This window comes from Thunnus maccoyii, chromosome 23, assembly GCF_910596095.1.
Source record: "Thunnus maccoyii chromosome 23, fThuMac1.1, whole genome shotgun sequence".
Lineage (NCBI taxonomy): Eukaryota > Metazoa > Chordata > Actinopteri > Scombriformes > Scombridae > Thunnus > Thunnus maccoyii.
Window position 1 is genome coordinate 6091227 of NC_056555.1, and position 60948 is coordinate 6152174.

Genomic DNA, 60948 nt, shown 5'->3' on the forward strand with positions numbered 1-60948 from the left:
GAGAGCAGCATTGGTGCCACACTACTTCAGAGCAACCTGCAGTTACAAGACATGTTAGAAAAATCAAATGTATACAGTTTAGGGTAATTTTATGAAAAAAAATAGTTTTAAACAGGTGTACTCAAACTTCTGATGGGTGTATATCAGTAAACTGACTAGGGTATTGTACTCTTGCTCTGTTCTTTGAATAGGTGGAGAGAGTGGTTAACTATTATAATGGTACATTAAAAATATAGCATGCTCTTGTTTTTTTTCTTTTTGAAGGTGAAGAGTGTAGCATTGGTGCTACAGTAGTCGTACTACTGTTGTCTCCCTTCTAAATGATATGTACCTTTGGTTTTATTTGAGGTTCATAACAGTACATTGTACTAAGCAGTTGTTGGTTCATTAGTTTGTTATTCACATGCACAAAAATTCAACAGAATGCGGGAAATCAAGTCTTTGTAACTAAAATTTTCCTAGTGGGGACCCTCCAGCTACTGGCTGGATAAGCCCCTGCTTTCGACCAGCAGCAGAGGGAGGAGGACAGGAGGAATGCCTGATTTTTATTTTTTTCAAGGGAAATATTGAATTTATATAGTAAATTTGCTGATGGAAACAATAGAAACTGTAGAACTGCTGTAGAAACAATATTTTGTCATATTTAAAATGTAAATCTATTCTAATCCAGTTCTGAATATATTCTTTTTTAAAATAATAATTCACAAACCCCCAATTCTTTAGTAATGAAAAAGAACCAATAAGAGTATTGATAAATACTTGTATTTCTTCCTCCTGGAGGTTCATTCATTCCACTAATGCGGTCAGCAAAGCAACACATCAGATCATTATCAGATCATTTTAACACCCGCTGACATAAACATGATGAAAACTGTTGGTTACATCACCTTTAGATGCTGAAAATAAGCTGAATCAAGCTGTCGAGTGAAAGTGAAATTAACCAGCAGCTTCAACCAGGAAACCAACCAGAAGAGGAACAAACATGTAACACACAGCAGGAGGTTTTTAAGGTTTGCTGATTCACAAACAGTCTCAACTCTCTGTATTCATGTTTAACCTGAAGTGTTCTTTAAAGAAATCTGATCACAGAACAGCAGCTCTGAATTAATACCTCTAAAAAGGTAGGAAGAGGAGAGGACAGACAGGTGTACCACGGCCGGGGAACCACACACCCACTGGTTGAGTGCTGGGAGTATCCTACCTGTGAAAAGGGATAAAAAAATAAACCATAACCAATAATTCAAATAAAAACACAATGCTATCAAACCATACCACTATCAACAGTGACAGGACTCCCAGTACACAGACCACACCTGTGAATAACTGCTATGAATCATAGCAAAACAAAACAAAAATAACCATAAGAGCACTGTTACAAATTAGGTGCAACATAAAGATGAATTTGCAATAGTCTAGATAAATATATTATGTACCTTGTACCAGGTATCTTTTTTTACAGCTTTTCATCCTACAATAAAAGTTGAAGCAGACCCACTTAATTATTATTCAATTATAAATACAAAATCTCATTGTGTTTGCACATATATATATATATATATATATATATACCAGTTTGTTTCCACATGTCATCAAGAGTTTATATATATATATATATATATATATGGCAGAGAGGACTTCCTGTGATTTCTCATAAAATAAAAGCCGTTTTATTTCTTTAAGCTCTTCCTGTTTAGAAAAGACAAACCTGAAAGTGTTCTTTTCTTCTAAATGTTATGATTTTATGTTAAATGCAAAGAATTAATAACAGATAATAACTATAGCTAAAGTTAATAGTTCTCACATTATATTGCCAATGAATAGTTTGCTGCAAAGAGCTTAACCTTATTCTTTTAGTAAGGTTGTGAGCGTGACTTGTCTTGTTAAGTAAAGCACAATCATGAGCTGTTTGAGGTGATTTGTGGCATGTTTGTCTATTCATGCCCTCTGGATCCATTGTGAGATTTACACATGCCTAAATGTTGAAAATCCATTATAAGCTGGTCAAATTGCCAAATAATTATTTATAGGTTTTTAATGAGGACAGGAGATTTTATCCCCTGTTTTGGTGTTAAACTAACTGCATGTTCTGCTCACTTCTCATGCCTGTGGGAGAACAATGAGGAGTGAGAGTACACTTGGCTATGTGGGTATTCCACGGATCTGGATAGAGCACAGACAGCCACAATTTGGGGAGAAATGATGATAGCTTTACAATAAAAAGGAGTTATTCAGTAGCATCATTTGGTATGTCTACTTACATGTACTCTTACTTATATGGTTTAACTATATAAGTAATATAAACTATATATAGTTTAACCACTCATTGTTTGTTATTTTTTCAGTATTAAACTCTTGATGACATGTGGAAACAAACTGGTTTCACCAACTGGTGCTCCTCAATCTTGCATCCCAAATTGACAGTAACCAAAAACTGTAATCCCATGTACTAGATTTGTATCAACTTTTCAGATGACTTGGGAATGGATGAAGAGGCTTTGGACCTTGGTAGCTCTAGGAGAGAATTTTTACGATTGCTCATTGAAGCCCTGGCACTGTAACCAATGTTTGAAGGAAGAGACGGCAAATTGAACTCGGCTTTGGACAGTTCAGGTATATGCTTTATTTTTGGTTCCAGTGTATTGATTTTTTTTACAATATCCCTTGTTCCCAGCCCAAGTCTTGTGCCATCCACTTTATCCTGTGTTTTGTCTTCAGCTTTAAAAGAAGATTGACATTTTATCGCTGGCCGGGCCATTGCCACATCTTGTCCGTGGCGGTCCTCCACCAGGATTCACTGCACCAACAATGTATTCTCGTGCAGTTGGTGGCATTTCCTCAATAAAGCCTGTCTTGGAAGACATCGTTGATACAGACCTCTATGAGAAGGTTAAAAAGGTAAATACATTATAATATACACTCAGTAGCCAGTTTATTAGATCTACCTCGCTAAAACTAATGTAGTCTAATCCAACAGTCCTTCAATAAATTCTACCTTCATGAAGGTTTTAATGTTCAATTTTTGTTGAAACTGTTTTAGAGAGGTGTTGATTCAACTGCATGATCATTTATGATAACCAAAACACTTCTCAGTATAGGTCAATCCAGTTCTACAACACCAAAACCTGCAGACTCCAAAATGATCATACAGTTGAATCAACTTCTTCCTAAAACAGTTAAAACTGTGAGGTGTTGTTTTCTAGCAGTAAAACACTTGTCAAAGGGAAGCTGTAGATTTATCACACATACTGTTTGTATTCTTGGTTGCTCAACTATGCTTTTGTTTATTGTTTCTCTCTTTCTATTGTGTGGTGCTTTTAGGTGTCCGAATGTACGTCTTTGGATGACCTGATAAATACCACTGAACCACTGCAAGATTACCTGGCAAATGCTGGGTGTCTGAGGCCACTGAAATGCATTAAAGACAGAGATCTGCTGGTTCAAGATATTGTCGTGTTTCAGGTGGTCCAGAGTCTGCAGGGCATTTGAAAGGTTTGTGTAACACTATTGTTCAGAAACCAAATAAGCAAAATTTTTGTTACATGGATGATAAGTGATATTTTCTACCATTTCCTCTGCACAAATACAAGAACGAAACATTTGAACATGTACTGTATGTTCTTAATTAAAAGCCACTTTATATCTGTATAAACTAGGCCTACAAGTGTCATGTAAGAATAACAATGAAAAACAACTCAGGCAGTAAGCAACTTATTACTATCTGTAAAGTATCCTGTAAAATAAGCTATTTGCACACATTACAACTATATTTTCACCATTGAGACTTATTACACATACAAAAACATTTTAAACACAACAATAAATTCAGTGTAGTTTTTCTCCTGGTTTTCTAGCTTTTATTCTACGTTGGTGAAGCAAGTCACCCCTTTCCCCCCGCAAGCCTAACAATATATGATTATCAAGCCAATTTGAAACAGACATTTTTGTCTTCATATGTGTCTCTTTTTTATAGATTTAGGGAGGGGCTGAAGACCATTGGTGCTCTGAATGCAATCAAAGTGCATTCAGACAGTTTTAGACCCTTAATGTATCATGAACTATCCCCACTCATTGCTGACTTAATGGATCACCTTTTCCACATCCAGCTGTCTGCAGTGGGAAGCAACAAGGGAGGGGCAGAGGAACGTGTTGTTCCATTCTGGAGGGATTACCTGCAGGATGTTAAAGGTAAATATTACTGCTAGATACGGCACTGCCTAAGTCATGTTTACAAAGTGTACAAATATTGGGCTAGGAGAAAAGACTTGCACTACTACTGTATCATTATTGTGAGAGGATGCATCAAAATGATTTGGGTTTTTACCTAAACTTTGCTTTAGCTCCACCATCTGGCCAATTTGTCAACTTCCGCTTCCATATTTGGCCTCTATTCCCTTCTTTCCTTTTTGTTTTTTTTTCATTTATTGTTTCTTTTTATGTCTTACTCATCTTCCCTTCTTCTGTCTTCTTTACTCTTTGCTTCCTTTCTTTTTACAGTCCCCTATAGAGTTGACTGTCTGTCCATTATATACATTTTAAATAATTTTATATGCTATCTTTATAGTTCTATTAACTTTTTCTTGTTTTTTTCTTTCACTCCTTCTCTCCTCACATACTTTTCATCTGTCACTTTCCTTTCTGTCTTTTGGAGCTTTCTATATGGTACTTTTAACTTTCTGGTATAACTGCTGTAAATTCTCATTGCTCTCTTTGGTGTTTTCTTGCTTGTTTTTCTGTGTGTTAGTGAAAGTGGGATTTCAGGGAGAGTATGAACTTTGCATTAGGTAACACACAGGCTTTTAGTAGAGAATAATGTGGGAAACGTATGTTTGTTTCAAGTACCCTGTTGATGATGTTTCAGTTAGACAGGCTTAATATGTCAGACTATGAACATGCAAGCTTCTTTTTTTTCTTTTTTTTTTGTTGAAAGATTAGCCATTTGCAGAAAATATCTTGCATTTGATGCAAACTGTTACAGGTTGAAAAAAACCTTTACCTTTTTCAGTGATAAGCCAGGACTTTAGTTTTTTTTCTGTCAGATTCCTTTTTCAATCAACTAAAACTTTTAATATATCTGACTAGAACTGAGTAGTTGGGAGATTATTTTTATTTATTTTTGTTTTTTTAGGAAAATTTCAAATGTTAGTTACATTATTCAGTCTGTTGTGAGGCAAATTGTTTAGCGCTTTGCATAAAAGCACTATATAAATGCATTTATCTGACACAAAACAACCCACAGTGTTCTAGTGCTTAAGCAGCTTTGTTACTGTTCACTAAGAAAATTTACTAGGCCTAAAAATAATTGTATGCCATGGTTACCATCATCACTCAATGGATCTACTGTCTCTCGAATTCTGTTCATAACTTTGATTAACATTAAAGTCATTTACAGAAACAACAATAATAACAACATACATGCACACACAATAAATTAAAATGACAGTGCACCTTTTACATTATTAATATACACTTTATAACATCAATATGTACACTTTAATACAAAAGCTAGAATGGATTCCTTACAATAGAAAAGATGTGTCATTTAATTCCATGCTCTAAATGGCCATTGTTTTTGTTTTTTTAACAAGGGAATATACAATACAATTAAAGCTGGCTTGTCCCAGTCATTAAGCATGATTGAACAGTCTTTACCTATTAAATGGCTGATATTACTACACCCTACTTCACATATTTGAACATAAAATCACCCAATAATAACACCCAACTGCATAGCCTACTCACAGCAACCTACCTACAGCAAAGGAGATTAGAACCTCCCCCTGCATGATATGATACTTCAATATCGATCTAGATTACTACAATGTGCTACGATGCCAAGTGGCTCATACCAGCTTACACATAGTTGATGCAACCCAGTCTATCTTTTTATGGTGATAGCTTTAGTCATTATTACTGATATTGGTCAGTGAAATTTCAGCACAATGCCTTACGTCCTAGGAAGGAGCAGCTACTAGATAGCTAGCTACTAGCTTGCCATTCAGTCTCATATCCTTCACTCTGTAACATTATCTGAGTCTAGCAGCTATTATAGTATTATTATCTAGCATTAGCTTTATTGCTACTTAGCTAGCTAGTTACTACAAACGAAACGTCTAACGTCTCACACAGTATGGCATTTAATGTTAACATAAGACGTCACACCTCTAGCTTTCTTTTCGCCTCATCTTTTCACTGTTTTCTTCCTTGCGCACCTGAAGGTTTGGACCTTTTCATTATGAAATAAAATGTGGATATCTGCCTCTTGACATCTCTTCACGGACTTGGGCTGTGATGGGCATCAAATAGTATCCCACACTCTCTTTCAATGCGCATCGTACAGGTGCAGGACAGGTGAAAAATTATGAGGAACAGGGGTGCAGAGTGTATTACTTTCTTTATCATACGTATCATATGAAAATGTCAACAAAATGTATTATGTCAACATTTCAACAAAACGTATTACATCAACATTTCCAAAATACGTATCATCTCAACATTTCTGAAGTGACGTAGTTCGCATATGATCTATATGAGTTGATCCTTCCTATATGAGGAGGGGCAGATGGATGGTTAGTAAGTTTGTTGGCAGCAAGTTGGAAATCAGCTGAGAGAACGGTTCGAGACCACCTCGAAACATGCGCTTCCCGTTTCAACCGACTAAAGCGGGTGTTTTTAGCGAGACGTCAGGACATTTGTAGCCGTTTTTCTGGCGAGCAAACCGGCTTTTTTATGAGACATCGGCCGTTTTTATGTTGTTTTTTATTTTTATTTTAACACAAACCATGATCTTTCTCTAACCCTAACCAAGTGGTCTTTGTGTTTGTGTTGTGTGTTATGCTACGTTTGTAGAAATGTTGATATGATACGTAATTCACGTGTTGAAACGTATATTCAACGTTTCTGTGGTTTGCAGAAACGTTTAATGCCAACGTTTTCTTCTAGCGACTGGGTTGGCAGGACAGAGTCAAGAACAAATTTCTCTACGGGGACATTCAAGTATATCCCATCTTATGTATAGTTAAACCAAGATACAGATAAAAGTTATGAGATACTATTGTCTCCCATTGAGGGAAGGCTTAGTAAAGTTAAGGAAACACACAGTATAGGAATATCCAAATACCATCTGGTTCACAAACAAACAAAAGAAAATGTGAGGTTATGTGCTATATTGGCAAACCTAGATATTGTATTTATAGAATTTATAGAAATATAGAATTTGTGAGAAATGTTATCACGTATAACGTAAGGAGGCAGGGTTTCTGCTGCAAGTTACAGCAATTAAATTAATTGTTAAAACTATGAAAATGGTTAGCAGCCACATTTAGTTTTCATGATGTGTGTGAACTGAAACTCCAAATGTCATCAAATTTAATCTAAGCATACAAACATTTAATAAGCAACATTTAAGCATATCATGTCTTACCTCAGCAGAGATTCATTTTGAGGGAACACAGTAAACTCACATTGATCCAGGAGTGTATCTTGCTGGTTTGCAGGTTTTCCTTGTTCGATATCAGGTAATAAATCTTGTTGAAGCCTTTTCTACTTAACCACTCCCACATGGCACTGTCCCAATGTGATTTTTTCACCCTGATCATGTAGATGCAGTATAATGTATGTTCAAGCTGAAGTAGATTGTTGTTATATTTAGTAAAGATACATTTTTTATAACCATTAGTTACAACCCTTCTCTGGAAACTGGAAGAACTACAAGTATGCTGGCTGATTTGTACGTTTACTAACAAATTTTAAGGCACGTCTCTAATGGGAATTGTACTTTTTAAATACATTGATATATTCCCCATGATTAGAAATTCAAGGTTCAAAGGGCAATATTTCAAAGCATGACCTTAGCAACTCTATAAGAAGAGATTGTTTTCCTGCTTTTGGTGTGACTGTATCCATGTATACACTGTGCCAAAGGCTTCTCTGAGCTCAGATATTGATGCTTAATAAACTTCATATATTCAAGTAAGATTCAGCTGGAGCTTGTGGAGTATCTTCAGCTTTATTTTTCATCAATGTATTATTCAACAATTATTCAACAACTACAAGATTTTCCCTATCAGCAGCTGAGACAAAGAGACCAGGCAGGTTGATGAGGGGATAGCGATATGCTGCTGGTGGCTCATCTTAGAAGAGGGAGACTGGATCTTCCTCCTTGTACACATGCTGGTCATCCTCTTCATTGTACTCGTTCCAGTGAGTGAGTGCCAAGATCTGCCACATGTGCCAAGGTACAGTCTCGGGGGGATAACACGAGTTCCAAGTCTGTTTTTACTGAGCCTTCACAGCTCTTTAGTCTGGTTTATGGCAGCAGATACTTCTGTATCACTTGCCAAATGGCAGCAGAATGACCAAGCTATGGCTTGGGTTGCCCTTGTCTTTTAGAATCCTTTCAATAACGTTGTTGGGTTAGTTTGCTTCTAGAAGCTCCTTTTATGTTAACCTATATGTTCTATAACACACGTTGATGAAAAGTTCAGTGATTTAGAACCTCTGTTTTCCTCAGAAAATTCCAATGATCCCCACAGTATGATAAAGTGACCCCTAAGATGCCCCCACACTATGATAAAATGTCCTCTAAGGCAGTGGTACTCAACCTGGGGGTCGCGACCCACATGAGGGTCGCGAGATAATTTCTGGGGGTCGCTAGATGGTTGTGTGAAAAAAAATAGAATAACATATTTTAGACTGGAAACTGTTTTTTTTACATCCTCCCACCTGTACCAGTGATATAATTTGTCTTTGCATAGATTTTATTGAGTGTGTGAGAGTCAAAGTGTGCCTGCACTTGAGTTTTGATTGGACACATACACACGGCATGCGCACATACACAAGCACACACACACACAGTACACAAAATCATTTTGGCGCTTTGTGCCACAATACCTGGTTATAGCCGGTTTTGCTAGCTACTAGCTATCATATGGAACAACTATGGAGAGATGGCTCTCAGAAAAAGTATTCCAGCTCAAGACTCAAGCCAAAGGAGGTGTCTCAAGGTGGGTCACCTGAAAAGACGGCAGCATCATCAACTGAGAAACGCAAGGCGCCAGCAGTTCCAACACAGCCCCAAGCTACCAACAAGCTTCGGAACTATCAGCCTGACTTTCTGCACTATGGATTTACATGCATAGAAAAAAACAACATGGATTATCCTCAGTGTGTTATTTGTTCAGAAGTGCTTGCACATGAAAGCTTAAAACCAGTTAAACTTAAGAGACATTTGGAAACAAAACACATCTCTCACATCAACAAACCCTTAGAGTTTTTTCGACGCAAGTAGGGAGAACTACGGAGCCAAAAGACAGCGGTGAGCGAGTTTGCTACAGTCCCTGCTAAGGCCTCATCCACCCCGCAGCCATTGCAATGACGAGCTCTATGCATGGTGAAAAAATAGCTAGCACACTGGAGACAATTCCGCTGTCAAAACCTGAGAGAACAGACAGAATTTCCATTATTACAGGAAAATGTGCTGAATTAACTGATCTAAACAGAACGGGTGTAAACAGTTCCTAAACTAAGGCCTGTAAGACCACAACTCTGTGTTTTTTTGTTGTTTTTTATACATTAACAGGTCAAGTTATCTCAGTAATGAGACTGTATTTCTGTCTATTATGGTTCTTTTAGGCCTAAAGCAGACATGTTGACAGAATATCTATTATTACAGGAAAATGTACTGAATTGTTTATTTAGGTGGAAAATATACTGAATGAATTAATGCTAACAAAAAGGTGTAACAGATATAAAACAGTTCTTAAACTACGGCCTGTAAAACTATAAGGCTATACTGTTTTATTTTTACATGTTAACACTTACGTCAGTAATATGAGAATGTATTTCTTTCCATTATTGTTCTTTAAGGCCTAATGCACACATGTTGACTGTGAAGGTTCAGGGAGAGGAGAGGGGGGTGGGGGGTCCTGAACACCAACCTGATTATTCTGGGGGGTCACGACTCAAAAAGGTTGAAAACCACTGCTCTAAGGTCCCCCACAGTATGATAAAAATGCCCCCTAAGGTGCCCCCACAGTATGATAAAAATGACCTCTAAGGTAATTTTATCTTTGAGTCTTTGAGTCGTGACCCCCCCAGAATAATCAGGTTGGTGTTCGGGACCCCCCAATCCCTGAACTTTTTTGCCCACAGACAGAAAATAAAATCTATGTCAAGACAAATTATATCACTGATACAGCCGGTAGAATGTAAAAAAAACAGTTTCCAGTCTAAATTATGTTATTTTATTTTTTTTCACACAACCATTTGGCAACCCCCAGAAATCATCTCACAACCCTCGTGAGGGTCGCGACCACCAGGTTGAGAACCACTGGTCTAACATACTGAAGTGCAAAATCGGGTGCCCATTCAATGAAAAAATGTGCTCTATAGCATGCACTGTAGGGGAGAAAAACGTTGTGAAGTGGGGGTGCCCTTATATTTTTTGGCCCTCCCCCTGAGACAGCCTGAGTCCGCCACTGTGTACATGTACTTAATCTGTCCCCATTGTCTTTTATGCTGAGCGTCCGGAGACTTCAAACTACTTTTTGTTATTGTGTCAATGTAATAATCCCTTCATGGCATACAGTCTCTGCTGGACTAAATAGAGGCCTAGTTTTATGACTTCTCTATCTTGGTACCACTAATATTCATTCCCAAAGGAACTTGACACTGCGACCTCACCACGTGAAGCAGCCACGTCTGCAGTCGCGCGTAAAGACCGCGACGTCAACCGCGACACGAGCCGAAATGGGTGATGGCGGAGGTGAGCTCGTGCAGGGGGTCAGGTTTGAATAAACAGCATTCGAATTAAGTGTGCAGTGGGTAGATTTAAGGATGGTTTAGGTACAGGAGAAGTCGTTTCCTTCACACGCCGAAGCCATGCGTAATGGGCGTGACCGCCTGTGGGGAGGATGCTGCAGCATGAGGCAGGATCACACATGCGACTGATCCATCAGATCAACACAGGTATGAAGATCCAGGCCGGGAGCGAGCACATGGGCTGCAGTAAGGTCGGAGAAAATCACGAAAACCAGGTCATTGGTTTGCAATGTCAGGACGAGGTGGTGCGGGTTTGTCCGGGAAGTCCGTGCAGTCCTCGCCGCGCCATCGCGGCGCGCCTCTCCTCCGGATCCGCAGGTATCCTATGCAGTGTATGCAGCTATAAAAAATAGCATACATAGTCTACAATAAGAATACTTGCCTGTTTATCTGATTAACACTGTTTTGGCAGTTCATATAATCAATTACCCCAATTTCAGGGTTGAGTGTGGGCTGAAAATGAGGGTGTGGTGTTCCAGTATGCTTCAAGTGACAGCTCGGGACAACTCAAGAATAAGTGAAACACCTTCTTTCTATCAAACAATAATGAATAATACAACATTAACAAATTAATGTATGAGTTTATGGCAGAAACGTTCATGCTATAATGAAAAATGAACAGTTTGATGTATTTTTAATTATCAGGAGCTACAGCCCCAAAGGCAGTCATGTTAAGTCTGTATAAAGTCTCTTAAATGAGCATCCAGGGTGGATCATCGATGTGTGAAAAATGTGCAAAGTTTATAGTTTATAGTTTATAGTTGTAGGAGATATGTTGCTATGAATCAGACACAGTGGTGTTTGAATTTCCTTAATTTATCATCATGACACAAACTAGCTTTTTAAGCCTCCTCATTCTGTTTGCTAAACACACTAGTGCCTTTTATTTTCAAATCAACTTGCCTATTAGGCAAAAAAAAGAAAAAAACATCTAGAGACTGCCTCCAAGTATATTGTTTCTTATCACAATAAAACAGATGTCTAGCAGCTTGTGAAGTTGCTACGAACACTTGAGATTGTTTCACTCCTGGATGCTGAGGTGTAATTCATAAACAGCAGCAGATATTGACCTCACTGTGAATGAAATGTACTTGTGTACATTGTGCTCAATGCTGAAATGATGTTTGACATTTTTAAAATCCCATCTGATGATAAATTATGGATGTTACTGGAGGCTGCTCAGAGATTGATATAGTTTGCTTAGTCCACTTTCTATAGCTTTGGTAATAAATGGTACCTGCAGCTTTATCTCCAAACATGCAAGCAAATGTGAGTGCTTAAGCTGAAAAGACTCCCAGTCAGTGATAAATGTCTACTCTGTGCTGCAGTTGCTTTTCTTTGATGCAGCTGTAGGCATTAGATTAGAAAATAAGGAAATGGGAGTAAGTTTTCCAATTTGGTAAATGAGCAGGCTCTTTTGTCTTCAGTTCTCAGTGCAATGCCAAAATGTCAGTTGGTACCTGTCTGTAGTGACTGCAATGCCAGAGAAAGTCTTTTCCTCTGCTGAGACAGATTCATGATTTAAACTCTGTCTCCCCTGATAACTTGGAGTTCCAAATTAGGTTTTTACAGTAGTTTCCAGTGTCAAGCTTATTTTATTGATCATGCAACCTCATTGATAGCAAGCAGTGTTTCACATCAAGTGTTGTAGCTTTGTAACAACAAACAATCCAGTATTGTGTTTATGTGTTGTTGTTGTTGTTGTTGTTGAGCTATGGACTTTCCATGATGGCAATGAACATAACACACAAGCCAGTTTTCATGCAGTTTGGCTGTATGAATAGGAACTTAATCAGAGCTGTACCTACTGTATACTTGATCACTCTCACGCAAATAAACTGAAAAGTTGTGCGCCACTAAGTTGCATGAAGTTGAATTGATACTTAGGTCAACTAATAGTGTAAACAACAAGACATTGGTTACACTCAGTGCAACACAATTTTGGGGAAATATTTCTGCCAGTATTATATATTATGTAGATCTGACTATTCTAGGTAAGTTAAAGCTGCACTGTTAATATTTTTGAATTAACAATGGACCAAATCACTATGTGTGATGTGTAAGGTGTCACTTCTAGTGACAAACCAACAAAAAATTATCACCCAACTCTGCAGTTCTTTTCAGCTCTACAAAGTGTTTTAGCATCTTTCTGGTTGTTGTTTTCATTTTTACAGGCTGGAGCTTTAATGGTTTGGTTCAGTCTCACCGTTCTCATCAATCCAATTTTCAGTCGCAAGAGGCAGCTTTAAAAAAAACGGGAGAAGAAAAAGCTCTGAAAAATACACAGTATGCTACCTGCCCATCACCAGACAGCAAAGTTAGCAAGTAGTAACATAGTGGAGCAATTAGCAGCTAAGAGTTGGTGGAGACCAAAACTGAGCTAAAAGAAGAGTGAGTATTGGGCTTTTAGTCAGGTGATCAGAAACATAACTTTAAATGAATGTTAATGTTGTACAACAGTGTCAAGATTAGGGGAGTTATGGGCTCATTCCCATAACACTGGTGCTAGTGTTATGAATTTCATTCACAATGTTCTACCACAGTGGATGATTTCATTGCCTCTATATATAAATTGGTACAGTATTCCTTCAACTCTGCCAAGGTCAAGGGTTTTATTCCCTGTGTAGCTCAATGTGTGGAGCGTGGCACTAACATTGCAGGATGAGGTGTTTCATTCCTGTAACGCTGCAGGGTCATGGCTTTTATCAAGCCCCTAAGAACAGAACTAGGCTTAGTGGCTTAATGGATGCAGTTGGAACTGCAAAATACATGATACTGTGGGACTCAGAAAAACTTTTGATTTTTTGCCATACACATCCATTGCAACAACAATGGCTATACAAATGACTAAAACTGTAATCTTCTCCTGTGCTAAAAATCGATGCATTTGTGGTACTGAGATGCTCTGGATAAGTGTGTGATGACTTTCCTCATATGAGATGCTTCCTTCTGTCATAGACCATGAGCCCAGCAGTGGCAGCAACAATGTCTCTACTGGAACTTTCTACAGCTGTGTCAGTCAAATCACTATCGGTGAGTACACTTTGTTCCAAATTGATTGAGCTTTTTTTATGAAGAAAGGTGGAAAATGCTTTGCTATGCTTGTTACAACCTGGTATCACACCAAAGCATGTGATACACCTGTCAGTCCACTGTGTCGGTGTCACGTTTTGCCTCATCAAGGCATGAAAAGTACATGTGTGTATGTTAGGAGAGTTTTCTTATATGGCAACTCTATCAGCAGTAATCGGTAGGACAGCATCATTTTTCTGTTTTCCAAAATCCTTACAAATCACTGTTAAAAAATAATGATGTTTTATGGTGTGAAAATGCTATGGTCAAGGTCTGGTTAGCTTTGGGCACAAAAACCACTTGGTTTTGGATAAAAAATTCACTTGAAATGTGGTGTGGGTTAAAGTTATGCAACCTTTGTCGTCAGGGGAACAGTGAACACCACAACAATCTTAAGTTATGTTTTTTAAAAAACTGTCCCGACTCACGGTTGGAAACAGGAAACTAAGAGCAGTCTCCTGCAGGTTAGTCCACTTTTTGTCATCTATCTATCTAGCCATCCACCCAACCCGCCTCCTAATATGGAAATTTAGATAGAGGAAATTGTTGGCATTGAGTATACATGTGTACTTTTCACACCTAGGCAAGGGAAAACATGGCACTGACACGGTATCCTCTAGTGGATCAGCAGGTGTATTACACACTTTGGTGCGATACTGGGCTGTTATTTTAATAATATTTTGTAACTAAAAAGCTCAAGCCCTATATGACAGTATTATTAATTAATTTGTTTACTAGTTTTATATCATGCATTTATTTATGTATGTTTTGAAAGCTGTTGATTTCAGGTATAGTCATGAAAAAGTGATGCAAGTATGGTACCCAGTAAGGTACCCTGTGGAGTTTTTGACCACCAGTAAACCTATGGGCAATATTTTGGTGAGTGGAGAGTTTGTTGGAAGAAGACTGCAAGCTACCAATTATGTTTATAATGTTTTTAAAAAATTGACTTTGCAAATGCTTTACGAGGACGGAAATGCATTTACTTTGTTTGGTAGACCTCAAGGAAACACAGAAAGTGTGTTGTTGAGATTTACTGAATATAAACTTCACTTTTAACTTAACAGTTGTAAAAGCAGTGCATGGATTGGCATAATACTAGTTTGGCTGGTAAGGGGCCAGTATACTCCACCAGAACTACTTGTTGTGTGGTGGAACAGCTTCAGAAAGGTCTCACATCATGTGGTCAACAGAGTGCAACACTATGAATGTGAATATGAATATGAATTCCAGGTGAGACTGAGAAAATGTGCGCTGTTATCCTCGCATTTAAACATTATCATGTTTCCCTCTTCTCTCTATGATGGCTTACTTACTCTCCATTTCTGATTCCGAATGTACAGACTAGTTCTGATCAAGCATACATACACCAACCCTTAAAGGTAACATATATTACAGTACTGTCAAGTATACTTTGACCTTTGTAGACCTTAGTAGTGTATCACTGTAGGTGTGTTATGCAGTATACTGCAAAACAGTTATCTACAATATATCACATAATCTGTATAACTGGAGGTAAAACTAACAGCAAAATCATTTTTGAATAACAGGTATCACTCATATAATAATAATCCTAGTTGACATTGTGGGTGTACGTGATGTACTATTGTGTGTAGTTTTGTATTTTGTATTATGTGTCCTGTATGTTCTGTACTGTTTTTTATTGTGCTGTTATATGTTTTAATTGTGACCTGCTGAAGGGACTGCAGATGAAAATGAGCTATAAGCTAACTCTAGCTAACCATAGGATTTACTAAGTAGTAAGAACAGTAAAGATTTCCCCTGACATGTAACTTTGTTGTATGTCAGCATTTGTTGACAGCAAATTGTGCATTGTTGACAAAGCTGTCTGCAATATTTTTCCTGTCTGTCACAAAACCGATTTTGATGAATATTACAGCCCTGCCTGGTTAGTCAGAGACACTGTGAGCTAGATGCTGTGACAATTAAGACTTGAGTTCAGCTCAGGCTGTGCTGCAGCTGCTGCTGCTGCATGCAGGTGTTCCTCTTCTCTCTCTGTGCTAAATAAAAAACTGATGAAGTGCTGATGGAGAGCTTTGGACCATTAAGACTCACCCTCTTCATTTTACAAAGGAAAAGATCTATAGTCCTACCCCACACTCTGACATTAACACACATCTGACTGTAAAAGCTCTTGCCTTTGTTTGAGAGGAAAATACTAGTCAGCATCACTGTAGGTTCTTAAAAGTTCTAATCGATTATAAACTTCCATTAATCCCACCCTCCTTCATTGTTGGGCATTTTTTTTTGGCATCATCAGGGACACATTGCCAAGAGCTATGAACATGCTCAAACTTTCTGTTGTATCCCTGGGAATGATTCGATTCATGTGGCGGATAGTAACAGTGCTCGACCCAAAGTGTTTCTTTGGGTTGTGCTGACTCTGTGCTTTCTGGATATCAGGTGTGTTTAGTGAAAAGGATGTCAAGGAATTTCAGGTTGCACATAACAATTTTATATGTCAGCTAAAGTGTCTTTGTCTCCCTCTTTTGAAAAAACCCCACCTGCTACAGTAGTTGCATCCCAGCAAACGCTTACACTTTGAATGACTGTTGATTGAATGTCCCGTCAAGACGTCCCAAAATGGTTAAAAAATAGTTCCAAAATGAAAATAGTGCATGTTACCTGGCCATCACTGGACATCCTCCCTGGGCGTTCCACCAACGTCAAAATATGTTGGTATCATCATCAACGGGCCTATTCAGTTATTCTACTGAGGTTTATGTATACAGTGTGTATTCTGTAGCTTTTACTGATGTGCAATCAGTGTGCAATATTTTATTAGGATAAACAACACAGAAAAAGGTGATCATCAAAAGTACAGCCACTTGTGGATAATTTATCATTTGAATTCTTAGCTCTTTTCAGTTTCCATTGAGGCGCTAATGCTAATGCTAACTCCAGGATGTCAAATAGCCACTGACAGTCCTTGTTGGAATTCTGTGAGAAAAACATGCACACTAATGACTTCCACCTCAAGTCTTTCTATGATTACTGTAGACTGTTAGCTCAGTGTGTGGCCCAGATTTCTGCACCTGCATCTGTTTTCTCACCTCTGACGGTGTCAGGAACTACAAGTATCTGGGCGTTGCTCTCCTCAGAGAGCCATGCGGGCATTTTTTTCTGATGACTGCAACATAGATATTGCTTAGAACACACTATGTCCCAACAGGCTGCACGCACAATGAGTTTTAGAGGTCGTCTGGATACATGCCAGGTGTAGATTACCACATCCGCCCCTCCCACCATTTCAGGTGACTTTCATGGGACACCCAATGCAGCTCTTAATGTCTGAAAATCATTCATTCACTAATGGCTGTTTTCAATTGTTTTCCTTAAGTTTCTGTACAAACCATTAAAGTTCCCAGATCACTCTGTCATGATGTATTTTTTTTACTAAAATCCTCCTAAAATCCGTCAACCTCACTAGCTTTCATTGGTTGGTCAAAGCTCAGCAAGAAGCAATTTTTAATGTAGTTTTATTACTCTAGAGCACCAGTGAATGCATCATGGCCTTTCATGTTTTTAAAGCTTGTATACTGACTAAAACAAAGTGAAAGAATTACTTAAGAAATGACTTTGACTAGTAATGAGTAGTCGTAGTACTAGTACTTGTACAAGCAAAAGTAGTACTAGTTATTGTGATTTTATGTCCTTGGTTTACTGTACAGTCTTTTATCTTGCAGTAAGTTTTCCTACCATGACTTTTAGTGTTAAACTAAAACCAAATCTCAGCGAGCATTCTTGGCCTACAAACTACAGTAAAATGTAATCCTAAAATCCTAAAAAAAGTAAAATCAAATTCAAAAATAAAAAAGGAAAATCTCCAAAACTAGATACTTAATACTACACTCTCAAATCAACACCACAGCCGCACTTTCACTGTGTCCAGCCTCATTTTGTCAAAGAAGAGAAGTTGTTTTGGGCATCTGTCCATCGCCCTGTTAAAATAATATCTGCTTGTGGGCATTTACTTAATGGATGAATGAGCTGTTGCTGGACATTTTCCAAATTTAGAAATTGAAAGAACAAAGTGTGTGTTGTGTCTGATACCAAAAAGAAGAGCATTTAGTCTTAGTTTATTTAAATATGTGGGCTATTTCTGCTCATTTTAATGTACAAATATCTTGGTAAACTGGTGTTGCTCTTCAGCCTGGACAATGAGCAGTGAAACGGAGTAAAAACATAAATAAAAATATTGCTGTAATTTTCTGTAAGTACTGTCATACACCAAAGATTCCCTCCCAGAGAGAGCAGTTGGATCTTTCTTTCCAAAACCTGCTGTACAAGACTAATTCCCCTCAGGGAAATTAAAGACCTTTTCTGTGCTCTAGTTGTTGCAAGTGCTGACTTGATCACCTACATTATTTTAGGGATGTGGTCACACTCCATAGTGTGAAAAACCCTTTTTTCTTGTAGAGAATTCAAGGCTGTAAAACAGCTGAGGTTAGATGTATCGCTTAGATTTATCTCATCCTTCCTCCTCATAATTTATCCTCATGCTGAATGTGCTGTGTGAGGAGCGAGCTGGGAGGCTTAGAGATTGCATGGTGTTCCACCACACTGCTATCGATCGGGCTGTGTTTGTCCATTGTTGATGTCCCTTTGAAATGTGCTGGGCTTTGTGTTTTTACAGTAGGAAGTAGGAAGTGCGGGTGAGTGTGTTCATTTGCCCCACCTGCCCCCGGTGTGTTATGTAACGGCAGTGTGTAGGAAACAAGCAGAAGGAAGGGCATGACAGCACACTGTACTGTACGTTTGTGTTTAATAAATATCCAGTCAGGGATCATGTAAGCAGAATAAGACCTGTCAGTTTTAATCTCTTCACCCATAATGGATTCTGTCATTGTAACTTCTACACAATTTTCAGAAGTTTCCAAAGATACCAAAAATATAAGGCTGAAAAAAGTAAAAGGTATATAAAATGCAGATATATTTTGTGTGGTTCATACTCAACATAGTCATGAGAGTAGAATGAGTTTGTTGTATAACTTGCTATTAAGAAGCATGACAAGCATGTTGATAATCCACTGTAAAGTTTATAATACACTGATGTTTTACACATGGATTCTAAACTTAAGCCACTTAGCAGCTGTCTGCAAGAGTGCTGGGAATCAGTTCAGGTTTAAAGTTATTTTTTACCTAATATTGTACACTATAGCAACGAAACTAGAACTTCCGCAAGCCCAATTGGTGAAAATAAAAGGTGTATAAATGAAGAGGAGACTACAAGAACAATTTGAAGGATAGGTCCACATTTCTTATTGTCTTAAAGCAACAGTCTGCCTGCATGAACACTGAAACAGGTTTTGCTAAGTGTAATCATTGGGTATTAAGTGTTCTCCTCCAAATGAAATTACAATGTAAACAAAAGGAGACAAAGTCCACAGTCCTTGTTTTGCAGATACATGTATTTAAAGGTTTAAAGTGATAAATAAAGTGGATATCTTCCACAGTTACAGTCTTTTTAATAAAAAATTCTCTCTTTGTGTCTCAACGGACAGTGTTTTCCTGTTCAGCTGCAGTAGAGGGATTGTTAAAAAGCCTTTAACTTCGAAGGATATCGACTTAATTCGACTAATTTGGATGGCTGAAGCCTCATGTTATCTTCAAAATTATTTTGAAGTTATTACAGATAAACTTTTAAATACATTTTTGCATAGAGTGAGGACGGTGGATTTTGTCCCCCATCACTTACATTGAAAGTCTATTTGGAGATCTCTCAATGGTCAGTATGAACAGGAGGAGTGATTACAGCAAGAGAAACACATGTCAGTGTTCATTTGGGCACCTGACTGTTCACTATCTCTTGCTACTTTCACCATGCATGTGCATAAACAGATACTGTGGTGTGCAGAAATGTGAACCATGTGTTGTTTACAGATACATTCCACTGTATACAAGACGGAATGAAGTTCTGTGGCTCTGAAACATACTTCACTGCTCATGACCTGCCGGTTAGACAGGGCTGGACAGGACAAGAAAATGCACACGTATTGCTGTCAACCCTGTGATACAGAAGCGTCAGCTGCTGTACCACCAGACCATAGAGCAGCGTCCTTCCTCAGGCTGTGAGGCTCCTAACCTCCACCACATCCTCTGGACCTCTTCTGTTAATTACACTGCATATGTGAAATTTACATTGAAACCTTCTGTACACATTACATACTTTTGCACTACCTGAAATCCCACTAATACCAAATTTTTTTGTACCATAACCTGCATATTACATTTATTTTGCACATATTGTAAAAACTTGTGGGTGTATACAGTGTATATACTACTTGTAGGTACAGTTTGTAAGTATGTAAAGTTTTTCCTTTTCATTTTCTTTTTTAGTGCTACTTTTATATACTTTTTTCTATTTTATTGTCAAATTGATTGTTTTATTCTATTCTAATTTAAAATATTCTAATATTTGTAAATACATTGTCTATGTGTGTAGCATGGAGTGGGCTACAACTGAATTTCAGTGTGCAATCCTGCATTGTATAATGACAATTAAAATATTCCCTAGAGGATGTTATGGGTTTGGCAACACCACACCAACACAAATCTGAAACCAGTTCATTATGTTTATGTAACCCAGAGGCAAACCTAGTCAAACCTGTTGAAAGGACAGGACTTATAGTCCCTGAATCCTGAGTAGTAGAATTAATTCAGTCACATTTATACAAATGTTAATGTCTGTCAAAGGTATCAAAAGCTCTGGATAGTCATATACAAACACTCTTACCACCAAACCTCCACCTAATAATTTTTAATAATGTCGTCTTTTAAGTCATTACCTTGTTTGTTTGTATTACTGACTGGTTGTATAACACAAAGGGTACATTCTTATCAGACCCACTGTTATTGTGCTTTGATATATGGCAGTGAAAGTCAAATACTTGAACATATATGTTGATTTTAGTCAGGAATATGCTTTCATCCTGTCAGTTTACATGTTTTGATCATCTGATCAAAATATGATTATGATTAGCCTGTAGAAGTTGTAACATTAGTGACAGTACAGTTGCTGAGTTTCTGAGTGCTTCATGTTCTCTGTAAACACCTTTATTTGCGACTGCAAGACTCAGTAAGGTACTGTATAATGCATGATGACATTTAAAGTTGGTATTTCAGCAGATAATTCAAAGGTGTGGAGATGTTATAATGATCCCACCACTAGAGGGCAACATTGCAGAGGAAATGACTAATACTTTGACTGTTGGTACTGTTAAGATGCTCACAGAGTCCTCATAGCAGATGCAACTATAATCATGTATGACAGAGGAGAAGTACAGTTTTCAGTTTCATATTCCACTGTGACTCTTGGAAAATGTATGTTTGTTTGCTGGCAGTAGGTTGGAGTGTGAATAACTGTCTCTTCATCAGTCTGTGTTCTTTTTGTGGTTTGACTCCGTCAGCAGGGTTTGACCTCGGGGGTCAAGTGGCCATCGGGTTCTCCCACTGGAACAGCCCTTTCCCAGCGAGTGGCCAGAATCTACCAAGTCCAGACTGCGTTCACTCTGAGTCCTCCGCCGTCCCACCCACCAGTGAGCATCTTGAGCCTGTGTCCTGCCCGGCATCGCTATCAATCACCCCACTGCCCACCTGCAGTGCCAGCCAGGAGACAATCCGCGACAGCAGCACTAGTATGTAGATAGCAGTACAGCACAGGTTTAAACTATGAGCCCTCACTTTACTGGAGCAGCAGATTGAAGTTTAAAGTCCCCCTCAACTCAAAAATGTGTCTTTCTTCTTGTTTCTTCAGTTGGATGTTTGAGCTTCACTGTGCAGAATGATGTATGTGCAAAGTTTGTTTTCACATTCTAAAGGAGGAAAGTTTCCCTGTGATCACCTTAAATCTGAGTTAAAGGCGTGTACATATAAGCATGATTTGTGACATCACAACTAGTTTGAAAGCCAATCGTGGTCCAGTATGCAACTTACACAAGTGTGAAACATGAAGCTTCTCGTGCACACACACTGAGAATGGACTTTCCAGTGAAGCAGGGGACATCCTGATGTAGCAGATAAACTTTGAAAATTAAAAATATTTACATATTCATAGAATCTGGAATTTTCAATGATGGAGAGGAAGTAGATGTCATTTTAACAATTTGTAAGTACTTAATTGAACTTTTTTGTTGAAAGACCATATTCAGATACAAATTATTATTCAAAGCAGACTATTTTTATACATTTTACAACATAAAACAATTCATAAAACGATTCAGTCTTGTGTTAGTTCCTGCATAAAAAGAGTTGTCAATTAATATGTGAGTGATAGCAGCTTCCCTGCGGTTTGAATGCCAGTGGTGGCTTGAGCTACACCTTTATTCAGATGATGTAATGTCACTTGCTGTTCTTAGGTATAATCAAACTCCTGTAGAAGAGAGCATGCTCACATCTTGTTCTTTATAATGGATAATAGTAAAATAGTAGACACGTGTAAATTACATCATTGTTTTTGCCGTGCTGTGTTTTTTATTTCCAACTTGGTCTACTGTATAGTATACTGACTACTATGTAAAGAGACACTTAAATTGGCAAAATCTACAGGTTTTCGCTGAAGCTAACAAATCTGTTGTTGAATTTGTTATCGCTCCTCTTTCTTTCTGTGTACAAAACATTCAGGTAGCAGCACCTCTTTAGCCGGCACTGATTGTTGCTTTTATTGGTTAAAATGACAAATGTCGCCGGCTGCAGGTCTAGTATTGCAGTGATGTGACAAAATTAAACTTGGCTGTTTGTGGCTTTCTGTGCTCTCTGAAAGCCAGTATGTTTACTTGGCCAAAGATGTTTGCGTGGGAAGAAACTCCACTCTCTAACACCACTGTCCAATTGCAAGTGGACTTTAGTGGAGTTTAGTTGCAGTTCCAACAACTCTTCTTAAGCTTCTCTAGGTGATCGCGTCACAACAAGTGCAGGAGTCATATTCTCCTAATTAACTTTTTCTCATATCCTAAAGACCTCCAACAGAATATAGCAAGTTGCAAGCGTTGCAAGTGCATAAGTGTTGTTTAATCTGTACAAAAACTGAAATGTAAAAACTTTTTAAAAATTCAGCATTCTATTTCTTGATCGAGACCAGCTGCCAGGACACCAGTGGAGATTCCAGAAAGTTACTGGCTTCTTTCTAACGTAGTTTGCAATTCACAAAATGATGTTATGAGCTAATAATATGCTGCTACGCTTTTGGACGTACTGCAAGTTACCTGGGTTGGGTTGTGTAGTAAGCTAGTTAGCTGAACATGATAATGTTAGAGCTGACAAACACACAGTTTAATCCACTCCTTACAGTTTACACAATACAGCACCCTCCAAACCCCATGAGAGGAAATTCAAAGCCTGGCAGTCCTGCCATGCCTAGATACAGTTGCTAAGCTTTGATTGGACAATCACTGTGCGTGGGAGGGGTTAAGCAAATCATCCCCTGCCAGGATCCTTTTCATGTTGAGTTTGTATGTTCTCTCTGTGTCAGTTGGGTTTTCTCTGGTTATTCTGGTTTTCTCCCACAGAAACATGGATCTAGCCCACAAATATAAATTCAACCAAAAAAAAATCATTATTTCAAATTATACATCCACTTGTTTGTAAGTGTGTGTGTGTTCTTTGCTGCATGTGTCTATGCCCTTGAGTCCTCATCAGAGGTACATACTGACACTGTCATCAGTGCCAACTGTCATTGTTTTGGGCTGCAGCAACACTGACACAGCCAGCCCTTTTTTCTGATTGGCTGCTGTCAGAGCAGCTTAACCTCTGATTGGCTGCCAAGGGAGACTGATTAAGAATGCCGATTAGAGGCACGCACCTCCTCTCTGCCTCTCTACCTCGCTCTCGCTCTCTCTCTCTCTCTCTCTCTCTCTCTCTCTCTCTCTCTCTCTCTCTCTCTCTCTCTCTCTCCCTCTCTCTCGCTCACTGTAAACATCCTGCTCATGCTTATGTTTTTTTTTTTTCCTCAGAGAAGATCTTTGACAGCTTTTGTGAGCTTTTCTGCTGCCTGGTCGTAGCATCTACACTATGACAGATCCGTCTGTGTGAGTGCTTGTGTGTGCGTGTTTGTGTGTATAGTGATGTTGGATTGACCAATGCAGTGATGAGGAGTACGGAGTGAAAAGTGGGGATGCTGGTTTCCCTCGTGGGACGTCGTGTTTGTTTGTTTCCCTCAGCGAGGTCATTTGCACGCTGGGGCTGGGGGGGGGGAGGAGGGGTGACCGCTGTTTGTATGTGCGTGTGTGTGTGTATGGGGAAGAGTCTTCTGGCTGCTTTGGCGTCTGCTGCGGCTCAGCTGGGAAGCCCCCCCCCCCTCTCTCTCTCTCTTCTCCTCTGAGGGGTGAAGCTGCCTCCCTACCTCTCTCCACCTTCACACGGTGAGTGTTGTCAAGTTGTCCGCAAGCAAAGGCAGCTTGTTCTCCAGAGTGGATGTTTTTTTACCGCAATGCTCCCATGTGCTACAGTGTCCTACTCACACTCCGCTTTACGCTGCTCCATCATTCTTTCAGGCAGTTCTTTGTGACCATGCAAGCATTTGACCTTCACATACACTTGTTTTCTCTCCTCCTCACTCACCCAGTTGTTGTCCCTTCCCTTGGTTGTAAATGTGTTTTTTTTCATACACCACTTCTTTAGCCTCCATGATGTATTGGTTCTAAGACAGAGAACTGGGTCATGCCTCTGTGAGGAGTGTGTGTATGTGTGTGTGTGTGTGTGTGTGTGTGTGCTGCGACTTTGTCCAGGCACCAGTAGCAGGTTGGCAGGTGCAAAATCTTTGCTGTTCACCATCAGGTAGACCATACAACCCCCACCCTGTCCCCGCTAGGGCATGATGGGTGCATCCAGAAGGAATGAAGGAAAGATTCCTCCTCACAAGTGACTGACACGCGATCCCCTCGGCAACACATCTCACCCTACCACCTCCCATTCTTCTTCTGTCTCCCCCTGCAGTCTTCCACTCTATTCACTGTGTGAGCTGTCATCTCCAGACTGGGTTGTATTACGCAAGAAACCACTATGTTATTGACTGTTTTTTAGCTGTGTATTTTTTCAGTTTTGTTTTTGTCTCTCTCACCAACTAGAGGCACAAATATAACAAATGTGGCTTCATTTATCATCAAATATGAAAAATACTAATGACTTGAGAAGAAACCTACAATTAAGTAGTTGTTCATAAAACCTAATTTGATGTGGCAATAGTCCTGTCTGTTTAATTTTAGACATAATGTCCTGCTGTTTATATTGTGGTACTGCAAGCTAATTACATGAGGAGTTAATAGCCAAACCAAATGTATTTTAAACACTCCAGGGGTTTAGTATTGCACTTCCATAAAGTTTGGGCTCCTCTGAGGGGCAGGTTTTAAAATATGGTTAAAATTGGGGTAGCAGAAACCAGGATATCCTGACTGTAGTATGAGTAAAGCTCCAAAAAACACCAGATCCTACACCTGCCATCATGCAACTCAGTAGTGTCTTTTGTTAGACCTTCCCTGCCAGGTGAGTGGCCAAATCTTTCAAACTAAAAGTCTCATTTTTAATGCAGGCTTTCTGTCAAAAATGTGTAGTCTCCAATCCTGAGCCAAGATAAACCCAATGACATCATAGGGATTATTTCCACATCAGAAAGCTCTATCCAGAGCCACAGAAGACATTATATACAACTGTTTTCACAGGCTGAGCAGCACTTCCAATAATGAGTAAGCTGATCTTGATGAGTAAAATAAATGGAGTGACCCTTTAAATCAAAACAGGATGAGATATGCGATAAATTGGTGGCTAAGTATGCAAGCATCAGAAGATTTTGTCAACTGTGCATTTACCAGTGTCAGTCACTGAATTTATTTCTTTCCCATAATAATGACTTTAATTAGAGTTAGGGTCTAATAGTAATTTTTCAAATTCAAATCCAGTGTACTTCCACTCATTGAATCAGAATACTTACAAATCCAGCAACTGATTTAGGCATGGCTTTCAACATAACATTACCTAACTTCACACTCAGTGATCCATTTTGGGATCTGTAATCACCTTTTGTTGACTGAGAAGGCACAAACTTTTTTAGTGGAAGTCTAATTAATGTTTGCCATCTGTAGCGACAACCTGAAAATCAGATGAGCAGCATAAGATATGAAATGATGAAATATGCATCCGGCACATTAAAGTAACTGGCGTAGCCTACTTAGTTTTGCATACATTAATTTTCATGAGCTACTTGCTCCAAATACTAAAGGTCCTGATTCAAAACTATTGGGTTGACAATATTTAATTATTGATACCGTACATAAAAGGAGAACCAGGCTACTGAAACTGACATAATGGGATCAGCTTGATCATTTTACTAGAGAAGAATCACCACCCTGTTTATCTTTTTTGAACTGCAGAGATAAAATCACACAGGATTGTAAACTCAACTGAACAAAATGATTTAAATCAGTAAAGTGATAACCGCATCTAGCAAGCTAAGACATGAGTATTTGTTGTTGGAGTTGATTGACACCAAAACAGAGATAAGGAGAGTCAATGTAGGACTTTGGTTCATCAAGTGGACCAATGAATGCTAATGTTGCTAATGTCTGCTGAATGTGTTAATATGCAATTGTGTGCCAACTCATCAGCCACAACAACGTTAGCGATAAAATGTTAATCAGGGGTTTTCAGGTTGTTGTAGAGTAATCATCTGCCCCTGAGTAAACAAAGGTAAATGAATAAAATGAGTTAGACAATGCAGCTTTAATGTGTCTTATCATGCATTTTCCCTTTTTGTTACAATTCAAAGCAGCCGATATACTACACAACCATATACTACACTCTTTGTTGCAGCTCGAAGTCCCACTATTGGCCCTGGGAAGGTGTACTTAATACACGAAGGATGCCAACAAAAAATGTTAAAAGAGAAAGCATCCACTGAGTAATAATACGGCCTGTAGTGACTGTAAAAGTTTGATTATGTGCTGGCAAGTGGTCAGACTTCAAAGGTCACCAGCAAGTCAGAACTGTAAGTCTAATGGTAAGTCACACTTACCGTTAGCTTACATTAGTAATTCTTAGCTATTGTAAAATCTTGTTTGTAATTACAACTCATGGGACTGCTTGTGTGCAGCTTGAACAGCTAGTAGCCCTCTTAATTTTGTCTTTGTTTTCAAGAATGAAAATGAATAGGGGAAAAAACTATCAAACAGCTATTGAAACATCAGAGCTTTTATATACTGTAGCCGAGTTCAGAAGAGAACACGCTGCTGCACTTCTGTGTGTGTGTTGCCAAATCTTCAGTACCATGTGACCTCAGCTGTGGCTTGGGTTACAGACGTACCACAGGGCTGTTAAAGTTTGATGGATACATTGTTTGGTCACTGTCTCGGCATAGCAGCATGTAGGCTAATATGTAGTGTCTCTCCTCTGAGAGCCAATATTTATAGTAAGCAATTCTCTCTCCCTTTAATGAGACCGGTGTTGGGAGTGCTGCTGAGGAAACGGGGTCGGTGAGTTCTTTGAATACGGGGAGGTAAAGTTAACAAGCTAGTGTTGATGATCCCCATAGTCATTATATACATGTATGTGGAGGAAGTGCAAAATAACAGACCGAACAAGCCTCTTGTCTCAAGTCTTTTAATTACCAAGCTCTTTTTCATGTGCTGTATATACAGTACAGTACATCAAACCACAAGGGTTTGAGAAAAAAAAGATCTGCAGTTTACTTTAAAAATGAAAAAAGACTTAATTGAAATTCCGCTGCAATCATATCACCCTCATCTCTGGATGAATCCAGATTTTCTTGAACTTTTTCTCAGCCTGACCTCTTTAGCTCCTGGTTAGATATCCAAACCCCTCTTTGTCTCTCTTTGCTTGCTAATGGTCTGAGTAAAGGAAGAGGAAGCAGACTGCTGATCTCTCACTAGTATGAAATTTACTGTGTCTCTATTAGCTCTATCCATAGGCTTCAATTTTCCAAAGCATCAACGGCTGATTAAGAGCTGAGACGCTTCCCCTAACTTTATCTCTGTCCCTGGTACTTCGACTCAGCAGAAAAATTTAGCTGAGTCACCTTTGCTGTCACAAATGAAAATTCAGTACGCAGACTTCTAAGACAGCCACCCCTGTTTTCTGAAGTCTTCCTGCTCTCCAGATGACTGAAAGTGAGAGATGCAGACCTTTTTAGATATAGGTGATTTAAGCTATTTTGCTAAGCTTTGAATAATTTCCCCTCTCAGAGGGCACAGTCTGGTTGATAAATAGACCCAATTAGCTTATGTGTTCCCGTGGAGAGTGTCTGTCTTTTCAAGGTCTTTCAAGGTTAATCCTCATTAAGGACTCCAAAGGTCTTGAGCTGTCATATTCAGTTTCTATTCTTTTTTTTTGGGGGGGGGGGGGGGGGGGGGGGGGGGGGGGGGGGGTTGGTCTTCCCTCTTTGACTTTCACACATCTTGTCTTACACTATTCGTCTCTCTATTCATCCTCCTCCTCGTTCCATTTCAGCTTTTCTAAATTAGCTTTTACACAGAAAAAAAGTTTGCGTTCGTGTGAGTGGTTATCCATCCAACATCTGTGAACTGTTTCACAGACTACTTTTTGCTAAAATGGACTTAACCCTTGCTAGCAAAGAGTCAGATTTCCAATGTCTGTGTTCATCTGTTGCACAAAGCTTTGGAGTTTTGTCCTGTATGCATTTGAAACTATTATTTCTGGGTTACTTGAGACATTTCCAAACTAAAAAATATGGCAGGAACATCCAGTGGTGACTGAATGGGTTGTTTTCAGACACACTGGGCAGCCTTATTCTGTCCAGCATCATGTGGCAGACAGACAAAGTTAGCAACTAGTTGGGGAACATAGTGGTGCATTCAGCTAAAGAACCAGATATTTTCCAGGAGTTGGAGGAGGCCAAAACAGAGCTGAAAGGAGAGTGAGAATAATAAAGACTTACTTTTGATATAAATAAGCAACTGTTTTCTAATGTTCTACACTTCATGAAGTGATATTATTTCAATGTTGTGTTTACAGCTTGCTGTGCTGCCCTCAAGTATTAAGTCTAATAATTTATCTTTCCAAAACTTTTTTGCCCCTCTCTATTTTTAATTATGTTATAAATGCTGCAAAACATAAAGAAAGAAAGTGAAATGAAGCTTTCTGTGTCCTACAGGTGTGAGTTTATTTCTACATGGGTCTGAACCCCAGCAGCAGAGCCTCCACAGACACAGAGTCTCGCTGCATCCTTCAGCCACTGGCTACCAGGCAGCGGACAGACCTCTCGCCTTCCCCTCTTGTGGGAAGGCAGACATCATGGAGGAATCCTCGGCTGAAGCCCCGGACTCCAGCACTCAAGACGATGTGCCTCCCCTCGGTGAGACCCACAGACACAATGACCTAGAAGTAAGGGAAGTCAGTCCCCAGATTGGCTGGCAACCTTGGGTGGGTAAAGAAACTCTCCAATCCTTCAGCAACTCCTAGACGAGTCTCTTGAGCAAAGCACAACACTTTCAATGGCAGTAATATTGGGCAGCTTCAAGTAATAAGTGTGTGATCTGAAAGTACCACTTAACCAAGCCGTGTATGTGTACACCACAAGTTGGGCTGCTGCATTGGCATGGTTAAAATGAATAGATCTAGATAGGGCAACAAAAAGCTAATCCCTGTTTAAACATAAAAAGCTATTCAGTATGTAATAGAAGTGTTGTACTGGATGTAGTTGCAGGCTACTGTATAATCACAGTACATAAACTTGTTAAATATTTGTATTTACATTACAAATCTCTTCCCCCTACATCTAATTATTATCACAGCAAGTGCCACTGCCCCCTACTAAAAATGAACTGCACTATGAGAGACTTAAAAGACAGTTTTATGATGTGCCTCACATGTAAAAAATTACATTTCCAGTCAACATTTACTAGAATATAAAGATCACTGATAGAAACCTAACAGGCAACAAATGAGTGTCACAAGGTCCAAGAAATCCAATCTGTATTCCTGTCTACATTTTAGCCGTACTAGTGGCATGGCTTTAGGGTTGACAATATCATTTTTTCAGTCAGTCTGACTGTCCATCACTTTGTTCCAGACTGAAATATCTCGACAGCTAGTGGACCAACCAACAGGCTGTCTTAACAGCTATTGGATGAATTACTATGGAATTTGGTAGAGGGAACCCTAATAACTCTGGACCACCAGCAGGTCAAATTTTCTCTACAGGGAAATATCTCAACATCTAGTGGATGGATTGTTACAAAATTTTATGCAGACAGTCATGGTTCCCAAATGATTTATCCTTAAGACTTTTGTGATGATTTCATCTACGCAAGCATTTGTGGTTTTGAGCAAAACGTCAGACAGTCATGTCCCCCTCAGGGTGAATCATGATGGTGATCCATTAACTTTTTATCTAGTGCTATCATATTGGCAGAATTTCAGTTTGTCCAATACTTTGGTTTATGACATTGCTGCAAGATTAATGGCAGTCCCATTGTCATGGAAATTGTCTGAAAACACTAAACACCTGGAATCATTTCAAACGCACAGTGAAATTTAACAGACCACTTAGAACACTGGATAAAATTATGGAGTTTATTGTATTGAGTAAATTTTAAACTGTTGGAGCTTTCCAACATTCTATTGAAGCATCACGACCACTGTCCAAGGTGCTGATCCTGTAATGGCCATGATTGCGGGAGCTGTACAGAGTACTCTGTATTTGACTTCTCCTCATTAGTCATTGTCGCAGAGTGGAGGATTTCATTATCGAAGTTATTGCAAAAAACCCACCTGCCCACTCAACTCAGATTGTTACATAACTGTACTGTGATGATAGACAGAACAAGCTTTTCCTTTAAGGCCAAATTACTTTTATTTTAAATCGGTTTCTCAAACAGAACAGTAAAGATTACATCAATTGAAATGCCAGGGTTCACAATGTGAATACATGTTCATCTTAACAGGTAACACAATTCATCAATATATGTGATGAAACATTTAGGTTATCAGCACTCCTCATCAGAGTAAGCAATAAGATTACAGTATCTGTTTATGATGCTTCTCTTACAGGCTTGCTGGCAAGTATATGCACACATCTTTTGGCATATCGATGAACAAAATCCCATACCACCCTCTTTAAGTCAAGACTATAAGCGTGTTTATTATCAATACTCAAGATAGCCAGCTCCCACAGTCTCTCCTGTGCCATGGTGCTTTTGTGATATGTTTTGATTAGTTTCAGTTTTGAGAAGGATCTTTAGGCACTTGTGACATTCAAAGGTAGAGTTACAAAATAGTTTAATAGCTATGGCTACATCAGGCACACTTGGTAGAATAGAGTGATGCTTTATAAACAGAGTGTGCGCAAAATCTTGGACTGAGCCATGCTTGATTTTCTTTATATTTTAACACTAATGCACGTTTCAATGAGAGCAGATAACTCATCTTTGTATTGGTCAGCTAGGGCACTTGCTGATTTATACATTTCCTCATAGGATTTTGACAAACGTTATTGTGGGTGTAAAAACCCAAACATCCTTGCTACCTCTTGCATACCATGGAAACTGTGTGTCACCTGTGCAATGCAGTGTCTACTGCTGCATAAAATACACACTTTGAAGTGCTCCTAGAAAAATATGGACCAGCAAAGATTTTTTTAAAATATTGATTTTATCTTTACACCAGTATTGCCTCTGAATATACAGTCAACATCATGATGTGCAACCTATGTAATTGTAATCTGTTTTAATTAAAGAAATAAAAAATTGTAATTCTTATAATAGTTGTTGACAGGTGGGGCGGGGCCCCTTTGGACTGCAGAGGGTATACTTTATGGCCTAGGCCCTAGTTGGATCCCAAAAGCAAACCCGAATTGAACAGTTATCACTCAAGGATAGAAAGGGTTTGCTGTACAGTTCAGGAAACAAACAGTTCCACTTATATCTATGGAATGTTTCAACCTCTTAGAGCTAATTGTTTTGATTTTGTGGCCAGTAACTTAACTGTTCGGTTTCACTGCTCTCAACAGCATTGTTTCCAACTGCAGTAAACAGCTGTTTCCAGTGAAGAAGCTTTGATAAACTTACTAAACTCACTAAAGAGTCAAATATTACTCCAAGGGATTGCTGGAGAACAAAATAGAGCAAAAAGGAGAGTGAATATTGAACTTACATTTGTGAGGTGGCCTGAGGCATGATTTTAAATAAATGCTTATATTGTTCCATGTCTGCTGGGTGTGTAAACAGGCAACTGTTTTCTTATCAGATTATATGTCAGTGTTGTGTTTACAGCTTGTTGTGCTGCCCACAAGTGGCAAAAATACTGTTCAGCACTTAATAACCCAAACCATAGAGTAAAAAGATAGCTGACCCTGCTGTTGTGAAAAAGCTCATTCAGCAGACTGGTAACCATACAGCATTCACTGTCATATTAATACTTCTAATATTAGTCTACTTTTTATCCATTCTTGTCTTCCCTCCAGCTGTGAAGGATGTTAATGTCCTGCTTGAGAGAGAAAGGTCAGAGGGCACCAGCACCCCATCCAGAGATGATGACTCCACCCTGCTGAACCCGGTCACCCACAGCAGCATCCTTGATGACAACACAAAGTCTGATTCTGGCCTCCCAGAGGTCAGTGGTAAAAAAAATCTCTGGGCCTCCCAGAGACATCACTCCTTCCATTCCAGCTGAAGGTATAGGCCCTTCATGGAAAGGGCTTCAGAATTAATGTGTATAATTAAAAAATGTGAACAAGGTTAAAACAATGCAGTGGACAGATAAATCAGATGAGATGTTTATTGTGAAAGAGGTGAATTGAATCAGTGATTGTCCAATTGAAAAGTACTGATATTTGCCTTGTAAGCTAGTGCTTTAGTGTCCTTCCCTAAAGTATTCCGGTGACGACCTATGGTTCCCTGAAGTTCCCCGATGAAACTGACTTCCATGCAAATCAAACTCCCACAACTTGTTTTTCCTCTTTGTCTCAATAGCCAATTATTATTGCTAATGCAGTGCCTGTTCAAAACGTGCCTGTTCAGAATGGGACAATTTCTCAATACCTAGACAGCTCTCATGTAAACTGGTCAACATAGTGTAGCATTTAGCCACTAAAGAGTCAAATATTACCCCAAAGGGTTGGTGGAGAATTAAATAGAGCAAAAAGGAGAGTGAATATTTAACTTACATTTATTAGGTAGCCTGAGACATGATTTGAAATAAATGCTTATATTGCTCATGTCTGCTGGGTGTGTAAGCAGGCAACTGTTTTCTTTTACATTCGCCATATCATTTTTATGAGGTGATTATATGTCAGTGTTGTGTTTACAGCTTGTTGTAGACATACAGAGATTCCTTCCTTTATAGTTAGATTTCCTGATTCTCTGTCTGTTGTCTGCTTTCAGGGGAGGAGTAAGTCCAGCGGCCTTTGTTTCAGCGATGGAAAGAGCCTCATCGACTACATCCTGGTTTACAGGAAGTCCAGTTCGCAATCAGAGAAGAGGGAGGTATTTGAGCGGAACATCCGAGCAGAGGGCTTACAGATGGAAAAGGAGGTGAAGAGCGTTTACACTTGCTGCTTATTTCATTACGTTGATAAGGGTTCTGCTAAATCATCCAGGAATATTTACAATATAAAACATTTGTTTTGATAAACTGCAGGAAATATTGTATTTCATTTTCCTCACTGGTTTCAGAAAATGCCAATGTAACAGATGATCCACATGCTTAGCAAATATTTTTGATGTGTTTTTGCAAAACAGTTAATGACTCCACTTGGACTGCTGAGTAACTAATACAGAGATACAAAAAATGATCAGTTATTGTTTAAACTTCCAGATTTGATTTTTTTGGCCATTTGGGGGCAGCACAACAAGCTGTAAACACAACATTGACATATTATTACCTTATAAAGTAGATTATGGAAAACGTGTTAGCCGTTGCCTATTTACACCTCCAGCAGACATGGGGCAACATTAGCATTCATTTGGAGACGTATTTATCTGGCCCTTTAGCTACTAAATGCTCCACTATGTTCCCCAGCTAGTCTCAAACTTTATCTGCCATTTGGTTACGGTCAGGTAGTGTATTGTGGGATTATCAGAGCTTTTTTGCTGAAAACAGTTGCCTGCTGCTACTGGAGATGACACTGATGAGATTTGATCAAAACAAAAAAGTTGTGGGCCCTAACAAAAACCAAAACAATACTAAAACCATAAGCTTAAAGACACTGAAATATTCATATTCATTCATATTCAACAAGGTGCTACATGTGATATATTCAACTGGTATATTTATCATGACTCAAACCATAAATGATTATGTGTTGATAACCAATGATTATTATTGTGTTATTAATTATTGATTAATTCATCATGTTTCCTCTCGCACTCCACAACAGGGTCAGAGGTCAGGTTTAGCCACAAAGCAGCACTCCAACTGATAGGGATTTAGTTTCTTACTCAAGCACACCTCAACAGGGCAGAAGCTATTACCAGGGGGTTCCAGGGGAAAAGTGGCCTTATCACATTAGGTCTCCATCTCTTCCAAGAGGAAAATCATATCTTCTCTCACTGCTCAGTAAAGGGGTTTCTCACTTTCTGGCCTTATTGCAAAGCAAAAATTGCCAGTTCTTTGAAAACTTATGACAGCAAATAAACAAGCAGCTCTGTAGGTATTTTTTGTTGAATTAGATTTGCTGTGATTACTTTGGCAAACATGCAGCTGCATTCATAATGTGCAACATGAGCAACATCAATACCAGTTTGTTTGAATAAGCATTTTAATGCTCAGTCCTATAATGCATGTAATTTCAATGGCCAGATTGTTGAATCTTAAAATGCTCTGAGCCTTTTCACCTGGTCTTACAAAGTCTGACAGCTGAGTTCTGTTCTGGTGTTCATTGGTTACCACTCATAGACCCAAAACTAATGAGCTGCTGTTGATTTTCTCCCCTGCTGCTTCGTATTTAGCAAAAGGACCCCTTGAAAGAGTAGGAAATGCAGATATTGTGATCTGTGTGTGTGTGTGTGTGTTCATTTCTGCGCTTTCTGCTGTAGCATCAAGGTCAGCATTATCTAGGACACACAGGGGAGGACAAAGGGCCCTTGTCTCCTTCAACAGCCCACTTGTGTGTGTTTCTTACATGGAGCTATTTAGTTATTTTTAGGTCTTTTTACAGTTAACCCTTGATTCTTGTACCTTTAGACTGACTCCTACTCTGTCAGGGAACTCAAAACTATCATTGTAAATATATAACATTGTTACTGACATTGTATTGTTGTTTTGTATGTTTGGTTTCATCACAGGCCTCCTTAACCAACAGCGACGTGATCTTCCTGAAGCTTCATGCACCATGGGATGTTCTCTGCCATTATGCAGAGCTCATGAACATTCGCATGCCTTTTAGGTGAGATAAAACCACTTCTGAAAGTGTCTTATAATGGAAAAAACTTAAAGGTACCCTGTGGAGTTTTCTTATTAACAAACACTTTGTTTACATTACAAAGTGTATTTACTTACACAATGTATTTCCTTCCTCATAAAACATTATTTTATATATATTTTAAGTTAGCATAGCTAGCATAATATTTTTTGCCTTTGCTGGGACATTGCTATGCTTCTTTGTACGATATTGTCAACAATCAACAGAGTAACATGAAACCGGCATCAGGAATGTGTACTGTGGTGCTTGTGATAAAACAGTGGCCTATCTGTAAAAATATTGCTCCATAGCACTACTAGTGGTCAAAAAATTCCAAGGGGTACCTTTAATGTTTGTATTATCAGTAGTATTATCATAGCAACATGGCTAGTAGAACCACAACTTAGCAGCAATAGAAGCAGTAATAGTAATTGTAACAGCAGTAGAAGTAGTACAATTCATTGTAGCTATAACCTCATTACTGATCTATATCACCCTGTACTAAGTTCATCATTTCCAAATATTATTTCAAATATTCCTAAATATTCCAGGAGGAAAATCTTTTACATGCACCGACGGCACAAGTTCATGAGCAGGTGAGTATTCAGTGTAAGAGGCAACATGAGGTCGGTGAACGAAGCAAAACTCTGGCAACTTTAACAGAAACTTCACTTGTAGGATGGAGAAGCGCATCAACAAATTCCGTGGCTGGCTTCCCCGTAAGCCCATGAAATTTCACAACAACACTCTGCCTGACCTGGAGGAGAACGAGAGCTTTACCGCCCCTTTCAGTCGATCAAGGATACATCAGTGAGTTTCTACACAACTGCACTTTAAAAAATCCCCACAAAATGAATTGAACTTTATACCTGGTGCCTGCCTGGTACATTTTCAATTTACTCTATTGTGCTTTTGCCACTTTAAACTCTCTATCTTGCCTTTCTTATACCAATCAACACACACACACACACACTCAGATAAGAAATATCATTCACAGCAGACAGATTTTTAACAACCATGTCATTTCACTGTAGTTTCATCATCCACAACAAAGACACATTTTTCAACAACGCCACCAGAAGTCGCATCGTCCACCACATCCTCCAACGGGTCAAATATGAGGAGGGGAAAAATAAAATGGGTGAGTTTCTCCCTGAACGTTATCACAAATACCAGAAATATTTTTAAAAATAAGGAAAATTGAAGCTTAACAGGAAGGGGTGCAAAAAAAAGAAAGATAAAAGAAATGTAGAGAGACCATCTGACTGTCAGTGTTTGAGGCAATGAGTGGGGTCAGCTGGGATTTGGACCAAAATCCATTTATAAAGAATTCATTAACATTTACAATTTGATGGATTGGCAGACTTGATGGATTATTATAAGAATGCTGGAGTGTCATGGAGGATTTTCCACATGCTGGCAAACCAAAATGTCTTAAACATGGCTTATAACTGATTGATAAGGCATTAGTAAATATGCTTAATTCAAATCAGACCTTTCTCTGCATCAGTAAACCTGTAGTATATTTGCAGTCTTAGTGAGTATGTTAGAGGTCGTACAGTCTCTATTTATAAAATTAAAACAAAAATGACAATAATATTTCATAAATCAACCCTGAAAAATATTGAGAAGCTCTGCTGAAATCAGTTTCTAGTAGGAAACCCAGTTTGTCTTTGTCCAGCTGCACCTCTAGTTTTTGCTGCTGCAGTTACAAATGTCCACTTTTCCCTAAAGTTAATCTTATCTTATCATATCCTTTTGGTATAATTAAGTACCTAATAGTAGTCTGTGCCTGATTGGGCTGTAAAAAAAAACAAGTTTCAACAAATTTTAAAATGTAATTCATTCAAATTAATTAAAATGCAACCATTGTAGCGAGATGCTAAACTTTTGTAGCATTAACAAGCTAACGTGACAAGCCCTTTTACAAAGCTTACAAAGTCAACAGCTGTACCATGATTTATCCATATATATTGTTGAACCCAGAATACTTAATCACATTTCTACTTAGATGGTTTGGTGACATGATTCAGCAAGGCTTGCTAGTTTTCTGCTAGTTTTGTGTTAGCAAAAAGAACAACATTGGCATAGTTTACTGATAAGGCAACATTACATGCAATGGGTGAGATGGAAAGTACAAACATGGAGAACAAGGCAATGCCTGTTACTGAAAAGTCAGAAATTTGAACAGATCATGTTGGAACAGTTACAATTACAGCATTGTATATTCTACACTGCTCGACTGACACACTGACTGTTGCTCTTCATTTATGATTCTCTGTCTTTGATTCCAGGGGTTAATCGTCTTTTGAGCAATAATTCATATGAAGCAGCTTTCCCTCTTCATGAGGTAATTTGCCTAATCTCCGTAAATCCATTCATTAATTAAATTCTGCCACCTGTTTTGAATTCGTCACTGCTTGCTTTGACATGTATGTGGTTGCTGATGTGTAAAAGGAAATTCCATGAAATTTTAGACCAGTACATACATAGATTATGTTATCAGTGACATTACACATGTGTATACATTTTAATAGGGGAGCTATCATAGCAAAAACTCCATCAGAACACATGGAGCAGAGAACCATCGGCACCTGCTATACGAGTGCTGGGCCTGGTGGGGGGTTTGGTACAAGTACCAGCCACTGGACCTCATCAGGTAACTACATTCAGACAATTAAAGAGGTTTTAATGTCAATTTAAATCAAGACATTATGAGATAAGTAGTAGTAGCAGTAAAACTCTAGTAGCTTAATTTAGAAGTTTCTTCATCACAATCCAGTGAGCAAACAGAGTGCAGTTGTTAACAGCTGTGCACTGGACTGCAACTTTACCAGATATTATACTGTATATACAGTATATTATATACACAGTATTTATGTCATATGAATATTTTAAGGACACTTTTTGGCAGACTTAAAGATGCCTCAAACTCTTCTGCCCTGCCGCTGTTTTAGGAGGTATTTTGGGGAGAAGATCGGTCTGTACTTCGCCTGGCTTGGCTGGTACACAGGGATGCTATTTCCTGCAGCTCTGGTCGGCCTCCTGGTATTCCTGTACGGCATCTTCACTCTGGAGCAGTGCCAGGTCAGGTAAACACACCTCCTCTCTTTTCTTATAAAAATAGTTTCCCTAGAGCTGGTATTGTATACAATAGTGTCTATGCCAGACCAAGCCTTATCTTGCTTCATTTTGTTGTTTGTTTAAGCTGCACAAATGCTCAATAACTACAGATTAAATGCAGCATTTATTTAGTGAGAAAGTCAAGTAACTACTCTTGATGCAAATGATGATTACAGTTAAGGCAACAGGGTGTGAAATTGTCCCTTGTAACCCATCAAATTAGATGCTTGTCAGATGGAATAAAGGAAGTTAAACTTATTCAGGATGCTCTGGTAAAATAAGTGCCTAAAATGTAAATGTGTGGTGTTCATCACTTAAGAAGAAAGGCCAAAATACTGTGTAGTGCTGCAGAATAAAGTGTTGTCATTTTTTTCCAGACAAACAAAATCTTATCAAAAACTCACATAAGAAACTGCATTACATTAGTTTGGGGTTTTAGTAAGTTGTTTAAAGGCACTTTGACTGTTTCTGGATGCTGTAATAGCTGCTTTATCAGAGTTTGATGGACTAATTGTTTGTTTTTCTCCAGTAAAGAAATCTGCCAGGCCACTGACATCATCATGTGCCCCATCTGTGACCAGTACTGCCCCTACTTGAAACTGTCAGACAGCTGCATCTACGCCAAGGTATTGCTGCCACGGAGCCAAAACAAGGGGGAAAAATGTTCCCAACACCTATTTGTTAGTGAAAATGTGGAAAATGTGTCATGAGCCAACTATGTGTAATAATATGCAACTTTTACTCTCAATGATTAAGCACATTAGTGGTTAATTAAGGGTAACTCTGGTGCCAAAATGTGTTTGATTTATAACTTTGTTGTTCAGGGATTAACCAATGAACTCAATTTGCTGTCATAAGACTAAAGTTAATGTTATTCACTGTGAACTTGAGATAAATTGTGTATCTTTCAAATTTCAAATCATATTAAGGTTGTCCTTTCTTTATTTCAGGTCACTCATCTCTTTGACAATGGGGCGACTGTTTTCTTTGCTGTGTTCATGGCTGTTTGGGGTAAGTTGGACAGTTAACATTTTTGCAGGAACTTTCCAGGCATTCCTCCTCTTCACAAAAAGACTTTAGATGCACTTAACAATTTACTACCTGCATTTTTGGCCACTTGGGGGCAGCGCAACAAGCTGTAAACACAACATTGACATACTTTCACTAGAAAGTTGAAATCCCAAATGTGTTCACAAACAGTTGGCTATTTACACATCCAGCAGATACCGAGAATTGTAGCACTTATTTAGAGTTGTATTTATGACCACCTGTGCAGTATTTGCTCTACTTTTAGCTTTGTTTTGGTCTCTTCTAACTTCTGAGGGAAATGTTTGGCTCTCTAGCTGCTAAATGCTCCACTACGTTCACCAGCTGGTTGCTAACTTTCAGTGCCTGTAATTTGGTGTTGGGCAGACAGTGTGCAGTGGATTTACCAGAGCTTTTTTAGCTGAAAACAGCTTATTGCTGTGGCTGGAAATGACACAGATGAGAGTGGTGAGAGTGAACCAAAACAGTAAAGTTGTGAACTATAAAACTAAAACAATCAGCTTAAAGATGCTGAAATGCTCCCTAGAGCTGAGGGGAACTGCAGAGTCTGATGATAATTCTCAGTGGGTTAATCACTATGAGCAATGCCTTTCACATTATATGTAGTAATTTGACCCCTTGTTAATGTAAAATTATTCATCAGTGCAGCTTTAACTTCAGTTTTTTTATTTTTGAAAAAATGAAAAAAAAAACATGAGGTTTCTAAAAGTAAAAGTATTATTGCTACATTTAAAAACTGACAGATGTTATTACTTCACATAGATTGCATATTGTCTCAAAGTGATATAGAGTATTTCATACAGTATATTTGTCATAAAGTGAAACTTCAATATTCACATTTTCATTTACATTGTGTAAATGGCAGTAGGATCAGGAGCCTGTCAGCGCTGAACAAGGTCCCAGGGTATTGAAGGCACAAACAGAGAGCTTGTGGTGGGTTCATGTTCTTCAACTGCTACCAACTCTGCAGGTGATGAAGCAGCAGAATCATCACAAAGCTGATAGCTAGCCAGTCTGTGAACATCTAGTTGGAAGGATGAGGGGACTGGAGAAATGCAAAAGAAATGAAAAATGAACTTAAAGTAATTGTGTTGAAGAAAAAAATAGACCACAGACATTTATTTTTTTCCATTTCTTTACAAAGCAGTTTACTAATATGTTGAGTTAAACTGATTCTCAAGGCAACTTTTAAACTGTGGCAGGAGAGAAAGCTTTTACTGTGGAACAGTTGGATATTCCCTGTTCACACTGCTGCTATTACTTTAATTCATAGATGTCATATTACGGATATGGATACACTATTTGCTATTAAATTAGACCTGGAGGCTTGTATTGTATATGTGATTTGTATTTGCATGCTGGAATTTCTAGAATTGTAATTACACTACAGTTAACTTAAGCAGGAGAGTTTTAAGAATGAAAACTTATGTACTATATTGTGTTGCTACTTTTGATATCCTAGATTAGATTCAAACAATAAACAAAATAAGTCAGGCTGCAAAAATACTTATTTTCTCAAAAATAACTCACGCCACTTGTAAAGTTTCATTATTAGTTTTTTTTTTAATTTAATTATCAATATTGAAACTTTGTTGATTAGTTAAATTCTAAACCTCAAAACAAAAACTCTAGCAGCAGACTGAATGCTCACCAAAGACTTTTTGCACAGTGTCTGGGTGTTTGAGAGCTTTTTGTACTTTGCTGTCCAACCTCCAACATCTCAGCATGAAGAACAGAACTAAACACAGCTGGAGGGCAAAGGTCAACACACCCAGCACGATGATGGTGTTGGTAACTGTTGTGGGTAAAGGAGAGAGGAATGGTACAAGTTATTTATCTGTCTGTTTTTCTGTGAAAAGAACATTGAATGTGGTTTTGTAGCTTAGTGTAACAGAATGGAACTAATAATGCCAGGACATTTAAACTAAATATATATGCAATCATTGGAGTGTTTTGGGTAAAAGTATTCCCCAAATTGCAGATGTTATATAAACTTCCTTTTCTCAACCACCTCTGGTGCCATCATGGACATACAGTGGAGTACTGGTGATGCATAAATAATAAATACATAAAATCTATAAACATAATAAAAATAAATATCTATGGCAGAGATTACAGAAAAACATTATTGTTGTGTGGATGCAGGTTAATCCAATCATATCATTACACTTGAAAAATGTAATTATCCCACAGTGAAGTGTTTATGTGCATGCTGTGCTTTTTTACATTGAATCCAAAAGCCAGGACATTTTAGTGCCATCAGACACCTTTAAACCTGTATAAATGTTGAAATGTAATGTAGTCAAATGCTTAATATGTCAATCAATCAGTGATTTTTTGCCCTTAACTGTGTAATTCTTGGACAGTGAGTGCCGTAGTTCTTATACTTGAGTATATACACTAATGAAAGCAGTGCAGGCCCTGTTGCATTTGTGTGTGTTAATAATTCATTCAGGCATATTCAGACAATGTCCTCATCACAGTGGAAACTTGATCTGTTTCACACTTATAAATGTTTTATGATGACTTGCAGATGTAGTTTGACTGAACTTCTGTCAAGGCAAACTAAAAAAAAAGGTATGAAAAACTATAAAGAAAAACATTTGATTTTTAACTGGTCCCCTGTTTGCTTATATGGTTAAGAGCCTTTGTGCATTTCCTTTTTAACTCCAGTCACAATAGAGATGACAGCCACTGAGCAATGTTGTTACTGACCAGCTGATGATAGTTGTGGTGTTGACTCCCAGTGGGAGACGTGTGGCTGAGAGAAGCCCAGAGTCAGGTTCTGGTTCTGAAGGAATCCCATCAGTCAGATCCGTCACTGCTACAGCTGAGTCCCTGTGCAGCAGACAGAAGCATTTGCTTGTATTTACTAATGCCCTGGCAAAGGTTAAAGTTTTCTACTGCACATCAAAAGAATCTGAAGACCTTTGGAAGAGTAGTTGCTGACGTTGTATTTGTGAATGTGATGCTGTTATATAAAAGTCCACATGAAGGGCAGAAAATGTTTGGCTCAGGGAAACTTTGAAGGGGGTATTGAACTGTAGACAGATACAAAAAAGGTGGCAGAAAACAAACCGCGGGAAGTTCAACAAAACAACTTAAACTTGAAGAGAAATCAACAGGTTGAACCTTCTCAGCCTCACCTAACTGTCACCCGCTGTTTTACCTGCTCAGGTAGATGAGCTAGACAGATACAAAGCAATCAGAAATTACAAAGTAACGAAAAACAATTAATTTAAGACCTCATTTACCCCTCACATTGTAGTTTATCGCTTGGCACACATTCACACACACACAATTTAAAGAATGCAGTTTACTGCAGAACCGACATCACACGCAGAACAACAAAAAATCATACATCACTACAGCAGGGTTGACCCCATTTAACACATCAATTTCTTTGAACACAAACTGTCTGTTGAATTAACTGAACTATAAACTGAAACACTGAACTTAAAGTGAATGATGTAACAAAAAAAAAGTACTACTGTCGAGAAACAAGGCCATGTGAAAGGAGGGAGAAACAGTCTTTTCACAGTGATATGAAATGAAAATGAATCTTTCATATCATGTATATACTGAGTATATAAAATCAACCCTGATAGATTTGATCATTTTTCTTTTATCTTCCTCTCCTGATTCAAGAGTTCATAGTAAAATCTCTTTCATGTAATTGTATAATCTATTATTTAAGAATTCTAGTCTTGATAGAGCTCTACTTAAGTTGTTTTAAACTACTGTATTATAATGGTTCCAGTAGGCATGCAAAGGTTATTAATAGGCTTTATTTGAAATATTAAATTTATTGTGTGAACACAGGGCTGGGGAATCCACTTCACTTTAAATGCAAGTTACAGAAATCATGCATTTGATGAAGCAGAAAATCATAAAAATTTTCAAAGTATTGCCGCTCTCAAATTTTTGTAAGACATTGGCTTAAAGATTATTTTATCATGTCAGTCTGATATTAAATGTGTATTTTGAAGTTAAAAGGTCACATGCTTATTTTAATGATCTTTCTCCATCTGATCTTCTCTACAGGCTGACTTAAACAATCCTTTAATCAGTTACACACCTTTAAATAAAAAGCATGTTGAACTTTAAACAGTGCACTGTTAAACTTTTTCCCAAATGTCATGTAGTGTGTTGAAATGTGTCTTTGAAGGTATCTAGATTTGATTTAGCTTCGAATAGCAACATATCAGGAATACAATATATGATTGCATAAAACATCTGTGCAAGTATATACATACTTATACACACATAAGACATTACACATTTACATACAAACTAATAATCTGACTTAAAAACATGCCAAGCTGATATTAAACCTTTGTAAAGTGGACGAGGATTTCTGTTACAAATGGTAAACTCTCTGAAGAGCAATGAGGAGGGCTAAAGCTGTTTTGACAGCTGCACAGACCTGCAGAGCCCAGTTTAACGTCTGCAAATACCTCACATTATTCCAGTTTTTATCCAGTTTAAAGAAAATCAAATAGAAAGTGCACTTATATACTGACCTTACAGTCACTGCTTCTTGGTGTTGCAAGTTGCTGTTGCCACTGCTGTCCAAATGAATATATTTTTGGGTTCAACTGCTGCGGAGAATGCACTCAAATCCCTTCATTAAGGTTCCTCAGAAGTGCGCTCCCCTGCTGCCTCCACATGGGAAGTGGTGCCCTTTTCAGACAGCTGAGTCACATTCAAAACACTGCACTCAACAGTGGACAAAAAAGAGAAAATAAACTACAAGCATTGAAATAATGAGGACAAAAACCTAAGTGGTCATAGTGGAGCCTCTGTAGAAATACTGCTCCAGTTGTCAGTGGAGAGACAGGTGAATATGTGCAATAAGTAAGCCATCTTTAGGACTTTGGTCGGATATGCCTGCCCTCTGTGGTGGAGCATTGTCTCTGCATTGTAAACACCAGAACAGAAACCAGCTCTGTGTCACTTTGCCCCAGAGACAATATCAACACAGTCTGATTATCTTGGCAGCAAACTAACTGGTTTCAGTAATTATCATTTGGCCATGAGGAATGAACTTTTAGAAGAAAGAACCAATCACATGCAATGAAAGCAGATCCTGAGGGATTTGATCATGACTTCACCTTTTAGATCAAATAAGGTATAGTGGGCTGTAGTTGTAGTCTTACTCTTCTGCTGTAGTTCAGCAAGTAAACACACAAAGTCATAATTTTGCATTAAAAAGATTATTTTTGGAAGAACCCACTTTATTTTTCTAACACTGACTGCAGAAGCCAGAAGCTTCAGCTGAACTTAAGATGTGTTTTTGCACAGATGGAGGACTATTAATTTTTCCCCCATCACTAACACTGAAATTAGGCATTTCTTTGCGGCCAGTATGAACAGGTGAAATGGTTACAGTCACTAACAACCCCTGCAGGGTATATATGGGCATGTCAGTATTATTAAGGTAGACTTGAAAAAATGTAAACCTATACTTTAAATGTTTTATGTAAAAATATGTATGTAAAATGATTGATAGACTGGTTTTTCTTACAAAGATTTGCATGTTGTGCAATGAAAGAGACTTTCTGCGGAAAGGAATTACTTTTAATTTTTACCAATGTTGCAGTTTGATTGGAAGTTGTGTGCAAGTGCTGCCCAAGAAATACGACCCCAATGGCCTTATTATAGCGCCAGGTGGTGATGCTACAACCACGAACTTTACAGTATGTTTTGGCCCTACAAGCTTTCTAAAGTTGCATAAAACTTGTTGATGTCTTATTTAGTTTTCAAGATACCGACTAATTAACTTCAAAAGGGCATGGTTCAGCACATAAAGACACAAGCACTAGCACATAAGACTAAAGTCAACAACCGTTGGGCCAGTCATCACAAAACTTGCAGGATAATTCCACATAGGTACCTGGAAAATACCCTGAAAGTCTCATTCAAATCAACCACTAGGGGGCGCTACAAATGCAAGAAATGCATTGCATAACAAGAATCAGACTATGAATCAAAAATTGTTTGTCCAATCTTAAGAAAACTCACAGGATATGTTTCATAACAGTGTTGAACCACGTGTGTAAAACTATTTTGAAATTGCTCAATAGGGGGCACCACCAGTTCCAAACACACTCATGGGCCTGATGCAAATTTGGCCATAAATCAATGACCAAATGTCACCAAACTTGGTGGATATTTTTTAATTAAGCTGTTGAAGCTTTCAACTACTAACGGTCTGTGTTGCTTGAACCACTGCTTGCGGCTGTATTTGTAATTTATGATGTACCGGATACACTGGCACAAAAATAGCATTTTCGCCCAGACAGTGACGTGTTTACTTTTGTTTTTAAATAATGAAAAGTAGTCAGAAAAAAAATATTGCTACCTTTCTAAGGTAGACTTGAAAAAATGTAAATCTATAGAGAGTGAACATTGGACTGAGACGACTGTAAATGAATGCTAATTTTACTCTGTCTGCTGGATGTATACATAAGCAACTGATAACATATTAGCCATAACAAATTTATAAGCTGATAATATGTTGATGAAATGTTCGAAATTAATTAATACAACTTTAAAGAAAATATGGGCACGCTTGGATTGTAGAAAAGGGAATCACTTATTTGGAATCCTATGAAAAAACATCAGCACTTAATATGCACCGTAGTGAACTAAACTCCACTAATACCTGCTTTTTGAGAGAAAAACTGTCAGTCCAGGGTTTGAGACCTTGCACTTACCCTAAAGGCATCATACCACAACCTGGACAATGCTGCTTATTTCCCTGCGTTCAAATATCTCTGAAAATAAACTTCTACAAGGAAAAATAGAAAATGTAGCTCTCCTTAAACCTCAGGGTGTTTTACCCTGAGAGTCTTACCAGATATTTAGAAGGATATAACCTTATGAGGAGCCAAATCACTGTTGTGATCAGTACTGTTAAAGAGAAGACACAAACTCCTAATGCCATTTTTCTCATATTTCAGCTACAGTCTTCCTGGAGTTCTGGAAAAGGCGCAGAGCCGTCCTCGCCTACGACTGGGACCTCATTGACTGGGAGGAAGAAGAGGTGACATAGTTATGGAGTCCATCTATATATGTAGCTAATCTACTCACCTCAAAATATAATGAATGTTATGACAAGACTTTCTTTTAAAGTGTAATGTCTTGACAACTTGGTTCATGAACAACAGTAAAGAAATGCTGTAGTTTCAGGTTTGCATGTGTTTGTGTGGAGTTTCCTTTGGGATTGTTGTACTGAGAGTCTACACCAAGAAAGTCTCTCTCAATTCAATTTATGACTCACTGAAAATGTACAGTTTTAACACTTTACCAATGACAGCTCATACAAAGTCAAAGTCAACTGTCTACACAGTTGTCATATGATAATATAAAGGTTGGTTGTGTGAGAAATCTTGGTGGGTTTATAAATTTCTTGCCTTTATTATGTATCAACCTCCAACCCTTCTCTGTCAATCATTCTCTAACTGATAAATGTGTTCTTTGAAAGGCTGCTGTTTGTGGATGCGAAAATGACTCAGAGCCCCTGTGACACAAAACTGAGATAATAAACTGCATAAGCAACTGTATGCCTGGTTGGTACCTGCAGCAGTTGTGGCTAATTCACAATCAAGGAAGAACTAAAACCTTTTTATATTGCACATTTTGTTGAAGAAGAAGTGCTGCAACTGTAATGCAGTAATAATGGCTGTATTTTGTTTAGGTGCACCAGTTTCTGGGCCCTGATATTGTATTATACTGTATTGCTCACTGGCATTGTAATAATGTTCTTTTCATCTGTACTTTTCTATATGAGACCAATATAAAACTGATATAAATTCAAATTACTGCTGTGAAAAAAGCCTATTGTGTTTCGGGATGATTACAGTTTTTAGGCACACCATGTCACACTGGAAGTTGTTAAGTTTATTGTTGCAATGTTCCTACATTCAAAAAAATAATAATCTTAAATATTCAGTGTACTGCAAGTCAGGTGTAAACAGCTTAATAGTGCAATACCGCCACTTTGTACAGTAGTGTTATAGTACACTAGTAGTAGAACAGTCCTATGAAGAAGAGCTGCTCGACACAAATAGATGGTAGAAAGGAGAAGGAAAATATTAGGTTTCACTCTGGCTAAGTGTAGAATTGGTTTGGTTTAATAAGTCTGGAGCTTGAAACTCTCAAATTGTTTATGGAAATGAAATGCTGTCAGTGCGTGCTTACTGCATAGCACTTACTGTATTTTAGTCATGCAGAACTATAATTTAAAGATTTAGCACTTATGTCAGGGCTTTGGACTGAGCATTTTTGACAAGTGTCTTTTATCACATTTTCTGCTAGAATTTGCTCATGTGTGTCATGATGTCCATTGTTTTGCAGGATGAAATACGCCCCCAGTTTGAGGCCAAATATTCAAAGAAAGAGAGGATGAATCCCATATCAGGAAAGCCTGAGCCATACCAGGCCTTCACTGACAAATACAGTCGCCTCATCGTCTCAGCATCTGGGATATTCTTCATGGTGAGTTACTGGGGTAAATAAATGTAGGTGTGGCACTCTCACCATTTTATTCATCCTGATTCATCATTTTAATGGAAAGTCACTTTTCCTGTTGGTAGGGTAGATTTAAATATTCTTTGCTATTATTTGTAATCTATTATGTAGTTTAATTTTATGCCAATGTTCAATTTGTTTGTGCGGATTCACCACCTGGTTATCTTTTTTTATGCATTTGGTGACTACCTGTTGTATTCATTGTACAATTCCCTATTTTATGAATTTTGTAAATTACTTGATAAACTTGATAAACACATGTTACACACATACAGTGTAAGGCCAATGTATAATTGATATTTGTCGTTGTTAGTAGTAGTGGTATTTTTGTCACGTGTCACAGATATTGGTGGTGATCGCCGCTGTGTTTGGCATTGTCATTTACCGTGTGATCACCGTCAGCACCTTTGCCGCCTTTGGCTGGGCTCTCATCAGGAACAACTCTCAGGTGGCAACTACGGGCACGGCAGTCTGTATCAACTTCTGCGTGATCATGCTCCTCAACGTGGTGAGTTTCTGCTGTCTATCAACAGCAGTGGTGCAGAGAGGTTGGTCAACTAATAAATAGAAGGATAATAATCATAACACAATATGACCAAGATACAGGATGCTTTCATTTGCTACATTGCCAAGTAAAGAATAATAAATACATACAGACATACTAATATGCATAAGTACCGTACAAATCTACTAAATATCTTCTGAATAAAATAAATATATGCAGTATATTCTTTTAACTCGGTCGTTGTTAATTTCTTCACTCAGCAATGACTTAAAACCTTGTTTTTTTTCCCCTAGCTCTATGAAAAAGTTGCTCTCTTGCTCACCAATTTAGGTAAGTTGGTTTTATCAGCAGATCTGCTATTCTTGAGGGTAAAAAGTTTCTTCAGGCAGGCTTAAATTACAATTACAATTGTTAAGTACATTGTTGTTGGCCATGGATGTATAAAGAGAGCTCGATACAGTGCCTCCACTCAGTCTTAGGCCGTATTCAGACCAAATCAGGTGGTGCAGTGTTCAGCCGCAGGGTCGAGGTGTGGTGGGGGGTTGTGGGCGTGTTTATTTGTGCTCTAGAATGTAACCGCTGTGAAACAATCAGAAAATAACGTTTTATTGATCTGATTCACCAGCTTTCTCGCTACCAGGGCTCCCTCTCTTCATTCACTCTCTAGCTCGCTCAAACACAGCTGCTCTCTCTCTCTCTCTTTCTCCCTCTCTCTCTCTCACTGATGCTCTCAGCTCTCTCTCTTTACTCTAACTTTACTTTTAACGTTGTCATATAAAGAGAAATGTCTTCCCCTCATCCTAGTAACGTCTTTGTGCTCCCTCATGGCAGAGTTTACAACTCTGATCAGTCTGATCTGAAGCCTTCAGCCACAGTGACGTCAGGTTGCGTTTCTCCAAAAGTTGACTCTGGCTCAACTTTCCGGCTGCAGTCCGGTGCAGCGCCGCAGCGGCCAAAACGGCCGCAGACGAAACACACTACTCCCATTCAAATGAATGGGGGGACTGGCGTTTTCGCTGCACCACCTGATTTGGTCTCTATATGGCCTTACTGCCATTTCTTCCTAGTGGCCACTGGCAGTATTACAGTGAAAAAAATCCCCTGTGGCTTGAAAAGCATTGTCTCCATAGTCCACCATTATAAAAGAAATGTCTATTAAACTGTTGACAGAACATCTCAAACTGCAAATAAGGTCAAGTATTACTCTTTGTGTTTGTTGAATTTGTAATCCATGAAGGATGTATTTTTTTAAAACTTACCCAGGACTGACCTACACTGGATGTGCTAGTCGTAAATAAAAAACTCTTTATAGACAGAGTAGACCTATCTTACTACAGCCCCATGTGCACCGCTTCACCATGTCGAAAAATCCACAGCTTGACAGGTCTGCCATGCCTGGTTCCTGTTGCTAAGCTATGTTTTGACAATCACTGTTCTGGCGAGGGGTTTAGTGAACGGTCAAATTCAGAGCCATTAAGATAATTAATATTCACTCTGGTCTAGGTCTATGACTGTTGTGATTGTCATACAAATTAATCTCATTTGTCCCATTGGTCACCTTACTAAAATGCCCAGTCTGCATGTTTAGTTTATCTTACTATTCCTTGCTTCTCTTCCTGTGGCCACAGAGCAGCCAAGGACAGAGTTGGAGTGGGAGAACAGCTTCACCTTCAAGATGTTCCTTTTTCAGTTTGTCAACCTCAACAGTTCAACTTTCTACATCGCCTTTTTTTTGGGGAGGTGAGAATGTTGTGCAGAATTCACAAACATAATGCAGCATGTGCCACTGTAACTTTGTAAATTTCAGTTCTCTAACAGCCACAATCGATACATAATAACAATGAACCTATTTTATACAAATGTAATAAAAAATGCTCAGCAAAAGATGAACAATAAACAGAAAAAAGACAGATTATGAAAGCAGAAACATTCAAAGCAAAAACAAAGAGAAGACAATTAAGATATTTAAGAAAAAATAAATAAACAATAAACAGTAAGCTATCTTAGATTAAAAAAAAAAAGGTCCTAAGATACTGCCTGCCATATTGATTGATATTAAGCTGCCACCTTACATTATTTTTTTTAAAAATAGTTATTTCTTTGGTTGACAGATTTACAGGCCGGCCTGGTGCATATCTACGCCTCATCAACCGCTGGAAACTGGAAGAAGTGAGTAATTACTTTGCTTTCCCATGGGAGAATAACAGCAAAGCATTATGGATCCAAGTATTTCTAAATTGGACATTAGGCTATTACTTTATGCCCAACCACCAGGCATTTAACCCCCATCAGCAGTAAGCGTAGCCAGCAGTACTTATGGGAACATGTGGGGAAATAATACACTGAAGTGGTCTAAGGGGAAAAAAGGCCTGAGATGGTGCTTTTAGATGCTGAGCTAATGCACTCCCACATGTTCCCATGGCTGCAGAAATTGAAATGACAAATTCTCTGTGATTTGATATACAGAACTCAATCAGCCTTTGTGGCCATGCAAAATCATGATTGTGCTTGGAGAGCTTACTGGCCTTTAATGAACATTTGCAAAAGCTTCTATAAGCTCAATAGATGCATCTGAAAGGTTTCTTGCTTACAACAAAACACTCATGTTGGTGTTATAGGCCTGTGCTATGTCTTTTATGTAAATTTACTTGCTTGCAAAAGTGCCCATGTAAGTAGTGAGTAGCTTTATTCAGGTCTGTAAAATAATTACATTTTAAATCCTGATTAGATATAAGATACTACCAATCTACCAATGGAATATGAAAAGATGGAAATGACAACCAACAGATTACCAGCACATTTAATTTTGAGCTCTAGATACAGAGTATATTTCCCAGTTAGGTAGTAAACACTAATGGTAGCACCTTTAGAGTGTAGTGTGTCCATACTGGACAAGTAGTAGAATGACATATACTTAAAAAAGCATACTTTAAACACTTTTTTCAATTTGCTGTTGATGCACACTCCCACAATGCAATGCAACATTGATCATTATAGTATACTGTTTGTGCAGTTAGTATACATGAAATCAACATAGTTTTGTACTAAGAGGAAATGATACATTATGTATACTGTTGGATGTCAATCACACTGCAACTTTGGAAAGCTTCTGCCATTCTTCATAATAAAATCATGTACAGAACAGAGTCATTAAAATTTTGGAATAAAATGAAGTTTAATTGGTAGTGGCATTCTAAAGTTGTACTGTGATTTACATCTGATGATGCAATTCCTGTTAGTATAAAGCCCCTACACACCTATATCCCACCCACACAGGTGTTCTCACTTATGTTGCCTGATTAGACCTCTTTACTGGACTGTGTGGGCATGTACAAATTGAGCTTGATTGACACCTGTGTGGGTGAGAAGGGCCTTCTACAGAAAAGGTAACCAAAATGCAAGAATAGATATATGTATTGATAAATAGTAACAGTAGGGATTTTGACGTTTCAAAATGTATATTTGTGTTATGTAAAATTTTATATAATGTAGTATAATGCCTTTATGTATAATAACCATGTGGAGTCTGTCTTCTGCATTAGGTTTGCTTGAATTTCTAACAGATTGAGAGATTGGGTGTTTAGATTGATGAGTCTTGAGAATGATGAGGCAATGCAGAGTTCCACCAATTTTTGCTTACATTTTATAAGTGCCATTGTTAGCGAGGGCTAGACTTTGACCCTCTCTCTCTATCCTTGCTGCAGTGCCACCCCAGTGGCTGTCTCATTGACCTCTGCATGCAGATGGGGATCATCATGGTGCTAAAACAGACCTGGAACAACTTCATGGAGCTTGGCTACCCGTGAGTTCCAGACGTTTTTTTCCACATTGAGAATGAAATTAAAGTGTGTTTTTCAGTGGTGCTTATCAGATGTCAGACATTATGTTTCTGGCCAACCTACAGATTATTGATAATTAAATATGATCAGCAATTTAACTAATTCAATGACAACATGCATATTCCTGTGTAACTGTACTGATTACAGATTAATAACAGATCAAATTGTATACATATGTTTCTGTACTGAATCAGTCGTTCCTGCCATCTTCTGTTGTTTGTTTTCTTGTGGTTGTTAGACTGATCCAGAACTGGTGGACACGGCGGCGGCTGAGGAGAGAGCACGGACAGAAAGCTAAAGCTAGCTTCCCACAGTGGGAGAGGGATTACAACCTACAGCCAATGAATGCCTACGGACTCTTTGATGAATACTTGGAAATGAGTAAGCTGCACTTCCAGTGCCATGCATATATTTTCTTTACATATTTAGTACAGATGGCTCCAGAGATAATAAAACTTTACCTATGTGAGTACTACAACCTTTAATATCAGATTTATAGTTTTAAGGTTATCCCAAATGCACTCCAGTTTAATCTTCTACAGGACAGTTTCATTTGGTGATCCAGCAGCTGCAGTGCATATTATGTAACTGTGACACTGATTTGCCTTGGACTGGATTTGGCTAGGAGCTTTTCCACATGCTCACATCTTTCATGTTTGTCACCACTGTCTATCATCAAATAGATTCAAAACTGAAAAATGAAAAGGACAAATACCAAATTGTTAAAATAGTCATTCATTTGCATTTGTGGGTTAACTTAAAAAACTTTGAAGCTGCATTTATAAATAAGTTCATATCAACAAGGGGAAGAAATGACTGGGTAATGTTAAAGGGGTTGCTTATAGTGATGAACCCACAGAGAATATCACCCCACTCCCTTTCCTATCTTGACATGCCCGGTGGTTTGTTACACAGAACCATCTAAGACATCATCCCTAGAAACTGTTTGGAAAAGGGCAGGCACTTCTGAAAAATACTTGGCAGGTGATTGGGTGAACCATCTGTCTATCATTGTCTATCGCTTCTCGCCATCATCACAACTAAACCACACCCATAGCTGCCAGTAGCTCTAGGATACTGATTGGTCTGAATCACTGGTGGCTCAACCACAAGCACATAACTTGAAGCCTGACAAGATGGATTCTTGTGTGATCTTGTGATCTTGTGATCTCGAAAATCCAGCTGCCTAGCAAGGTAATCTCTTTCCCTCAGCTCTGCAGAGCGTTTTAGTGTTTTTCAGCTCATTGTTTTGGTTATCTGGCCTGCAGTATTCCTGCTCTCTACAGTGTTATTTAAGGCCACAGCAGGCAGCTGTATTCAGCGAAAAAGCTCTGATAAACCCCTTGTGCACTACCTGCCCAGCACCATACATCAGATAGACAAAGTTAGCAACCAGCTGGTAAATGAAGTGGAGCATTTAGCAGCTTAAGAGCCAGTTATTTCCCTCATGTTAGCTGTGATGACGACATGCAGGACCTAAAGGCTCTTTGTGCATGTATTGTGTTTTCAGTTTTACAGTTTGGCTTCACCACCATCTTTGTGGCAGCCTTCCCTCTGGCCCCTCTCTTAGCGCTGCTCAACAACATCATTGAGATCCGTTTAGACGCCTACAAGTTTGTCACACAGTGGCGCCGACCTCTGCCCTCACAAGCCAAAGACATAGGTAATGAAGACTGGCACATTTATCTTTTTGTTTTTTCCCAATCTAAAAATAATGTTTTTCTGTTCTTCTTTTTTGGGGGGTATAACTCTATCTGTGTCTAATTGTGTGTGTTTGTGGCAGGGATCTGGTATGGCATTCTGGAGGGGATCGGCATCTTGTCCGTCATCACCAACGCCTTTGTCATCGCTGTTACCTCAGACTTCATCCCTCGCCTTGTTTACGCCTACAAGTATGGGCCTTGTGCTGGTCAGGGTCGAGCAGGGGAGGGGTGAGTGAAGATAATTGTGCACCTGTTGGTTTCTTTCTTTATTTCATATTCACCAACTATTTGGAGTGTGGTTTTCCTTTTGTTATTTTGATATTTTTTGATGCAGTAAGTGTTAAATGATATCTTGTGTTTTCCTCAGGTGTATGATGGGTTATGTCAATGCCAGTCTCTCAGTTTTTCGCGTGTCTGACTTTGAGAAGACATCACAGCCGAAGACAAATGGCTCTGAGCTGTTTGGAGAAGATGTGAAGTATTGCAGGTAGTGTGTTTGTGTATGTGCCCCAGCACCAACGGCTTTCAGTGCTCATTGAGCATAATTTCAAGCATTTTAAAACTGTACTTCTGTAGCTGAGCCATGATTTAGGTTTCCCCCTTGTATCTTTTGCACTAAAAAAAGTGTTTGATGAAAACAAACCTTCTAATTTTTAACAGGCTTTGGCTACAAGCATTTATGCAGACCTAGGGTGGATTGCATAACCCATTTGGTGTGTCCATCCATCACTTTATCCCCATAAACCAACATGCAGGCTCTGTGCATTTTGCACAATCTTACTGAGCTGCACATATATAAATCATAAATTACATAAACAGGAGTATAAAAGAAAAGAAGCCAAGTACAACAAGAATAAATAAACATACACTTTCAGGTTTTCTCAGACAACGTAAAGCTGAACTGAAATAACAGAATGAAATCACAAGCTTGCACACAAGTTATTTTGATGTTTTGCTTGCATCTGTACAGATGCTGTCAGCATTCTGAGCGTAACTGCAGCGAATTCCACTCAGATTTGTTGACTTCTCCTTTGGTTTTTGAATCACTGATATCGCTTAGATATCATTTTTGTTTGTGACGACCTTTGGCTTCCGTTGTTTGACCCATCAGATATCGTGACTACAGGGAGCCTCCAGACTCTGCTGAGCCGTACTCATACACTCTGCAGTTCTGGCATGTCCTGGCAGCCCGGCTGGCATTCATCATTGTTTTTGAGGTTAGTGTTTTCACAGCGTTTTTGACAGATGAGGCCAAACAGCAGGATAGGTTTGGAATTGGAATCCTTCATATTGTTTTGTCGATGCCCTTTTCTGTCTTCATCCATCAGTGACTATCTATGTCTTCATCATTTTGATGTAATTTGCTCAAAACATATAAAGATGTTGCTGATTGCTGAAGAGATCTGGTGATGTTTAAACCAAAATGACTCTACAGCCCCATCATTTCTTCCCTTTACGCAGATTAACTCAAAGTGGCTCTCTCAGAAAATAATTTGGAAAGGTCTTAGGTTCGTAGTCCTGAATTAACTTGACTGATATCCTGAATAATAGCGTTAATTCAAAAATGAATCAACCTTAAATTAAGTCTCCAGGTTGGCAAACTTAGCTTCAGAATTATGCTGTCAGTGTAGATACTTTGCTCCACTAGCCAGAAAAATACTTTTTTGATAGAACCAAACCAGTTTCAGGGACTAGTAAAAAATAAGATGCAGCAGAGTTCATTTCATTGCTGAAATCCAGACTCATAGTGTTACAACAAGGAAAGCCTGTATTACCTTTTCTCCAGTCACTTAAAGGTTTTTGACATTGTGTTTGTCACCATTTTCCATTTCTTGTTTTGTCTGTTTTTATTGCTCTGACTGCAACCAACTACGTGATTGTTTTTGAAGTTTTCAAACTTTTAATCAGCAGCCTCAGTCCAGTACCATGTGCACACACTGTCACTAATGAGGACATACACAGCTGCTTCAAATTAATCTCATTTAACTTAGCCCGCAAGCCCATAGTCAAGGAGCAACTAAACAAATCAAAAAGGCAAAGGTGTTTCAAAAAGGCACCTATTAAAACATGATTAAAAGCAACAAAGTGACATTGCTCGCCCATGAGAAATAGGGGAGGCCAGAAGTGACTACTCCCAGGGCTAACCGCTGTACTGGTGAGCTATCCTCTAACTCGCTAGCCAGCTAGTGCTAGTCAGTCACAATAGCTCCTTCAGCTTCTCTCTATTTTCTCTTTAATGTTCTGTTTATTTCCTCCCAAGCTTATGTTCACCATTGCACACCATTTCATTCAATAGAATGTTACTGAAGAAGGAAAATAAAGCTCTGCAAGCACTAGTTAGCTTAGCTTGATGACAGGACAATAACTTAATACAATTTTTTCAAAAGACGTATCTATACCATAGATTCTTGTGCCACAGTTTTTACTTCAATAGAGGAGGTTAAATAAAAGTGGATTGTGCAACATTATCGATTTGCTGGTGAACCTAATGAAGCATCTAGCGGCTAAATAATAAATACATTTTTGTTTGTTTTTACTGTGGAGGAATGGCTCTGACGTTTGTGATAATATACTCTGTTTTTGCAGCACATGGTCTTTGCCATCAAGACTCTGATCGCGTACCTGATCCCCGACCTTCCCAAGGACCTACGGGACCGAATGCGCAGAGAGAAATACCTGATCCAGGAGATGATGTATGAGGCCGAGCTGGAGAGACTGCAGAAGGAGAAAAACGAGAAGAAGAAGAAAGATGGGGCCCATCACAAGGAATGGCCCTGAACGCACCGACTGGTACAGTTAGAGATTCAGAAAGCGTTTGTCCAAGAGGTTATTCAGCTCTGTTCATGACTTGTATGCAGTTTAACATTAACTGACCCAGGTTTTATTGTGTGGGGTTAGAGTTAATGTTAAAAAAAAGCCTTGTTCACAATGGTGCTTCCCATTTGGCCGAAAGCCCATAGTCGGAAGGCCCATTGCTCTGAAAGCTGACATGCCAGTGTTTCTTGATGTGCAAGTGATCACTTGAACCCTAACCAGGTGGTTTTTGTGTCTAACCCAAACCAGACCTTAACCACAGCGTTGTCACACCATAAAATTATTTTTTAACAACCACCTCAAAATACACTAAGATATTAAGGACAAAAAACGACAGAGGTAGCCTTACGGAACACCTAACCATAAATAATGGCAGTGCAACATTATTGGTTATCAGACACTGATAATGTTTACTAAATGACAAAACAGACGAAGGTCCTCTGTCATTTCACTCAGTAGAACTCTGATTTAATAAATCAGCAGTTATAAAAATGTAGAAACAAATGTGGAATCATCACATTTATTCACTTTACATGGAGCTAATATTAATACTGATTATGTTAAATGTTCGTCATATGAGTTTGTGTCCATTTATGAGACGTAAGAAATCATAAATGATCTTTTTAGAAGGAGTAGATGTTTACTGGGAAGCTCAGCTCCTTTAAATTTAAAAATATGTTAACAGAGATTTTCCTCCGACAACAGGAAACCATTGAAGACTTTATTTGCCTCATCATCAGTCATTTAAAATTACCTTATCAGAGTTTTCACAATTCACTCAGTTCTTCTGAGAAATGTAGTGTCATGTTTCACAAAGCAGAACTGATCTAATGAAATCACGTTATAAAAATTATTTAATTTAGTGTACTGAAGAACTGTTAAAGTTAAATGTCAGCCAAAATGAATCGTCTTTCTTTAGCAGTCATACAAAGTCATACGTTATGACTTACATTATGATTTATATGTTATTTGTTAAATTGAGCAATATGTCAACAGTCTGGAGAGTAGTAAGGCCAGCAGTCACTGAACTCCACCTCCACAGTGTGTATTTTTGGGGGCTGTCAGACTATGGGCTTTCAGTCTAATGTGACAATGTGACTTTTCCTTTGTAATGTTACAGATGAAAACATTTAGTGTAAAAATATGGACATGTAAGCTAAGCAGCCAAACTGGTTTATGTTATAAGGAAATAAAACTCTGATCTTACATTTTTGCAGCTTTAACCTTTAACATGATATCATGTATGTAGCCATCAAGTGCATATCTAAGACCTCTTTTACAAGATTCTCATTTTAAAAAGAGTCAGCTGACGGTGATTTCAACCAATAAATAGAGCTAATGTTAGCTTAATTAGCTAGGTAGCTGACAGTTGTCATTTTAGCCAACAGTATTGACAATCTCCAGCTAGGAATGAGAAGCCTGCTTTTGTGTTCCTCTGTCTGAGATCAGGGAACAGTTCTTTAAAGAAATTATTAAGAATTTCAAGTAGTAATACCATTACTATTGTAAATTGCATTTGTGCCATGTGAGAGCCACAATAACTAAGCTAACAGTCAACTAGCCTAATGAGTATATATTTTAAGATCTGAGGCAGAGCATTTGAGGTCAACAAAAGTTTAGCTTTGCATTTATTTGTACTCTTTCCAGCCATAGTCAACTAATAGCTGCAATTGGAAACATTAAATCAAGGACTTGTTAATGTAAGAGGACATTAAAGTTACTGAATTCCTGCTAAAATGATTTTAAGATTAAAAATGGCCAAAATCATGTTGCATCAAAGAAAAAGAATGAAGGAAAATTCACTTTAAGTTGTGTCTATGAGAGTTAAATAAAATGTTATCATAAATGACAGGAATGAATGACAAAACTATAAATAAAGTATAACAACACAAAAATAAATGAAATAAAAAATTTAACATATGAAGCTGTATTTTTTCCAGTGTGTACAGGCCTTACCACATTTTCTCTCTGATTTCCAGGTTGTCAGCTGGTGTTTGCTTTTCAGTGCCCAGTAGAGGGGGCAGAGGAGCGCTGGGTTTCCTGCATGATACTGGACCCTCATACCTTCCGCCTGCCATGTCAGACCAGCACCTCCTAGTGGACAGTTGATGAACTGCATCCAGCAGGGTCACACGGTGACCATGGAGCCCTGGTGTCTGCACACATAACAGAGGTCCTCTTGAACATTTGGCTGCAGGTTTTGCTACCTTTTATTTTCTCCAGATAGTTTCTACCACACTGGACTCTCAGCAGCGTATGTCTTCAGATACTGAATGTAGCTTCAAGCAAGACTAAACTTTTACAGATTTTAGATGAGAGGAAATAACTCTCCCGAGCTTACTGAATGACACACCCTGTTTACATTTCTCCTTATTTTAGGAGTTCACATTTTGCTTGTAAATAAAGATATTTAAATGAATGTCAGGCTATCTGCTCTGCTATAGTGTAGTGCATTAAAAAGGTACACTGTGGTAGTGTCCACAGTTTGCTTAAATTGGAAATGCTTTCCATTTGAATTTAGATTGATAACTGCAGTAATAAACATTATTTATTGTAAAGAGATTTGACTTTGTCTTTCTTGAACATTGTCATCAAGTTTATGGAGACAAGTGGAGTTCAGCAACCCTACCAATAACATCAACCTTCTTACAACCTTCTTATTGAGTAGTCTAGCCTAGCCATTATGGTCATCCTTGTCACTCTGGTCAGAAAAAAAAACACTCAACAAAGCCAAAAGAATATTAGGAATTGTAAATAAATGTAATTGTAAACTTGATTTAACAAGTCAGTAATTTCTGAATAATTTCCAAGAAGTTTCCAGGAAAGAATGATGTAATTTGGTAGTAATTAAATGGAAATGGAGACTGTTTGATTAGTTCATTCATTCATTCCAGTTCATTGCTATTGTAACAAAGTTTAATGCACAGTAAGTAAGCTGAGCAGGCAAAAGGTAATAATAAATGAATATTTGCTGGGGTTTAAAGATATTTCTATTTTTACATACCAGATTTTTCTTGTAAACTACCAGGAATTTTGAAAAAAAAAAGATTAGTCAACCATTTAACACAATGATAAAATAATGACAATGATAACCATATCATCCACTAAAATCCAATGAAGACCACTCCAGTATTCTATAGATATGTAAAAATATATGAAAATTATATTTTTAATTGAGGAAAAATTATATAACATCTGTACAGCTTTCCATTTTAATGCACAGTACTGTGCATAAGTTTAAGACGACGAAAGTGAAGTGAGGATGCTTTCTAAAATAATGCTATACATAGTTTTTGTATATCAGTTAATTTCATACAAAGTTAAATAAACAGAAGAAACCTAAATCAATCAATATTTGGTGTGAGCACACTTGGCCTTTAAAACAGCAGCAGTTCTCCTCTGTACACTTGCTCACAGTTTCTTTGGATTTAGGCATCTCAGCTGCTTCTGTCTCTTCATGTAATCCTAGACTGACTACGTGATGTTGAGATCAGAGCTCTGTGGGGGCCAAACCATCTGTTTTTCCTTGTTTTTCTTGTCACTGAAGACAGTTCAATCATGAGAGATCACTGAATGAGAAAAGATAAAGTTTATGATACAGATAGATGTGATAGTCATACAGTCTTTGGCGCTTGGACTCCACAAGGACATCATCCCTGAGATAGATCCCCCCATGGAGTCCAGGTACTGGTGATGGTGGTGGAAAATGACTTGAGATGAGACCGATAGCTGATGAAGTGATGGTACCAGCGATCCTGCGGAGACCGGGTGGAGACCAACCAGATGATAGGCTAACAATGAAAATGTGTCGCCATGCTATAGGTAGAAGTGATCAGCTGGTGACAGCTGAAACTCAAACTATGCCCCCGTACATTAACAGCATGCGTGAGAAATGAGAATGACAGGGAGGTATGAGTGCTAAAATTACGCAAGGGTTGCAAAAGATAGTCTTCCTGACTGAACTTTGGCTAAGCTTCATTTCTTTTTGACTCTGGTTGTATGTTTGGGCTCATCGTCACGCTGCAGAATAAATTTGGGACATCAGATCAGATGCCTCCCTGATGGTATTGCATTATACGTAAGAATCCAAACATCTAAAATGCCTAA

General features: G+C 38.4%; 2 protein-coding genes and 1 long non-coding RNA gene across 14 annotated transcripts in view; 1 reads left to right on the top strand and 2 right to left on the bottom strand.

Annotated features, from left to right (window-relative positions):
* LOC121890802 (NXPE family member 3-like) overlaps positions 1 to 6322 on the bottom strand; it is a 21595-nt gene extending 15273 nt beyond the window's left edge. The window contains exons 1-4 of one of the 9 annotated variants that reach the window (XM_042403350.1): positions 6160 to 6322; positions 4089 to 4169; positions 1112 to 1201; positions 888 to 947 (exon numbers count right to left, since the gene is read on the bottom strand). The gene's annotated coding sequence lies outside the window, so the exon portion shown is untranslated. Of the gene's footprint in view, positions 1202 to 1433; positions 1466 to 3378; positions 3472 to 4088; positions 4170 to 6159 lie in introns of those variants that run through there. The other 8 variants (XM_042403347.1, XM_042403345.1, XM_042403346.1 and 5 more) reach the window with 8 other exon arrangements.
* A 4170-nt stretch (positions 6323 to 10492) lies between these two features.
* LOC121890732 (anoctamin-4-like) lies at positions 10493 to 59403 on the top strand. 3 transcript variants are annotated; one of them, XM_042403237.1, is made up of 29 exons: positions 10493 to 11136; positions 13777 to 13851; positions 21321 to 21548; positions 29030 to 29230; positions 32339 to 32487; positions 33258 to 33407; positions 35160 to 35260; positions 35827 to 35871; positions 35954 to 36085; positions 36310 to 36416; positions 37570 to 37625; positions 37813 to 37934; positions 38233 to 38367; positions 38928 to 39024; positions 39349 to 39409; positions 46411 to 46493; positions 47807 to 47947; positions 48324 to 48488; positions 48779 to 48815; positions 50114 to 50225; positions 50597 to 50654; positions 52190 to 52287; positions 52563 to 52705; positions 53835 to 53987; positions 54108 to 54255; positions 54395 to 54514; positions 55139 to 55244; positions 56614 to 56817; positions 58821 to 59403. In XM_042403237.1, exons 1-28 carry the CDS (start codon positions 10911 to 10913, stop codon positions 56803 to 56805), a joined length of 3441 nt encoding a protein of 1146 aa, XP_042259171.1. In that variant the 5' UTR covers positions 10493 to 10910; the 3' UTR covers positions 56806 to 56817; positions 58821 to 59403. The 3 variants fall into 3 exon arrangements, with proteins under 3 accessions (XP_042259171.1, XP_042259172.1, XP_042259173.1); XM_042403238.1 differs by having other exon boundaries at positions 21324 to 21548; XM_042403239.1 differs by lacking the exons at positions 10493 to 11136; positions 13777 to 13851; positions 21321 to 21548 and adding an exon at positions 26829 to 26899.
* On the bottom strand, positions 40153 to 48454 carry LOC121890733. Of its 2 annotated transcripts, none has more exons than XR_006093906.1 (5): positions 48366 to 48454; positions 43969 to 44159; positions 42161 to 42283; positions 41097 to 41240; positions 40153 to 40490 (listed from the first exon to the last, which is right to left on the bottom strand). It is a non-coding gene; the product is annotated as an uncharacterized LOC121890733 (long non-coding RNA). The 2 variants fall into 2 exon arrangements; XR_006093907.1 differs by lacking the exon at positions 48366 to 48454 and adding an exon at positions 46305 to 46381.
* Positions 59404 to 60948: the final 1545 nt, after the last annotated feature.

Bases quoted from the DNA above. Each gene is read 5' to 3' on its own strand.
- LOC121890732 (XM_042403237.1), top strand. From the start codon at position 10,911: ATGCTGCAGCATGAGGCAGGATCACACATGCGACTGATCCATCAGATC. The intron at 35,872-35,953 runs GTGAGTATTCAG...CTTCACTTGTAG, and splicing joins CGGCACAAGTTCATGAGCAG to GATGGAGAAGCGCATCAACA. The intron at 52,288-52,562 runs GTGAGTTCCAGA...TGTGGTTGTTAG, and splicing joins TTCATGGAGCTTGGCTACCC to ACTGATCCAGAACTGGTGGA.